The 67,244-nt window shown below is 35.1% G+C and overlaps 3 protein-coding genes across 3 annotated transcripts; 2 read left to right on the top strand and 1 right to left on the bottom strand.

The window, feature by feature from the left end:
• The first annotated feature begins 573 nt into the window (after positions 1 to 573).
• On the top strand, positions 574 to 2,175 carry LOC103524666. Its single transcript, XM_026820017.1, has 3 exons — positions 574 to 703; positions 1,125 to 1,290; positions 1,729 to 2,175. The coding sequence occupies exons 2-3, from the start codon at positions 1,182 to 1,184 to the stop codon at positions 1,800 to 1,802; spliced, it is 183 nt and encodes a 60-aa protein (XP_026675818.1). The 5' UTR covers positions 574 to 703; positions 1,125 to 1,181; the 3' UTR covers positions 1,803 to 2,175.
• A 1,426-nt stretch (positions 2,176 to 3,601) lies between these two features.
• On the bottom strand, positions 3,602 to 20,512 carry LOC103524665 (uncharacterized protein PF11_0213-like). Its single transcript, XM_026820011.1, has 5 exons — positions 20,402 to 20,512; positions 12,424 to 15,785; positions 9,077 to 12,349; positions 4,081 to 4,165; positions 3,602 to 3,679 (listed from the first exon to the last, which is right to left on the bottom strand). The coding sequence occupies exons 2-5, from the start codon at positions 15,750 to 15,752 to the stop codon at positions 3,602 to 3,604; spliced, it is 6,765 nt and encodes a 2,254-aa protein (XP_026675812.1). The 5' UTR covers positions 15,753 to 15,785; positions 20,402 to 20,512.
• Positions 20,513 to 24,160: 3,648 nt separating this feature from the next.
• On the top strand, positions 24,161 to 66,718 carry LOC108254587 (afadin-like). The gene is made up of 5 exons (XM_026820015.1): positions 24,161 to 24,494; positions 50,136 to 50,263; positions 59,946 to 60,138; positions 61,617 to 61,726; positions 66,482 to 66,718. Exons 2-5 carry the CDS (start codon positions 50,144 to 50,146, stop codon positions 66,716 to 66,718), a joined length of 660 nt encoding a protein of 219 aa, XP_026675816.1. The 5' UTR covers positions 24,161 to 24,494; positions 50,136 to 50,143.
• The last annotated feature ends 526 nt before the right edge of the window (positions 66,719 to 67,244 follow it).

The raw sequence follows: 67,244 nt of genomic DNA, 5'->3' as shown, positions 1-67,244 counted from the left end.
GGTGTGAAAAAAAAGTTTGGGGGGGGGGGGGGGGGGGGGGCAAGGGAACAAATTCTAACAAAGAAAAATTAAGGTTTCTTGTTTATTGAAAATCACGTTATCTCTTGTGTGAAATGCAAAATTCTCTCTAGAATGGAGGCCATGTTCCCACATGTTTAGTTTTAGGTCCGCTTCCGTGTTCCCTCTTTGATCACTTATCTAGATGCACTCTAGGTCAAGTTCCGTCCTCAGCACCCAATGTTTAGCTTATAATATTATTCTTCTGTCAGATTGGTCAGTTCTCGTACTTAGTCACGTAGGTACTTACTAAGAAGAAACACCTCTTACGTATTCTTGAGAGTTCATTGCAACTATGAACAAAGTTGTTCGAAAATTAGGAATATTTTATACGTTTTTAAGTGACAAAGTCGGTGTGTGTTTTTTTATGTACTATCTGTGTAACGTTTCGTTTTCGTAACCTTCGGTCTTCGCGTGTTCTTCCGTCTTCTGTGAACATTTAGTGTCTTCCGCGGCTGTTCTACTACCTAACCTCTTCTGGGCTTTCAACTTCAAACATAGCAACGAGTGTCCACGATAAAGTAAGTCTAATTAAGAAACACCTCCTGATTATTTCATTTCAGTTCATGAGAGGCACCTAACTACAGCCCTGTTTCATTGTCTATTGCTACCCAAACAATATCCTCTGCAGCAAGGACTTATCAAGGTAATGGCTGTCAGCCTAGTTAGCTTGTAGCGCGTCTGCCTTGTAAGCGCTAGGTCACAGGTTGCATTTCTGCCCGGGGTGGATTTTATCCTAACCAGACGAGATTCGTAAAAGTAAAAAAACTAAAGAATTGCCGACCCCCAAATGGTATTGGAAAAATGGAAAAGTGTAAAAAAAAAGAATAAGAAGATAAGGTTCGTTCTCGGAACGGCTGGCTTTCTCCCATCCTGTCTTCCTTCGCTATTCACTTTAAGACCTTGACCTTGGCAGTTACAGTTCCCTCTATTAAACATCTTTGGGAAAAAAAATATATTTTTTTTCTTCTTTTTATTTGGTTTATTGTTGATATTCACAAAGACAATAACAATAGAATAATACAACATTGTTTGAATGAATAGCAAATATCATTGTCAATTTTCAGATTCTATGCTTGAGTGATGATCTCAAGCTCCTATGGACTTCTAAGGCAAATTGCACGATGAAGAATATCGAACTATTGGAACTTAAATACATGAAAGCTGTGTGGAACTTCACTGAACTTCTGCACAGATCCATACCGTCCTCTTCACATCAAGTGTATAATTCCAGTAAGTATTATCAATGGTGCTTGTTTATATTTCTAGAATAGGATCAAAGCACTAAAGAGTCCCGGGGAGTAGGCTGGTACTTTTATCGTGGTGAAATTTTCATAGAGTTCCATGCTGGGAAAATCCTAAAATTTTTTTCCATTTTTGAATTTGGCTAGTAAAATCACAAAAAAAGGCAAATTTCCCAAACCAAACAAAACCAATTTTTTTTTTTTTTTTTTTTTTTTTCAAATTTTGTGGTCATGCTAAAAAAAAGCCAGCCGTTTCGAGAACGAACCTTGTTTGTTTGGCATAAAATCCGCCCCAGGCGGGAATCGAACCCGCGGTCTGTCTAGCGCTTACAAGGCAGACGCGCTACCTTCTAAGCTGTCGCGATTATTATTATTTTGTCAATCTTTTGTATTGAATATTGATTAATTGAATGTTTTTTGATTTCAGTATTTGATTTGTGGAGCTCGATGGTGATCTCTAGTCCCGCTCATAATATACCTGAAGATCCTGACGATATGTGACCAAGCTAAACATCCCGAGTCAACATACAGTCAACTCCTATGCCTAATCTGCCCAGACACCTTTTTACCAGCGGCTATTGCACGTTCAATACGTCTGGATCCGATAAAATTGACCAATTAGACAATACGTTGAATTTGACAGTTCCTGACGCGATGGAACACTGGAGTTAAGCAACGTTGTGCGTGGTTGGTATCCTCTTAGGTAATCACGTGCTGAGGCGGGTTGTTTGTTGCTCAATATATTAGGGTAAAACCCCCGTCACTAAACTCCTTGGCAGTTATACAGTGGCATTGAACCCCCAATAAATACAAAAAGCTCAAGATTAAGGTGCCTACACTTTTCTTATAGGTACCTACAAAGTTTTAAACGGCCTTGATTAATTTTTGATTAATGAAACTGCCTGGGAGACATGGGAATAAATTAGGGACTAGGCTCCTGGTACAGATAGAACTTCGCACTCTACACCTGGGAGACATGGGAATAAATTTGGGACTAGGCCCCTGGTACAGAAAGAACTTCGCACCTTAGGTATGACGTATGACGTAACATGTAAAAGGTATGACGTAACATGTTAACCCTTAGAAAATTATTCCAGTGCATGACCATTGTAATATTTGTAATGGTTGTGGTTAGGTCAATCTGCTCATTTGAAAAAAAAAAAAAAATGCGAAGTGCAAAGTTCCTTTGTAATAAATTGTAATTATAATTTCACTGGGCTTTACGATACAAATTGTACATGACCCTCTAGTCATCAGGTTTTTATAAAGAGAAGGCAAAGGAAAAAAAATCCAAAACAGAGGACGGGACTACATTCTCAAAAAAGAAAAAGAAAAACCTGACGATTCTAAGTCAGTTCCAAGTCAAATTTATTCAACATTTCTATCTCCGTTTTTGTTTAGGATATATACATCAGACATTATGTCACATCGACTTTTGAATTGAATTTGTTTAGTCTTACTTACGTCATCAGTTTGAACTTCACAGTCGGATGTATTTCCTGTTCTCCTGGATGTTGATGTGGTCGGTATACTGTCGAATGATGGATCGGTCTGTATGGATAAGGATCTAGTGGTAAAAAAAAAAAAAAAAAAAAAAAAATCACTGAAATACTAGGTCCTATAATATTGAGTAGGATGAACCACAAGGTTGAAGAACTTTACAACATTGTACCTACTAACATTTATGAATATTTCAGGCGAAATGCGTGTTCCTAAAATCTAAATTATTAATAGAGACTAGTAAATCAGTTGTGTCAATAAGAGTCGTTTCATAAAGATACAGTACGAGTATTACAGAAAACTTGAGATTATCTAAAACTATTTCAAATAATTAGCAAAGTTAGATTGTGGTAGTAAAAAGAGACTTTCTAGTCCCGCGTTTAAAAAAAGCACTTCGCAAAGCCGCAATCGCACTTCACAAACATGTGTGAAGAGCACAATTTGTAATGATGCTTTCAAGAATGCAGTAGAGGAGGAGAACTATCGATAGCACTATCGATAACTATCGATAGTTTTGACTATCGAACGCTATCGATAGTTGAGACTTGACTATCGATAGTTTTTTTTCTGCACATTTTTCGTTTGTTTTGGTCGTTTTAGAAGTGAAAAGTGTAAAAAAATTGTAAAAAAAAAACAAACAAAGATGTATACAAACCTATGAAAAAAAAATATATTATATTTTGTAGAAAAAAAATAAATAAAATAAAAAAAATGTTGAAATAAAACCCTGTGACCTAAATTAATACGTGTACAGTTAATAATTTTCTTTAAATTAGGTTAGGTTAGGTCTTTTTGGGGGATCAGGCTTGGACTCGAGTTCTTGTCATCGTACGTCGCTTAGCCTCGGTGAACCGAAACCCCTGGGCCTCCATCCCGATCTGAAGAGAACAACGAGGGAGAAGTGTTAAAACGCTAAGCGAGCACTTGAAATACGAAAATCTTTCAAATAAATCACAGAAAAGTAGAAAAATTTTCAATCGAAATTTCGATGATCTCATACAAAAGCATTTTAGGTAAGCACCTACATCCGTGCTCACTGCTCACACATCTATTTATTTATCGTATGACACCTCACACATCAAGGCCTAGGATTAACATGGTAAAAATGGCGCATCCACCAATTCTGCATTAGTAAATGCATTCTGCATTAGTGGATGTGCCAAATTTGCATCATATTCGTTTCAAGATTTTTTTTTTTTTTTGTTAATACTTTTTTTATATATTTTTATTGCAAGCATATTTTTTTAATATTACGTACCTATTTCTTAGTTATACTTACAATATCTGGATTGTGCTGGGTTGGGTGCTGATGACTTGTTGAAGCACCTCGAGATTTCCTCTGGTCCTTACGGGTGCTTTCATTTCTGAAAATAAAAGTAAATATCAATTAATAAAAACTAGTAGATAATAATTACCTGCTGGGTTATATTCGTAAATATGTTTAGTAAATAAAGAAAAAGGTCCAATTAGTTAATGGACCCCAATGGACCTTTGAAGATACTCATAGGGCCTTGTAATACGAGTGATCTCTAATATGTATACTTGTAAACTCGTAGTTCACTGAACTGTTAGTTTGATATTCCGACAAAGTTTGAAATCCGGGGGTCAATGTCATAGGAAAATTCAAAATTCAAACGGTCAGCTTTCTTTACAAGCAATAACTTCTATTTTCATTCTAATAACTGACTCTGTTCTTCATATTATACTCAGAAGTTATCTACCCTCTTATTAGGAATGGCGATGTTTTATAGTCGATAAAGTCGTTGTAAACATAAAAAAAAAAAAAAAAAATCACTGAAATACTAGGTCCTATAATATTGAGTAGGATGAACCACAAGGTTGAAGAACTTTACAACATTGTACCTACTAACATTTATGAATATTTCAGGCGAAATGCGTGTTCCTAAAATCTAAATTATTAATAGAGACTAGTAAATCAGTTGTGTCAATAAGAGTCGTTTCATAAAGATACAGTACGAGTATTACAGAAAACTTGAGATTATCTAAAACTATTTCAAATAATTAGCAAAGTTAGATTGTGGTAGTAAAAAGAGACTTTCTAGTCCCGCGTTTAAAAAAAGCACTTCGCAAAGCCGCAATCGCACTTCACAAACATGTGTGAAGAGCACAATTTGTAATGATGCTTTCAAGAATGCAGTAGAGGAGGAGAACTATCGATAGCACTATCGATAACTATCGATAGTTTTGACTATCGAACGCTATCGATAGTTGAGACTTGACTATCGATAGTTTTTTTTCTGCACATTTTTCGTTTGTTTTGGTCGTTTTAGAAGTGAAAAGTGTAAAAAAATTGTAAAAAAAAAACAAACAAAGATGTATACAAACCTATGAAAAAAAAATATATTATATTTTGTAGAAAAAAAATAAATAAAATAAAAAAAATGTTGAAATAAAACCCTGTGACCTAAATTAATACGTGTACAGTTAATAATTTTCTTTAAATTAGGTTAGGTTAGGTCTTTTTGGGGGATCAGACCTTTAGAAACAAGGAAAATATGTAATAAAAAAAACTATCGAAAACTATCGATAGTTATCGATAGTTTATGCCAAGAGTTTTAAAAATTCAATACACATAATATCAGACAAAAACTGTCCTTTTGTTAATTTCCTATGGGGCACTAAAACTGTCCTATTGTAGTTGTAATATGTAGCGAAACAGTTTTGCATAAGTTCGTGGTTCGTGCCATAGTCATCTCAGCACACTGGTCTAGGTTAGAGAAGGTTCAGGATCCACTTACTAACATGTCTGCAAAAGTCTGCACCATGTTTAAATTTCCCATTCACTAGGGCTAATGAATGGCAGTAAAAATAGTTGAGCTTCTACCAGCACACAAAAAATAACACAGTCATTTAACTGTGGTAACTAGTTATCGATAGTTTTTTTGAAAACTATCGATAACTATCGATGGCGCCGACTATCGATAGTTCTCCTCCTCTAGAATGCAGCCCTGTCCTTCCTATATCCGTATATCCCATGCAAGCAGACAAGTATGAGTAAACAATGATGATAAGAAAGTACATAAATAATGTTGTGTAAGTTCTTCTAAAGTTAATAGGTAGGTAGTTAGGTATTTCCATCTCTTAGCCACATTTACAACGGTGGTCAATACTCCTTCAATGTTAGCGTTGAAAACCTCCCCCACAGAAATGGGTTAAGAATTTCTTTTTTTTTACACGTAATATACGTCGGAGTCGGTTGGAAAAGGTTATAGCACGCTATTCTATTGCTTTCTGCTTTCCACCCCATTACTGATAGCATCAGCAGGAGCCTCTGTAGTGGCCTTGAACTCACTACAAATCCGTACCTGCGGTCATAAACTTCTTTTTTTGGCACTAATGTTCAAAGTCCAAAATTTCTTTCAGATTTTTTTATCGCCATCTCAAAAATTTGTTTTGTATGAGTATATAAATACCTAGAATAGTGTTTCTCCTAATGCTCCCTGTTAACTACCAATGTTCTCCATGTAATGACCATGTGTATAATGTTCAAAGTTCGTGGGATGAGAGAGCTGATGGAGGGTTGATGACCGCTTCTGACAAAGTTCAAATGAATGTCTTTTATTTGTTTAGGTACTCTATTCCCCATTCCCCTGCTTACGAGTCTATGCTCAACACCTCTTGGCGGTCTATGAACTAGTTTCTGTTATGTTTACTGCTTATTTATTCCCCATTGATACTTGGTGAGAAATCTGGGTCAACAAAAGCTGTTGGTGGGCGGTGAAAAATATACACAAACATGCATTTTTATAAGAAAAAGGGGCTAAAAGCAATGTAATTATTCAACGTTAAGCTATCTGAAACCCTTCAGAAAACACGTAATGCACTGGGCACTCTAATTTATCCATAGCGTAGTGAAAAACCTTGACTAAAGAGTGCACAGCAATTTGTGTCATTTTCCAGAAATTGAAGTCAAATTATCGGACTTGTTTCATAGCTTTTCAAGAAAATTCACCATTGAAATTATTTTGGAAAGCAAAAAGTAAAGAAATTGACTTTCCTGTAGTGGTGTAGCTAAAGAGAACACTCCCAAATTTACAATATTGTACGATGAGCTATGTACCATCTCAATGAGATTGAGAGGCTTAAGGAAGAGGATCCGAACAATTTCAGGGGAAGATAGGGCCCACTTAAAAGCGCTTTTATTTCAAATTGAAGTTTTTACTTTTCCATTGGAATTGAATAAAATATATACTTTTTTTCTACCTGAATAGAATCTAAATTGATACATAATAATAATAATAATAATAATAATAATAATAATAATAATAATAATAATAATAATAATAATAATAATAATAATAATAATAATAATAATAATAATAATAATAATAATAATAATAATAATAATAATAATAATAATAATAATAATAATAATAATAATAATAATAATAATAATAATAATAATAATAATAATAATAATAATAATAATAATAATAATAATAATAATAATAATAATAATAATAATAATAATAATAATAATAATAATAATAATAATAATAATAATAATAATAATAATAATAATAATAATAATAATAATAATAAATATATATACTTGCATGTAAAATAGTGAGGGAATATTATCACTTTATTATTCTCATTTCGTGTCTGGGTGTAAATTAGCAATATTTAAAATTCCTACACCCAGAAGTGACGTATCGATCCCATTTTGTTTACGTTGATGAATAAATGATTTTTCCAGTAATTTCGGTTTTCACTATGTTTGAAATGACAAGTCAGCAGATAAAGTATAGGTAGATATCTAAATTATAGTAAACAAGGAAAAATGTTCGGTAAATTAATTAAAATTTGTGTGTTTATTGGGAACAATCAGCTATGCAATTACGAGTAAAGTAATTACCTATAGGCACCTAATTATGTTGTGCAATGTTTTTCAAGGGATGGGACGTAAACTTGATAAAATACTTACAATCTTACATCATAAATTTATGTATAAATTGCATTTTTTCAAAACCAAGAATCTGACACATCCACTATTTATCAGTGGATGTGTCAGATTTCCCATATTCACAGTCTACATCTAAATTCTACATTAATATTGTTTTTACTTTTGTCTTCTATTTTGTAGACATTTCCCTCCTTCCTCAACGCTTAAGATAGTTGCTACAACTTTCGTTTCATTTACCTTTTCCTCTCTTCATCGACTTGTTTGTTACCTTATCTTCTTCCTTTCTTATCTCTTTTACAAATCAGCCTTTGCCTGTTCCTAGGAGTAATGTTTCATTCTAAGCTTTACAACCTTTAAAGAATTCAGTTCTGTTTTTCTGTTTATTGTTGTCACTGTCTTTATGTTCTTGGGGATGTCAAGATATTGTCATTTCGTAGCAACATAGACTTGCACAACTGCACATTAACCACGTTTGATAAAAGCGTCCTTGTGTAAATTCTATGCTAACTAGAGAACTAACTAATTTTTTCTATGCAGGTACCATTATGTTGATTTTTTATTATGAAATAAAAATTAGGTACGTGAGTTTTTTTCCCCTTCTTTTTTTTACATTTCCCGACCGCTAACTATAAATTTTTCATGCTTAACAATCATTGCCGAACAATTTGGTTAGAATACAACTAGTTACAATTACAAGTAATATGTTTACAAATAGTATTTTTCAAAAAGTAGTTTTCTATGAGACTATAGATTTATAGGACAGTACCTCTTGTAAAAGGCTATTTGTAAGAGTCTACCCCTCATACCCATACAGTCTAACTCCAAACGTATACTCGCATTTTTCTTACGAGGCAGAAGGTCAAAAAACAGCCCAACATTATTATTAGACTCCAAATAAAACACAATGTTGAGCATGCAAATAAAATAAATTAAACACTAGGTTCAGAAAAGAAAAATAAAAACAGAAGGCAAATACAAAAGAGTTTTCGATGAGGAGGAAAAGGCAGAGAAAATTAGTTTTGCTTTCTCAACAGAATATTACAGCCCAACATTATTATTAGACTCCAAATAAAACACAATGTTGAGCATGCAAATAAAATAAATTAAACACTAGGTTCAGAAAAGAAACATAAAAACAGAAGGCAAATACAACAGAGTTTTCGATGAGGAGGAAAAGGCAGAGAAAATTAGTTTTGCTTTCTCAACAGAATATCCCTCTTGGCTCAGAAATAAAAACTATTCTGTAACTCAATGTGACATAGATCAGTCCCTGATTCAGGATTCCAAGAGACATTAAGGTACTTGGTTTTTGTTTATAAAAGAATAAAGCTGATATTTACGTACTCACCCTTTATAAAGTTCAGATTTCAAATTTTCTCGTTTGTGCAGACATAATCTTGGTTTACTTGAGAAAGAGTACACCATATTCTTCTTACTCTCTGCTATGTTTTCCTTTGCTGATAATCCTAACATGGCTGCAATCTCCGGTGGTGGCTCCAGAAACATTCCTTTCTTCACCGTTGTTATGAACAGTGGTCTACTGTCTTCCACATAACAGCAAGCAGCACATTTCTTTTCTTCTTGTCTCTCTGCTATGTTTTCCTTTGCTGATAATCCTAACATGGCTGCAATCTCCGGTGGTGGCTCCAGAAACATTCCTTTCTTCACGGTTGTTATGAACAGTGGTCTACTGTCTTCCACAGAACAGCAAGCAGCACATTTCTTTTCTCCTTGTTCGACAAACATTTTATTGTAACAACAACTTTTGGTTTTGTTCTTAATTTTTTGAATAGGCTTGTTTTTATTTTTGATATTAATGTCCTCTTGATATGTGTTGAGGTTCATTTGATAGGTTTCGTTGTTCATCTTGTCTTCAGCCAAGCCCTTTCCACATAAATCCGCTGCATTGTAATAGCTCGATCTGAGATATGAGCTTCGACTTTTATTTGGATTGGCATTACTTGGAATCGGCAATCCTTCTAATCGCCATTCCACTCCATCTTTATTTTCTTTCGACGGTGGCTCAGTAATAATAAGTTCATGTTCAATAGAAGATGTATCAGAATCAGTTTGTTTAGAATCTTCACTTGAATTATCATTTCCGGTATTTTTCATTGCTCTTTTGTTGAACTTCTTTCTACCAGCTCTCCTTTTTTGGAATTTATGAACATTTTCTTTAGAGTCGTCGTATATTTCCTGATATTCAAAACTTTTGATTTCACGCATGGTATGTTTTTTCACAGTAAGTTTTCCAATGCTTTGATCAGTTTTAGGATCTTCAACAGTATCAAATGACTCAATTTTTTTAACAACTTCCGTAACTTTGGAATCCTTATTTCGAAGCAAATTCTGATCATTTATAATATTGGTCTTTTTCTTTAACACATTTTTATGTATTTCAGTATCTTTCTCCAAGTTTTCTTCAATACAAGTGTATGTGCTTTTCTTTAAGCACTTGATATCTGCTTTTGGTACAGAAGAATCTCGTATCTGTTTAACATCAATATTTTTTTCCTCTAACTCTTGACTCGGAGGTTTTGGACTATCTCCTTCGGTCAGATTTTCTTTATTATTGAGAGTAAATTTTTGATCAAGCGAACCTTTTTCTTCTGCAGTATTATAAGAAATTTTGATTTGGACGCTTATATTTGGATAATCTTCGTCTTGCGCCACAACGTGAATATTTTTACTTTGTGTTTCGTCAAAGGTATGTGAAATATCCAATTTCATTTCATCTTTTTCAGAGTTCCATGATTTTTCAATACTTATAGATTCCTTTTCATCTTCACTATTTCTCTCGTCTGACGTATTTTTTAACTCATGTTCAGTATGATTGTTATTTACTTTTGTATGTAGAGAACTTTTGTCAAATACGTCATTTTTATCCACAAAACCTTCACTATTTGATCTTTTAAGACTACTTTTTTGCATAAAGTTACTTTGATAATCTTTTTCTTCGTGAATTTTGTTGATTTCTGTTTCATTAGTCTCTGATGCGTCGTCCTTGAAAGCCTCTTTGTCTTTACTACTACTGAGAACTTCAATATTATTTTCTTCATCATTTTTCTCCAAAACATCCACATTTTTATTACATTCTTTTGTAGAAGTCTGAGTTTCATCACTATATGAAATATCATCACAACTCGTTTTGGAAGCATTGTTTTCTACTGTTTCAATAGTATTTGATGGAACATTCTCTACTTTGTTCTTATTATTTTGATCTTCGATAGAATGTTGTTGTTTTTCACATTGGTCTTTTAACAAATTTGTCACATCTTTAACATTTTCTACTTCTGCAGAACAATCTTTGGAGTCGGATTGTTTTGTAACTTCAATAGAGTCATTTTCTTGCACATCAAATAGCCTTTCTCTACTGATAAATTCGCTTATATCATAATACTTTTCTGATGTAGTATTGTCCTGTCTCTGCATGTCTTCATGTTCGATTGATGGGTTTGTATTGAGATCAGATGGATCATTCACGCCTACCGCCTCCTGTAGCATTGTCCTAGAATAACTATCTGTTATGGTATCATCTTTTTCTGAATTTTTAATATCTTTATCACAGTCTGTATCAGCAATGTGTGCAACCATATTATGATTATTCAAAGGTTTTTGTACCATATTGTCCATTTCACGAGATAATTGGTCTTTGTTAATTAAAATGTCATCATGGACTTCATTATCCTCAGGTGACTGCTCGTCAGAACTGTCATGTTGTCTTTCTTCTGGTGATTTTTCATCGAACTCATTAATATCAATTGACTTTTCATCTTCACTTATTATTTTCTCTATTGGTACATCCATAGAAGGATTTTCAATTTCTTTTGATATGCTTCTTTTTGATTTCTTTGTATTGGGATCATTAGCTATAGCAGTACTTAAATCACCGTCATTAGTTTTATTGTCCTTTTTTCCGTTGGCCTCATTATCCTCTTTATCACTGGTACTGTCATATAATAATAAACTTTCGTTTGATATTCTTCTTTTATTATCATCTATGTCTTCAGTAAAATCTTTGTTTACCTCCGATTCATTTTCAACCTGTTCTCTTCCATCCTCTAACAAATTTTCAGTATGTTTATCTCCATCATCACTCATATTTTCAGGGGTGTTTTTGGTTAATTCAGGATTACTAATGTTCCTCTCACTCACTGTAGAGGTATCATCTATTTGATCGATTGAAATCTCATCTTTCAGAGAGCTGTTTTTCTCTTGCTCGGTTCGAGTCATATTTTCAGGGGATTTTTGATTTTCTTCATCATTTTTGACAAAACTATCAATTGCAACAACTGTTTCTACGGCTTCTTTAAAAGTATCATGATTATTTATCGGACCTTGGTTATTTTGTTCAATGTTTCGTATGTGACTGTTTTCTTCTTCTAATATTTCCAATATTTCTGATGTTCCAATTCCACTTGATTTTGGTCTGATATCTTTTCGTATAGTTTCACTACTCACATCATCAAATTTTTCGGCATTTTCTTTCCTGGGTATTTCCTCCTCTTCAATTACAATAGTTTCGAAGTTCTTCTGGTCTTTCAAAATAAGATCCTCGGGTTTTTTATCGAACTTTTCTCCGTTTTCTTCTTCTAATTTGTAGTCATTCACGTGATCATTTCTTTCATCTAAGATGATGATGTGGTCTTCATTTTTATGTGAAATATTATCCGATCCTCGGGTTTTTTATCGAACTTTTCTCCGTTTTCTTCTTCTAATTTGTAGTCATTCACGTGATCATTTCTTTCATCTAAGATGATTTGGTCTTCATTTTTATGTGAAATATTATCTATCTCTAACAAGGGTGTTTCAACTCCCTGTCTTGGTTGAACATTTTCAACGATTGCAGTCGCTTTATTTTTTTCGTCCTTTTCCATCGAATTGCTATTCCCATTTAATTTATCATCATTTATATTTGTATTGGCTTGTTCTTTCTGTTCATCCACTTCGTTGCCACTATCTTCTGTAGAATCTGATGCTGTTTGCTCTACGTGGATACTGGTTGTTTCACCTTTGGATTCCTCAGATGCTTCTAACAAATCAATGACCTCGTTGTTATTTTCATTGTTGCTTAATATTTTTTCTGTATTTGTATCTATTTCTTCTTTTGATGCTAAGCTCTCTTCTTGAACTGGACTTTTCATATCATTCATATTATGTTCGATCTGTTTTTCATAAACGTCATGGATACCTCCAACGTTGGATTTTGGCTCTCCTAGTTTTACTTCATGAATTTCGTCTTTCGAGACTGAGTTTTCACTGTTATCTTTAATTTCTATAGAGCATTTACCCTCTTCAGTAAGTCCTTCTATAGATTTGACCTCCGATTTCAAGTTTTCCTTTTCTGTTTTCTCGTCTCCAATTGTTTTTTGTGGAATTGTTGACTTGTTTTTTGGGATATCGTCATGTTTTCTTTTTCCCGTAGCATCAGTATGTTCTGTATCTGAGCTGTTGGATTCATCAATGTTTTCTTGATTATTATGAGTAAGACCTTCATTTTCATGAGTTGATGTTGATTTCTCTATAGGACTTTCTATAAGGTCGGAATTATTTTTACGTCCATCCTGATCGGTTGACATTTTGAGGTCTACACTTTCTTCTATGTTTTCTTCTTCCATAGGACCCTCATCATGTTCTACATTTTCTTTTGGTGGAACTAAATTTTCTAATCTCCCTTTTTCGGGCTCCTCAAATCTTTTTGTAATACCTTCTTGACTTCTTTTTTGTCTTCTGAAATTACTCGTGGAATTTCTATCATCTCCTTCGTTCTGGCACATATTTCCCGGTAGAGATTCAACGATGACTGTATCATCAATTCGAGCATTTTTTTGAGCATCACTCTCCCGTAGGTTGGTTTTTTCCTTGTCATCTCGGGCTGAATAATTGACCTCTTCTGATTTACTGTGACCATCTGTACTTTCCGAAACATCATCATAGTTTGTTTTAATTACATCAGTGGTATTTAGCACAAGCTCAGACACATTTTTAACTGATTTTTCATCAAGGCCATGGTCTTTTATTTCTTTCATATCGAGCTTAACGGGATCTTCCTTTGTGTTAGGTAGGCGACCTTCTTCAGAAGTTTTGATTTCTTTTTCTTCTTCATTTTCCTCCACTTGATCAATTCCTTTTTCATCTTCCTTTAGATTCTCCTCTTCTTGAGTTGTTGGTATAATAATCTCTCTGAGTCTTTCTTCTGAATCTGATTCAGTTTTACCTCTAGTATTGTTGCGAGACTTGATTTCAAAACTTTGGTAAAGACATTTTTCCATCATTTCAGTGCCATCTAAAGAATGCTCAATTTTCCTTTCTATTTTAATTTTTTCAAGAGTGTCCTTACTTTCCTCGGGTTCTTTTAGATTTGTATGTGACTGATTTTGTTTTTCTTCATCTTCATCGGATGATATAGATTTTCTGCCGTGATATTCTCGGGTACGATTTTCAATTTTTGTCTTGTTTTCATAATGTTTTTCAACTTTTTTAATTTCTTTTTCATTGCGTGACGATTTCTCAGAGTATTCTTGAATTTCCTCTGAACATTCTTTCCTGAGATTCTCTTCAACACCGCTGATTAAGCTGGATATAATGGTTTTTTCACAGTTGAGCTTCTCAGTGTGCACTTCTTTTTTACTGGCTTTACTATCTGTATAAGTTTTTTGAAGAATAGTGTGATCTTTATTTTGATCATTAGTATAATCCTTTTTACTGTCAGAATCATTCTGAACTTTGGATTTTTTTTCCACGTCCTCAATAATCTTTTCCTTCAAAATTTCAGAGCTCTTCATAATATGTTCTATCTCTTCAAAAGTTGAATCATGTCCTTTTTCATTAGAAGAACTCCCGTCTTTCATTTCTGTATTGTGGGGATTCAGGCTCTTGGCTTCATCTTCTTCCTCATTAGCATGTTTCATTTCTCCTTCTACTCTTTTTTCATTGTGCGTTTTCTCATCGCCGTCTTTAGTCGAATCTTTCTCCAATGAAGGTAAAGTTTCATCCTCTTCCATTACATTTTCATCAATCATCGTAACATCACCCATCTCCTCCAAACTTCTTCTTAGTTCCACATCCTGTATTATTTCAGAGTTTTTTTCATTATGACTACGTATTGCTTGATCAAAAACATTATTTGTGTTTGAGCTCAGATTCAAAGGGTCTTTTATAACTTCTATTATGTATTCTACGTACTCGTTTGGTTTTGAACTTTTGTCTTCATCCATATCAATTCGGACCCGATCATTTTCTAAAGCAGTTTTCTGGATATCAACATTTTCTTTGTCCTCAATGATATTTGCTTTATCGTTAGCTGAATCTGACTGTAATGAAGTTTCAGACACGGAAGTGTCTTTGGAAGATTTATTTTTAATGTTTTGAATTTCCGTACCAAGTGTTTCGTCAAGTTTACCAGAGTGCATAACTGTATTCACAGTATGTGTTACAGTTTTTAACGTTATTTTTGATGAATGATATTTATCGTCTTCATTGTCATCAATGTCATCACTTGTAGGCTGGAATTCATTTTCTTGGTTTTTTTCTTTTTCATCCACTAGATTAGATGAAGGTCCAAGGACAACAGTATCGTCAATAGTTTTAAATTCGTTCGATGTTTTTTCTTTTAGCGATTTCTGGTCTTTCTCATCAAATTCCAATTCTTCAGCATCATTTTGAAATTTTTTCATTAAAGTAGAGACATTAAACCCTTTCAGTTCTCCCGCTGTTTTTGTGTTTTCCTTTTCTTCATCAGTTTCATCTCCAGATGAATCAGCCATTGTGTCAAGTATTTTCTTTTTATTCACGTCACCCTCCATCATATTAGTACGCGTTGCAATAGAGGTTTTTGGAATTTCATTTAATTTTTCCTTTTGGTTAATTTTCTCCATTCCATCGTCAGATTTATCCCTTGATGAATCTCTTGTATTTTTTCTGATCCGTTCCTTAGGTTCTAAACTTGCATCTCTTGATTTATTTCTTTCTTCACTTAATTCTCGATGTTTCATCTCCATAAACTGAACTATTGACTTCACCATATTTTTAGGAGGAATATCAGAACCTACAATGAGTTCACTACCAACCCAGTGAAGAGTATAAGTTATTTCTTTTACATCTATTGTTATGGAACTTCACAAAGTTACTGAGTCTTCCATCAAGATAAAAGAATTTTACAATGAAAAAATTGTTTTTATGCTATGAACGTGGTTCAGGTGATTTCGTTCAACCATAGTATGAACATCAGAGCAACCTCCGTGGCCGAGTGGGTATCACACTAGGCTTGCACGTAGGAGGTCCGGGTTCGATTCCCGGCGGGGCCGAGTTTTTTTTCGGCTCTGTGCTTAGAGTTCGGGGTGCACTCAGCCTCGTGAGGACAATTGAGTAGCTTATACTTTAATCAAATAGCGACCAGTGGCGGCATTACCAGAGTAAAAAGAAAAATTATAGATATGTCAGAAATAATATAGGAGGCTCTTAGTTTTCATTCTCGATACTGCAATGTAAAGCATTTCTGTTGATTATTTATCAATGTTTACCTTTGAAATTAGGGTAATTATGCAGAAGTCACGTCCGTGGAAAAGAAAAGCTCCTTTTTTGTATTTAACCTAACCCTATGGTAATTTTCGTTTATCTAGAATACTGACATTGTTAATTTTCTCTTAGATAGGTACCTACCTACCCCCAACTTGAACTTACAAACTAATGTCAAATTTATTCAAAATATATTTATACCTACCAATTTTTAAAGGAAATTTGAAGATAACAATAAATAGGTAAATTGTAACTTTTTATAACATCATCAGTTTTGTTTACAAAGCTATTGATGATACATCCTCATTCACAAAATGCACTCAAGTTTTTATCACTGGAGGCACCGAAATTACTCCTAATTTATAGTTAGCTCTTCAGGGAGCTAAAAACTACACTTACGAGTACAAAGAAAATTACTTTCAATTTATTATAATTTATAAATAATCACTTCATGCACTAATTTGTGATCTTCGTAGAACTTGAAAAAGTGTAAACATTGCATTTTGTTTATTTCAAGTAGGAATTTACATACATAAACTATTAGTCGTCAAGGAAACCAACACATATTTACTTAGTCACTAGGCACCTACAGGAACCCAAAGGTTTTTCTATCTTGAAAGTTTTCCCCCTTTTTACAATAAAAAAAATACTTTCAGGTATTCAAAATAGTTCAGTAGTCATCGTATTAGGAACTCTATTCGGTGTTAAATAGCTTTTTCTGAGTAAAAAATAAAAGTTTTTCGAATAACATATCATAATAAACACGCAGCAGGGTGTGAAGTTTTACTAATGGTGTCAGAAAACTTGTAAATATCTAGTTTATTGCAATTTTTTACCCGGATTCTACTGTCGGTTTCACCTCTTTGATATTTCAGCTTCTAACATTGAGCTCATCATAAATGAACATGATGAAGCACAGAGTAGTACGTACAAAGGCGGTGGCATTTCAGGGTAAGTATAGCCTGTATGTTGTACTAACACTTGTGTAGTGGGCTTCATGCATGAGATAGATATTTGCTTACTTGCTGTGTAACTGAACGAAATGAGATTTTGCATTTAATTTGTCTGTTTTTTCCGCAATAAAAGTGATTGCAATAATCAGTTGTTTACAAGTCAAGGGAATAAGACTGAAATTAAGAGTATTTCAGTTAGGTCTTGGAAAATTCAACATTTTGAGAATAGTTTAAAATGGAAAGGGATTTCCAATTCGTCGACAATAGCACGTTAAAAGCATCTGTTTCCGATGAACTACTGAAAGCAACGCTGTACGTGGTTGGTATCCGGACGGGTGACCGTCTGGTCAATTGCGTCCTGCGGGGTTTGCCCGGCCTCACTCAGACTAGGTGAGGTCAATGTCAGGAGGTTGATACATTGTCACAATGTCGCCGAATGCAGGGTGAAACCCTCGTTACTAAAAACTCTTGTATAGTGACGTTAAATCCTTATTTGCACAAAGAAAGAAAGGAATTTGCAGCCCACTAGCTCCATAAAATCCGCCCCGGGCGGGAATCGAACCCGCGGCCTAGCGCTTACAAGGCAGACGCACTACCAACTAAGCTAACTAGGCTGACAAACTCTTGTATAGTGACGTTAAATCCTTATTAAACAAAGAAAGGAATTTGCAGCCCACTAGCTCTTAGCTCCTGTAACTCCAGGGAGCAAAGAGCTTTGTATAACTTCAAACAGAAAATGACCTTCGCGTGCATGTCATAAATTTTCGGATCATACAATTTCGGGCACCATTTATAATGGTCAAAATAATAATGACTACAATTGTCTACTTTTGCTTATCACACGAAAGTATCTGGAAAATATTTCTCCCCTCCAGTCCAATGATAACGCACAGTCTGGGCTTCAGAATCGTTCGCTGGGTACATTTCTATCAAAATGTCAATGTACTTATCAAGGTGGGCAATCCAGGCACGAAAAGATTTCTTCGCTGAATTATTTAAAATGGTCGGATAAAGATAGATTACGAAATGAAGAACTGAGGAGGGAGTAATAATAGAACGCAACGAAAAAAGCTAAAAACACTAGGATGAGGAAAACTCCTTAACTGAACACAACGAGTATCTGCCATCAGTCGATGAGAACCTTTCAATAAACTGATGTTCAGGCTTCCAGTGAAAGGGAATGTAAAGTTCCGAGACTACCGTCTAATGTTAAAAGGCACTTTGAGTTTCTACACGTACGTAGATGAATGCAAACCGTACAAAAATGCACCTGCATAGAATTAATATGAGACTGTAGACTTGATGGTAAGTTTTTGGTGTCTCATTTTATCCTAGAAAAACGCTATCACACAATTAATAGAAAATATAAACAGACTGATTAAAGCAAAAGGTTAATGCCTCAGGTGACCTCTAAGTACCACACTTAATACTAGATAATCTTCTGATAGCGAAACTGATTAGCTGACGAACCAAATAATACAAATACCCAGTTCAAAGTCCAAACTAAAAAAAATACGTTTCAGTGAAAATTTACAATTTTGTTTATGAAGTCACTATCTCCAACGAGATACACACAAAGGTGATTCATAGCAGAAAACATACCACGGACTGAATTTCACATAATACTAGATAATCTTCTGATAGCGAAACTGATTAGCTGACGAACCAAATAATACAAATACCCAGTTCAAAGTCCAAACTAAAAAAATACGTTTCAGTGAAAATTTACAATTTTGTTTATGAAGTCACTATCTCCAACGAGAAACACACAAAGGTGATTCATAGCAGAAAACATACCACGGACTGAATTTCACAAATCGGATAACACAGAAAACTAACACATCGATAGTGACATTCAACAAATAGTCAAATAAAAAAATTGTAAAATAATAGAATAAAGTAAAATATTGAAACAAAAAACAGCAGATCCCCGGAAGGGTGATACCAGAATTTATCTGACAGGACATGGAGTGTTAGTAGTTCAGTGTTACGTTTAGGCCTTGATTAGGATCTGGTACACGTCAGGGATGGATGCTCAATATCAGATGGTGATCTATTCTGGACAGCCTTTAGTCCTAGATGGGGACTAGGCAGAAATGAATCCCGTAATCTTAATGACTAACAAGGTACTCGATAAAACATTATCAGGGCGAGAAACCAAGGTGTTAGATTACTATTGTCGAACTCGAGGTGATGACAAACTTTGGAAGGAAAATATAGTTGAGAGGGCATTACTGCTACCCTGCACCACCCCACATGAGGTTTTTCTAGGTTAGAAATAATCAATTTTTTCAATCTATACCAATTAATTTTCAGGTCTCTTACAGGTCTTCTTCTTAACAACCTGAGACACATCAACTCCCCAACTCAAATCATTCAAAAGTTATCTAAGTATCGTTGTGGAGGACGAGGACAGCCAAACAGAAAACATTGAATTGGGGGTTTTTGTGGACACTAAAACTCCCCAAAAATGGCCTATCTATTTGACCACCCCTGTTTGGTGCAGTATTCGTTCGTTCGGAATAAAATTGAACAGATCTCTGTATTCAGTGTTCAATACCTCTGGGTACGCATACACGCACATTATTTTTGTCAAGTGTAGATAATTTTACCACCAGTTGCTTCCATGTACAAAATGTTTTGCTTGACCATGTGATGATTACTTACAGGTCTTCTTCTTAACAACCTGAGACACATCAACTCCCCAACTCAAATCATTCAAAAGTTATCTAAGTATCGTTGTGGAGGACAGCCAAACAGAAAACATTGAATTGGGGGTTTTTGTGGACACTAAAACTCCCCAAAAATGGCCTATCTATTTGACCACCCCTGTTTGGTGCAGTATTCGTTCGTTCGGAATAAAATTGAACAGATCTCTGTATTCAGTGTTCAATACCTCTGGGTACGCATACACGCACATTATTTTTGTCAAGTGTAGATAATTTTACCACCAGTTGCTTCCATGTACAAAATGTTTTGCTTGACCATGTGATGATTAGGTATGAAATTTGTGAATAGTTGGGTGGCGAACGTGTAGATTTCAGGTAGGCACTGCCTATTGTGATAAGAGAATGACCTGTGCCTGTAAAAAACTGTGATTAGGTATATGTGATACTCCTTATCGCTTGACGTGATTACAAAAAGATTCTGGCCTCATTTCAATAGGAAACCTACCTATTTATTAGTTTGCTTTGGTCAATGAGTTCAGCATTGTTGTCCTTGATTTCTTCTGAAATGGAACGCCTTTTACGTAATTCATCATACTGATGATTTAGCACTTCCTCTTGCTCTTGTCTATCCCTTAGTATTCCTGAGTCTCCATCAATTTCATCTCTATCCAAGTTGTCTTTTTTGACGTTTTTATTAGCAATTTTCTTCTCCTTATTACTTTTTTTCTTTTTAGAATTACTCTTACTATGTTGATCTTTTGTTATTTTATCACTCATTACCTCCTCAGACTTCATATCTATTTTTTCGTTAGATTCTTTGAACGCTTCTGTAGTATCTAAAATTGGTTCATCCTGCTTGTTCTCAATACGTTCGTCATTACTCTGGTCTTTAATTGTAGACTTATCCTTAATTTCCAAGGGCTCTACTTCACTCTTTCTATCTGTTTGCTCTGCTCCAATACTATCAAGATGTTCAGCATCAGATACTTTCATTCTATTATCGGTTTTATTTACAGTTTCAATATTCGCATGGCTTCGTTCAGGTTCAATACTAATAGATCGTACATGTTCGTTTTCCAAATCGAGATAACTCCATGCTGGTACATCAGACCTAAGTTTAAAATCTGTTGGCTTTCTCCTCTTAACTTTCTGATCATACTGAGCATTTTCTTCGTTTCTCTCTGACAACTTGTTCAGCCTATTAATTGTGTCTCTTACTCTTCTACGTTTATAGGTGTGTTCTTCACTATCATGAGAATCATTGTTTACTTTTTCCACATTTTCATTTTTGGGTTGCTCAATAGCAGGCTTACTTTGTTTGGTAATGGACTCTGGAGGTTTTAGATTTTTTATTTCAACATTCTCATCATCTTTCAGATATTTTGTGAGTTTTTTGTCATCAAGAGACCTTGATTTACTCTTACCATTTAATTTTAATGAATCCTCTCGGTTGACTTGTAAAACGTTTACCTCGGAAGAATTTTTAGTGACTGGGTTTACAGTGTCTTCAGTGACGTCTTTGATTCTTGTTTTTAACTCTTTGTTTATAACTTTGTAGACATCTATTTTATCCTCTTCTGGTACAGTATTGTTACCAGCAACTATGTCACAGCATGTGTGCTCCTCGGATTCGCTACAATTCGGAGGATAGATATGTTCACTTTTGTAACAATCTTCCTTGTTGATGATTGTTTCAAAAGTGCTGTCTTCATTGTTTTTACACTTCTTTGTGTAAGCTTTGTAAGATGATTCATTTTTTTGAAACTCGGAAATTTCAGAATTGCAATGTTTTCTTGACTTCTCAATTATAATTTCTGAACTCCGGTTGATGATGATCTCTGCATGCAACTGGCAACAGCACTCATTCTTACCATGATCACATCTTTCTTGGTTTTGATTTGCCATTCTCTCATTCCAAATCTTTTACTTTGAACTTTTCAAAAACCCATGCTGCACTCTTGCCACTATCGTGAAGTGTAAAATACAAATCCCGCGCACTGGTTAAGTGAAGTAAAAACACCGTCCGAAACATTTTGATGCGTAAAATAACGGTGACGATTCGAAACTTAAAAACACATTACCACGATCACGACCGAGAAAATAAATGAACATTCCTAAGGAAAAACTTTCATGAAGGAAAAATTAAGTAGGTAAAACAGAACACCATAAACGACAATAAGTTAAACGTTCTGAGGCAGAAACTGAAAGCTTGAAACGTAACTTTCAGAAGTAAAGAACCATTACTAGAAGGCTAACAGTCACAAATGACCATAAGGTAAGTAGGTAGGTATTAGCTAACTTTTGCTTGTTAGGGAGACATGCGCTATGATGTGTAGTGACCACTAGTCACTGGGGAGGTCAGTGTTCTGTAACTTCTTCACTGACGTCAAAAAATTTAATCACCTTTAACCCATAGAATTTTCCAGCTTAAAATTCAAGTACCTGTACCTTTTTTTCTAACTTTGAAAAAAAAAAATCTCATCATAATAAAAAATACCATTACTTGCGTGCATGGACTTTTGCGATAGTATCAGAAAGTAAGAAAAGATTTACCGCTGTAATTTAGGTGGCACAATATGCTTACATTAGTTGTGAAACACAGACGTCTTACCAGCAGTTGCATTTTTTAGAAGTCCAAATCATACATTTACTAGTCACAAAAGTTCTTTACTATCTTCTAATCGATAGTAATAAATATTATGTTATTTGAAAAATAAAAATAACTATTAAGACCCAGGTAAATAGGTATAACGAAAAAATATAAGAGTTGAAAATGATACTAAAAAAAAGTTGAGCAGTAGGTACCTAAGTAAAAAAAGGTAATAATTCAGTACACCTACCTACCTATAAAGAAAAAAGGTGTAGTTTTTACTTGTTCAAATTTTCATGTCACTACTGGGACTCCAAACCCAGCCCCCTGGATTACGAGTCCAAATGTTCTACTTCTACTACCGGAACTGTTGATAACTAATTTTATAAGAACCATGCCTTTTTTTTAATTTCATTAGAGTGCGTCAACAAAAGGTGGATGTTGATGTACTTACTGATTTGCATCTGCCGAAATACTTCTGGTGAAAGAATCGAATTTCCTCGGAGCACTGGAATACTTATAGGTTCCTCTGCCCATACATTGAATAGCTTGGCTCACCTCTCCATATTCCATATGGCTACTTGGTTCTGTCCATTCTTAACGAGTCACATGCAACGAGTTGTAAGTCCTCATTGTACCCCTAGAGTCATACATTCAATGTAAGTGGTCTGTTCAATACATTTAATAATTGAGAAACTGATGGCCGAAGTTCATCAATATCAATAGATGTAAAAGAAATAACTTATACTCTTCACTGGGTTGGTAGGGTATTTTTTTTTTCCAAAAGCTATTGGTTCTTTTATTGAGTCAGTCAATTGTATCCATTAAAAAAAATAAAAAAAATAATAATAATATGTAATAATAATACGATTTGAAGTTGGTTAAGTAGGTAGGTAGGTACCTAATACCTAAGTCGGTAGTAGATACCTACCAACTTACGAGGTAGGTACCACGGTATCTACCTATAACTACGAAATACTTACCTACCTCGTGGTACTATTTTAATTAATTATGTACCAACTTTCAATCGAAATATTTAAAATAAAATAGGCATTATTCGGCATTAGCTGTTTGAAGTGAAGGAATTTTCAGCAGTTTCAGGAATGCCATGTATTTTAGGGTGCTGCATCCTGTTTATAAAATCCAGTACATAGTGAGTGCACACTGAATAATATATAGGTGTTCTGCTAACTAAAAATCTAAAGTAGGTATCTCCATTACCAAGAAGCTAGAAGTCAAGATTCTTCACTTTGAGGATTGCAAGATCATTTCAAGTCTTGAAGCTATCGAAGGAGTGAAGGAGAAGGAAAAGAGAAATCTGAGATAACATACCAGAAGGTGCTGACCCCTAGCGACAAAATTTAACACTAATCGGGACCATTTTGCGGCTCAGTATAAAAATAATCACAAGGAGACATACCTACATGGCGGGGAATTTTCTCAGGCCTATTTCAGAGGTTTTCCAGAGATTTTTCAGGTGTTGATGGCAGAGATAGTATTTTATTATAATTCTGTGTTAATTTATTCTTAAATACCTGTCTTTAAATTTTAAACCGAGATGGCTCTTAAAATTTCTCAGATGAAACACCACTCCCGAGCCTTAAAAACTCGAAGTCCTTCCTGTGCTAAATGTTCTTCTTGCATCCACTAGAGAGCAGCACTGATATGATTCTGTATTGCCATGTTGCATGATGGAGGAGCTGTACCTCTTTGTTCAAGAAAACGACATTCCGTTGTTTATTTCTTTCTGTTGGTGTTTTTTCTACCGAGTCTAGTGTTTATTTTTTAAATTTAACCATTTTTCCGATGTTTATTTCTTGTTAAACTAATTAAAAAGAGTGTTAATTTATAAATTTAATATCTTAATCGTTAAATTTGTGATGTGTTATAATGTGCAATAGTTATTTTCATACCTAAAAAAAGAAATCTCTCCTAAAAAATAAATTTTTTACCCAACATAATGACTTAGGTTGATTGTTATTGTGCCTGCGGCTACTTTGTTTTACTCTACTTTTAAGGATTATCTCATAAAAAAAGGTAAAAAACCATTGAATAACTTTAAATTTCTTGCAATATTTTCCTTGAAAAATACCCATTGGTCTATAGAAAACACGGTTGTGCCAAATAAATGAATGTGCCAAAGTACTGCAACCACTTGTAGATTGGCTAGGTGAAGAATCCTTGCTAATGGCTGCTGGATACTTGGGTTCAATTATTTCATACTATTCGATACCTTGTTATTTAAAATTCTTGAATTATTTGAATAATATCTTTGGATAGGTAAAATCCTTGTCAGGATCTCTTAATATTATACAAATAGAATTTGCTGTGATACTTTGACACCTGTAGATTGCCAGCTTTTCATTCTCAAAAAAAAAAAAAAAAAAAAATGCATCAGATATTGCATTTTTTCCTTTGATGGGTATCAAATATTACCCTCTTATATGTAGGTACCTACTTACCTACCTATTTGAAATCTATTCATAAAGGTTTCAGATTTTTTGGTTTTCCACTTTTCCTCTTTTACCCTATCTCTCATCCATAAGGTTGAGATTAATGTCATGGGACAACCTAAAGTTATTTCATTGTCATCATTCAGTCATAGTTTTACAACAAACTTCCTGGGTACTTAAGTAGTTACTTATCCATGAAACTTGCTAGATTACAAGTGTAAGTGGTAGTGTAGGTACTTACTATTCATCGAGTTTAGGGGATGAAATTAGATGCTAAGTATGTACTTGGTTTTAGTAATATTCGTAGGTGTTGTCTGTAGATATACCTACTTGGTTCATGTTGGACCTATTACTTAGCTGTGAATCACACTCACTAGTTCAATTTCAACTTGAAGATACCTCCCTCAGAAAATTAAAAATCTTACCCATTTTCTGATTTAAAATCAGGGTGTTTCCCTAGTGTTAAGAAGTAAACATATAACCCCTGTTCTAAGCTATTGTGATTGAGTTCCGATTGAAGAAACTTTGTCTAGTTTCATAAAATTAGAATACAAATCCTCTCGGAATTGACTTCATGTTTTCATTTTCTACTTCTAGGTCGGTTTCCTCTCTCGGTCTATTCTGCTGGTAGCCGTTCTCAAATCGGGGACGTAAGAACCCTCTGGGTTCCGTGGGAAACCAATAAATCATCATCTGATTCATCTGTCCTTACTGAACACCTTGATATAGGTTATTATAGGTTCTTGATTGTATACGAGCTTTATAAAAGTCCTTTGTGCATAAGTAAATGTCCAAAATACCTTGGAAGTAAGTAATTTTATTGTTAAATTTCTTGAGGAACTCCCTACCAAATTTCAGAGAGTTCTCCAATCTCCCTTGCGTTCTGGTCAGTGGTGAGGGTTCCACGTCCCGTCACGTTTTGTGAACCGCTTCCCGTATTGCATAAAAAATAAAGTACATTTTCACGCTGTCTGCACTTAAATTGTCCTTACCCCGCTTCGTATAGTAAAAAAAAAAAAAAAAAAAAAAAAAAAAAATAAACCTTTGTGTTCGGATTTTCTTTTCCAGAGCATACTTTATGCTTCTAGGCTAAGGATATCAAGATTCCTCGTTACAAACCAAACCTATAGCGTGATATGATAAATACGCATAAAAAAACGGCATCTCTCATTTTCCCCCCATTTTATTCATTCAAATTTTGCACACACTCCAAAAAACAAAGTCGAAAACTTACGTCATATCAAAAGTAATATACCTTCAACTCAAATGATCATTGTATTGGGTTCTCAAATTTTTTGAGAGGGCCAAGCTCTTCTACTTCACCTCAGAACATCTGTTGGAGTGATTCTTGTTTCATTTTTATTGTACGGAGTACTATTTCTCATGAGGGCAGGGACTCCAGGCAGGTGTTCGTTGTTCTATTGAGACTTCTACTTGAATCTCTTTTATATTCATGTCGGGTTTGGGGAGACACCTCTCTAGAATCTGGATGAAGTGACCACGAGGTTCTTGTCTTGACTCTTGTCATTTTTTGTGATTTCTCTATGTTTCAATGATTTTTCTGTGTTTACTTTGATTTTTCTATATTCGGTTAATCTTTCTGTAGGTGTTTCTTCTAACTTGGTTTTCATTTTTTGCTTGTTCGATTTCTACGCTTTTTGCTTTTATTTTTTTGATTATTGAAAAATATGGTTGCTTTGGTAGAAACAGACTTCTAAAAAGTAAAAACTGCAAGAAAACAATTGAGATGTTAAATGTCTTTTCCAAGCTGAGTTTAAAGTTTTCTTTGTGTTATGCCAGCAGTTATCAAATCATTACTATTGATGATCACACTGAAAGCAATCTTGATCAATTTTATAACCTTCCATTTTAAAATGGTCATGCATGTTTTCTACTACAACCCTTAGAGACCTTATGGTGTCATTATGATCATTAGGTTGATCAAATAAAACTAAATGGGAATTCATTCGCAGTCTGGGCTAGAACTTGAACAGAGTTGACTGTTATATTAGCTGTAATAATGTCAATGCGGTTGTTTCCCTTATAAGTCTTGTGGAATATGAGGTAAGAAGTGAGCCAATTAAACTTAATGACACAATCCAATCACTCCATGGGAATTTTGTTTTGTCTCTGAAATGAAGGTGAAGAAAAAGCAAAAATAATGTTGTCCATCGAAAGTTAAAAAAAAGTAAAATCGTAGTAAGATAAACGTACATCACATGTAGATGTAGAGACCTTGGTTGTCTTATGAACATGAATGGTATGTCGTTGCTAATTGTACATGGTGCAGGCCTATGTTGCACTCTGGAATAAGTGACTCAATGAATTAATAACAATGGGCAGAGTCATCAAAGAATCATATAATAATAATAATAATAATAAAAAAAAACCCAATAGGTACCCAAATTGATGATATGTAATATTACAACATGTTTGTGTTGTGAGTCATTGCGAAGAGCACTATGAACTGCGGATATTGTAGTTTAACCTTTTTCGGGGAAGTCCTTTGATGATTGAGTATTTGTAGTACCTACCTACCTTCCTGAAGTCTCATATGAGTGATAGTATATGCCCTCGAGTTCTTGCACATATTCTTCATTAGATCAAGAACTTTCTGCTATCAGGCTATCTTCATAAATATATTGTTATAAGTATTATTGGTTAATATACCTAATAATCGTGTTTTTTATTGTTTTCCATCTACAAGTAGGCGATTAGGCATCGATTCACGATTGGTAGTACACACCTTCCTAGACATAATTACCTACTTTTATGGCGTTTTATTTGAAGAACTTGAAATGTATCCACGTTTAGATCTTCTGTTTACAAGATGATTTAGATTATTATTAGCAACTTTGTTCACTTGAGAATTCTATTAGTCCGTTATCTCAGGGTATTATTACTTTTCACTCTCGATTTTGAAGATTTCTAGCAAACTTGTGTTTATTTTTCGCATCTGGATTGTGTTTGCAAACTTGTTTCAATTTTAGAGCCAAGTTGCTTGGATCCATTGTCCGGTTGTATTGTAAAATACTGTTAGCAGTTAGCGTGCTCTGATAAAGTGATGAATATGAGCAGTTGATAAGATAATTCAATTTTTGTGCCTACCGAATAGTTTACTTTTGATTTGCCTATCTAAAAAGGAGAAGAAGAAGAAGAACTTACTGTGTACAGTATAATGAGATTAATGAGTAACTTTTTCTTGGTATGTATTTCTAATCGAAATTTGATCCAACTCATAAAAATTCCCCCCAAAAACTCCTAGTGTTACCCATTATTAGTGATTCAGTAGCTAGCAAGTCTCTGGTATACCTAATCACAGTTTTTTACAGGCACAATACCTTCCTGAAGTCTCATAAGAGTGATAGGTAGTATATGCCCTCGAGTTCTTGCACATTTTCTTCATTAGATCAAGGACTTTCTGCTATCAGGCTATCTTCATAAATATATTGTTATAACTTTATAAGTATTATTGGTTAATATACCTAATAATATAATACGTACCTATATGTCGTGTCGTGTTTTTTATTGTTTTCAATCTACAAGTAGGCGATTAGGCATCGATTCACGATTGGTAGTACACACCTTCCTAGACATAATTACCTACTTTTATGGCGTTTTATTTGAAGAACTTGAAATGTATCCACGTTTAGATCTTCTGTTTACAAGATGATTTAGATTATTATTAGCAACTTTGTTCACTTGAGAATTCTATTAGTCCGTTATCTCAGGGTATTATTACTTTTCACTCTCGATTTTGACGATTTCTAGCAAACTTGTGTTTATTTTTTGCTTCGAGGGTATTATTACTTTTCACTCTCGATTTTGAAGATTTCTAGCAAACTTGTGTTTATTTTTCGCATCTGGATTGTGTTTGCAAACTTGTTTCAATTTTAGAGCCAAGTTGCTTGGATCCATTGTCCGGTTGTATTGTTTTAGACTTGAGTCTCATCGTTTGAATACTAACTGACTTCTGTCTGGGAGCCAAGTTTACAGAGACATACCACCAGGGATAGTTTTGGTTTCTATTAGACAGAGCATTCGGTTGCTCGTTGTATTATGTTCTGTTACAGGTACCTATTATCTTGGCAATAGAAAATCTTTACAGGTTACTGATAGGAAAATCCATAGATAACATTTCAAGATACAATTTCGTCTATCAATGTCGTATAGGTATGAATATATGAATAATCATGTTCTCCTGTTGCGTGAAGATACACCAGTACATTCGATTGCTAGACATTCGTTTATATTTTGCCAATGAGAATGTTTTTCCTGTTGTTTATACCTATTCTACACTCAAACTCGGGGGGCGGTTGATTAACTTGTTCTTACTCATGAACATTGAATGATCCCCGTTTCGAAGTCGCTAAGTACTTTGGTTGTATTGTTTTAGACTTGAGTCTCATCGTTTGAATACTAACTGACTTCTGTCTGGGAGCCAAGTTTACAGAGACATACCACCAGGTATAGTTTTGGTTTCTATTAGACAGAGCATTCGGTTGCTCGTTGTATTATGTTCTAAGGACACATTCGATTGCTAGACATTCGTTTATATTTTGCCAATGAGAATGTTTTTCCTGTTGTTTATACCTATTCTACACTCAAACTCGGGGGCGGTTGATTAACTTGTTCTTACTCTACTCATCAACATTGAATGATCCCCGTTTTGAAGCCGCTAAGTACTTCATTTAGACTGTCGTGTCGGGGTAGAACAGGTAGATGAGTGTAATCATTCTGTATTCTGATTATTATAACTTTATTAGAGTACGCACAATGATTCCGTGTCCCCGGGGCCTTGTGAGATCTCCTCTAGTTTTATTGCGTCACTTTCCAAGATACCGATATCAGCAACGCATACTTTGAGGCGTACATTTTACAGATAAGTAAATCAACAAAACCAAAGCAAACTAATAAATAGGTAGGTTTCCTATTGAAATGAGGCCAGAATCTTTTTGTAATCACGTCAAGCGATAAGGAGTATCACGCTTTGAGTTTCCAGTTTCCAGGGTTACTCAAACTCAAATCTCCAACTGATTTCAACTCGGATCGTGTAACGTGTACGTCTGTGCTTTGCTTTGGTCGGGTTTGGTTTCTGATCTGGTGACGATAAAATGAAATCTAATTTCCGTCATACTAGACAACTGTATGTAGTTATTTTAACAATTTCTTTGGAATTCCAAGTTATCGTGTTGTGTTATGACTCTTCACAATTGAAACAGATAAAATTACCAGGGTTTCTAATTCCAAATCCCTAGAAAATTTGCCTGAAGTTCAGTTAACGTGTACGTCTGTGCTTTGCTTTGGTCGGGTTTGGTTTCTGATCTGGTGACGATAAAATGAAATCTAATTTCCGTCATACTAGACCACTGTATGTAGCTACTTTAACAATTTCTTTGGAATTCCAAGTTATCGTGTTGTGTTATGACTCTTCACAATTGAAACAGATAAAATTACCAGGGTTTCTAATTCCAAATCCCTAGAAAATTTGCCTGAAGTTCAGTTGAATCTTCAAACTTTCAATTACATTAAATTTTACCTATTGAGATGTTTATGTATGTCGGTTAGTTTATTTTGAACATGAAGGACAAGTAAGGGAACACATTACATGGGAGGAATGACATTAGAGACTCGGTTGAAGTTCAGTTGAATCTTCAAACTTTCAATTACATTAAATTTTACCTATTGAGATGTTTATGTATGTCGGTTAGTTTATTTTGAACATAAAGGACAAGTAAGGGAACACATTACATGGGAGGAATGACATTAGAGACTCGGTAATGAAATGAAACCTATACTGTCCCATGTCCCATACTATACCCTGCACTATAGATTCCGGAAGGATAGCTAGCTCATAAAATGCATAAATATGTACAATTGTACATGATAGGTTTTGTCCTCAACCATGTACATTCCAAACACCAACAGATAGAGGTAAAGATAAACAATATGTACATTGTACCTACTACCTACGTATCATGGAACTTGGGCTCTTAGTAATGCTGTGATATCCACAAAAATTGTGAAGAAGCTCTCAGCTTCAACACAGATAAATCATGGTTTAGATTTAGAGGCTCTTAGTAATGCTGTGATATCCACAAAAATTGTGAAGAAGCTCTCAGCTTCAACACAGATAAATCATGGTTTAGATTTAGATTAGTATGAACATCAGAAATCCAATGGTTTGGATAGAATAAGTCAAATCATCAAATTAATAAAATATGGGAGTTGCACTTTATTAATTTCCCTATTTTCTAAATCTTGCAACAATGTTGAACTTTAATTTCAATATTCAAGACTCAAAAGACTTACAGATAACTACTTTATTACGATGTATACCTACTCATACTCATACTGTTTGGGAAAGTGTAGGTAACTAATTTTATTACTAAGCACCTAAGACCTAAATGTAGGTACACCCAAGTAGGTGTTACGTAGATACCTACCTACTTTACCTACACCTATACTGACAGCTAGGTAATTTTCGTTTATCTAGAATACTGACATTGTTAATTTTCTCTTAGATAGGTACCTACCTACCCCCAACTTGAACTTACAAATAACCCTATAATAACCAGGGTCACTGCTTGTTTGTGCCAGTTCCTTTGGTAGCAATATTCCACGGACGTGACTTCTGCACAAGTACCGAAATGAGATCAGTATCTTGTGAGTATCTATGCAGATTTCCAAATATCAGAAAGTCAGTTTTAAAATTTAGGGTCTGACTTTTCCTATTGAAAATAATGTACAATTATCCTTCAGCAACCAATTGAAAGTTCATTACCTACTTATTTATTAAGTAAAACATGAAAACATCTAGGAAGAAAATTCAATATTTATATAGATATAGGTATTTTCTAAATACCTAGTCTATGTTTTTGCAATTTGTGAAACCAAAATTTTCATTTTTAAAACCAACATTGGTACCTACTTAAGTAAGTATACATAATAAGTACAGGCTTTTTAAATTGATTGTGCTAAAATATGTTGACACAGCTAAGAAATAAAAATATTGATAATCTCTGCATGGAAATAAAAATATTGATATTCAACATTAATAAAAATAAAAATAAATAAACAAATAGGTACAAAATTTTTAATAAGTAAGACTACTTATAGTAAAATAAGCTTGAAATCTTGACCATTTTCCCCAGTTACAATAATTTCAGGATTTGTAACAGCATTACTTTGCTCAAATTTGTTTATTTAAGTAGGTACGAGTAGGTACCTACTTGAGTAAATAAATTTCATTTTGAACTATGAGTAAGTAAGGAGCAAAATTTAAAATTTATGAGCAATGGTCACATCTTCCAAATTTTTTGTTGAGTGATTTTGGTGGGCAAATGGTAGGTTCATATTTCATTTGACAGAAAAAGGGAAAATTATAGAAACCTGTTTTTATTATTATTATTATTATTATTGTTATTATTAATGAGTAAATAAGTTTAATATTTCACAGTGTTTTAAAATATTGGTTCTTTCCTTTGGACACGGAAAGTGAATTGGTTCTTTACTTAATAGATTAGATACATGATTAGTAAATACCTATCTATCAGCTTGCATGTTATGCTAAAGACAATTTCAGAACAGAATATTTCTTCTCAAAATTTTATAATTAATCCCTTTTTAAATATTCCTGTTGTACCTACCCAACATTAGTGTTAGATTATGGATTGAATAATGTAAATTGTTTATTTTGGAGTAGGTATCTGGTTTATTTTATAAAAACACATGGCCCCTATAGTTGAACTATGCACATGAGTTTTACTTACTGGGTCCTCTGAATATTTGAAAATGGTGTGTGAAATTAGAATGTTCCCTGATGTCAACGAATTGTAAGTTCAAAATTTTGCAAACTGTAAAGTCCAATGATTAACTGGAGTTGAACTATGCACATGAGTTTTACTTACTGGGTCCTCTGAATATTTGAAAATGGTGTGTGAAATTAGAATGTTCCCTGATGTCAACAAATTGTAAGTTCAAAATTTTGCAAACTGTAAAGTCCAATGATTAACCGCTATAAATGCATAAAACATGGTTACTTAAAGATCACAATGGGAAAAAAGTCAAGTTTTGCTTTCAGTAATAAGTACAGCCCTGACAGTTGATACAAGATATTTCAGTATGTAGGAACTTGTACTTATCATTGTGTATGAATTCCCTGATACCCATCATAGTTACTCGTACATGCATGGAAACATTGCTTGTGTGTTAGCCAGGAACTCTATGCTGGGTAATTCTCAAGTTCATTACTCTTGCTGAGTACCTGGTACAATTAATTAAACTTCACCCACACCAGCACCAACGAGAATAATTGCACTAATCGGAACTCAATCACAATAGCTTAGAACAGGGGTTATATGTTTACTTCTTAACACTAGGGAAACACCCTGATTTTAAATCAGAAAACGGGTAAGATTTTTAATTTTCTGAGGGAGGTATCTTCAAGTTGAAATTGAACCAGTGAGTGTGATTCACAGCTAATAGGTCCAAGCTAATAGGAACCAAGTAGGTATATCTACAGACAACACCTACGAATATTACTTACTAAAACCAAGTACTTAGCATCTAATTTCATCCCCTAAACTTGATGAATAGTAAGTACCTACACTACCACTTACACTTGTAATCTAGCAAGTTTCATGGATAAGTAACTTACCACTTACCCAGGAAGTTTGTTGTAAAACTATGACTGAATGATGACAATGACGTATGGAAAATAACTTTAGGTTGTCCCATGGCATCAATCTCAACCTTATGGATGAAAGGGGTAAAAGAGGAAAAGTGGACAACCAAAAAATCTGAAACCTTTATGAATAGATTTCAAATAGGTAGGTAAGTAAGTACATATAAGAGGGTAATATTTGATACCTATCAAAGGAAAAAATGCAATATCTGATGCATTTTTTTTTTTTTTTTAAATGAGCTCAGAATATATCCGTGTGATAAGGATGATAAGGAGTGCAATTATTCTTGTTGGTGCTGGTGTGGGTGAAGTTTAATTAATTGTACCAAGTACTCAGCAAGAGTAATGAACTTGAGAATTACCCAGCATAGAGTTCCTGGCTAACACACTAGCAGCCCCAAACATTCCATCCTAAATAAATCCCTTGACAGGGAAAAGCTGGTAAGGTCCATGTGGAGCATGTTACATAGGCTCATTGTTTAATATTCATAATTCTGTTGGTACCTCTGGGACTTTTGACCAATGAAATGTCAATATCAGAAATTACAAACATGAAGAACGTGAACAACATCCGATTGTACACAAATGGCACGCGTTCTTCTAATCAACTCAAATCCATTTATTTAATTTGATTTACACTTGGTGTTTACCAGACCCTAGCAATTTTTACATTAACCTAGTAAACCTAAAGGCAACTCATAAAATACAAATCAATCAGCAAAACATACGAAATTAAATTTAACAGCAAACATCAACACGTGAAAGATGAAGATTGACCTATTTGTTATTTGTTATCAAAATAGAATATTGAATTGTTGGTCTCGATAGTAATTTCTGATTTAGGTCGAACGAGTGTTGATTAAATTTTCAGCAATCAGTAGCTCGTAGCTTAAGAATAAATAGATTTCATATTACAGGAGGGGAAAATCACACGTAACTCAAAACAAGATTGGAGGTTGTCCGAAGATTGGAACTGTCCCTTTTCTCCAGAGATCACAGTTGCCTTTCGAGTTGAATCTTTTATTGAAAAAGAAAATCTCTGATTGATAAAATTAACTTCAGCTTTCAATCAGATTCCATCTTTATTTGAACCAAAGTTGGAACAGGCCACAAATTTCGATCGGGCCAAATATCTCAGTACCTTACCCCGTTGGTAGAACTCTAATAAAGCTCTCCATTTGAACATCCGATGAGGAAAACTCCTTAACTGAACACAACGAGTATCTGCCATCAGTCGATGAGAACCTTTCAATAAACTGATGTTCAGGCTTCCAGTCAAAGGGAATGTAAAGTTCCGAGACTACCGTCTCCCCGTCACGTTTTGCGAACCGCTTCCCGTATTGCATAAAAAATAAAGTACATTTTCACGCTGTCTGCACTTAAATTGTCCTTACCCCGGTTCGTATAGTTTCTGCTGTTCCTTTTATCATAGTCCCAACTGCCTGGTTGCTTTAACAATGAAACTTCCACCTGTGTTGTTTGTATGTATTTGAATGTAGAATCCGCTGTAGAAACTTTGAACTAGTCCAGGGTTTTCTCTGTAGAGACTTCTATCTGTTCTGTTATCTTACTCAATATTATGAAATCCACTACTTGAGTCATCATTCACTTACTTGAAATACATTTCGGCAGGAATTTGTAGCTCACAGGATTCTGTTGGGAACTTGGTAGATTATTTGAGGGTTTGCAAACTCATTGGGATTTATGTTGTTTAGGAATCCCGTCTTCGCAGTTCTTTGACATTACAGAGAACACAAAAAACTAGCAAGCTGTTTCTTATACAAGTAATTTGTAGTAAGTACTTACTTACTGGTTGATTTTGCAGTCCAGTAAGTAAAAAGTTGAATTTCCAATGATAGGTACATTGGGCGTGGAGTGGAATGGAGACATAAAGGAATCGAACCCGTGACCTAGTGCTTACAAGACAGACGCTCTACCCTAAAAGCTAACTAGGCTCATTTTTTTAATGAGAAGCAACAGGTGAAGTTGTTGAATAAAAGTCCCAAACATGGATTTGTTTTTTGTTATAATGTGTCAATTATTGTAATGAGATCTAGATTACAATTACACTTTCCGGGGAAATGTCTTACGAAAGTTGATGCAATGTTCTGGGTCTGGTACCTATCTAATAGACAGAGGTTACTTTACATTCAGCTGATAACTAGTTTGTTCCATTGTACAATTACTGACTTATTGTTCCTCCGAGCGCTGTTCTTCATTATTCTTAAAACATAGAGAACATTCCATGTGCTACCATGTTACAGATCTGGAGTATGTTTTGTGTATGGCTTTGTTCAATTAGTATTTGTAATACAGATATTTTTAATTTTTTAATGCCTGTATCAGCGTGTATATTAAAATTCCAGTTTCCTTTGACGCCTAAATTGCGACACGCCATCAGAAATACAAAATCCAATTTGGTCTCGAAATGAAGTAATTAAAATTCCAGTTTCCTTTGACGCCTAAATTGCGACACGCCATCAGAAATACAAAATCCAATTTGGTCTCGAAATGAAGTGCTAGCTAGTGTTGGCAAAGATTTGCAAATGTCTCAATTTTCTTACCGTTTATATTATTTTTGGATACTTGTGTTTTTTTCACCGACTCGAGTTTCGTCTAATTTTTAGGCTTCTTCATGGGAAACTGACTATTGGGTTGTTGTTGTTGCTGCCAAATGTCTCAATTTTCTTACCGTTTATATTATTTTTGGATACTTGTGTTTTTTTCACCGACTCGAGTTTCGTCTAATTTTTAGGCTTTTTCATGGGAAACTGACTATTGGGTTGTTGTTGTTGTTGCTGCTGATAGTGACAGTGGGGGTGGATAAATCAGCTGGTTCCTTAGATTCTCTGCCCGCTATCCGCTAGATTGTCTAGTTTCTCTGCCCGCTGATCAATTGTATTTGGGATCTCATTCTCGATATTCAGGAACTGACCCAACTTCTTTCTTTTCATTGGTTTGCGATTTCTCTTTGTCGCAATTTTTCAGTATGTATTGAAATAATTAGCAATAATTTCAGAAGTATTTTTTTTTTTTTTATTACAACGGAAAGTGAATTTCTTTCTCGCCGGTTGTCAAGAATTGGTTCAGAAATTTCTTCGTCAACACTGGAGGATACTTTCTTCTTGGTTTATCCACATTGTGTTAAGAATTCATGTTCATGTTGGATTTTATATATTTGGAGGTTGTGTCGGTATGAGAGTTGTTTGTTTCTATAAGTGGACCAAGTTTTCAAGGATTAGGTACAATACGAGAGCCATTTAACACATTTGAAATTTATGAGGAAATATAACTGTCCTCACTATTATAGGAAAACTTACCAAAGAGAAGAGCATCTTTCTGTGACAGGAACGTCAACCTGTTTTAGGCAGTTGGTATTTTCATTCTTTCCCTACCCTCTCCCAGACTCCCAGATTTCAATCTACTTATAAGAAGTACCTATTGCTTCAACAAAACTGACCCTGAATCTCCGATTTGATTACAGGTACCTATTATCTTGGCAATAGAAAATCTTTACAGGTTACTGATAGGAAAATCCATAGATAACATTTCAAGATACAATTTCGGCTATTAATGTCGTATAGGTATGAATAATCATGTTCTCCTGTTGCGTGAAGATACACCAGTTTATTATAATTCGATTAGCATGTTACACCTCCAGGACGTTCTTTGTTCAATATCTTGAGAGTTAGGTAAGCAAGTATTTCAGATTAACATTACCAGGCCTGTGTGATAAGATGGTATCGATCTATTAATCTACTTTGAAGCAACGGATTTCATCATGGTTTATTGCTGATAGTAAATGTCAGCCAATGTCTTCTGTGTTAGTGGTATCGGTGATAAAATACTGTTAGCAGTTAGCGTGCTCTGATAAAGTGATGAATATGAGCAGTTGATAAGATAATTCAATTTTTGTGCCTACCGAATAATTTACTTTTGATTTGCCTATCTAAAAAGGAGAAGAAGAAGAAGAAGAAGAAGAAGAAGAAGAAGAAGAAGAAGAAGAACTTACTGTGTACAGTATAATGAGATTAATGAGTAACTTTTTCTTGGTATGTATTTCTAATCGAAATTTAACGTACATCACATGTAGATGTAGAGACCTTGGTTGTCTTATGAACATGAATGGTATGTCGTTGCTAATTGTACATGGTGCAGGCCTATGTTGCACTCTGGAATAAGTGACTCAATGAATTAATAACAATGGGCAGAGTCATCAAAGAATCATATAATAATAATAATAATAATAAAAAAAAACCCAATAGGTACCCAAATTGATGATATGTAATATTACAACATGTTTGTGTTGTGAGTCATTGCGAAGAGCACTATGAACTGCGGATATTGTAGTTTAACCTTTTTCGGGGAAGTCCTTTGATGATTGAGTATTTGTAGTACCTACCTACCTTCCTGAAGTCTCATATGAGTGATAGTATATGCCCTCGAGTTCTTGCACATATTCTTCATTAGATCAAGAACTTTCTGCTATCAGGCTATCTTCATAAATATATTGTTATAAGTATTATTGGTTAATATACCTAATAATCGTGTTTTTTATTGTTTTCCAAGGATTAAAATAGGATTGGTAGAAGTGGAAGGATGTTAGAAGTAGTGTAGTTTCAGATGTCAAATAAAGTTGTAAGAAGTAGTGCATGCTACATGAAGCATAGTAATAATGTGACTCACTAGTCCAGTGACCTTAACTTTCAGCAGTGTAGCTACTAACATTTCATTCCTACGACTGCCTAGGACACTAAACAAGGAAGAAGTGAACCAATTTTGTCGCGTTCTGAACATTGTTTCAGGTACTTGTGCTAGGTTTGATTGGCAATTGTCATGTCTTTATCTTTCATATCTTAATGGCCACTTTTTAAGGAGAAATATTTCTCTTTAACATTGTTTTACTAAACAAGGAAGAAGTGAACCAATTTTGTCGCGTTCTGAACATTGTTTCAGGTACTTGTGCTAGGTTTGATTGGCAATTGTCATGTGTTTATCTTTCATATCTTAATGGCCACTTTTTAAGGAGAAATATTTCTCTTTAACATTGTTTCGTTCAGTTATGATTATGATAGATAGTGTTGTTTGTAATACTATTTATGTTTATTGTGTGATTATCTGAGGTGTATGGTCACTCAACCACCGCAGGAAATCAGGAATTCCCTTATCCATTACATTTATTTAGTCCACAATTTGTTTTTCGATGGAATATAGTAGAAATAGGGTTTATGTTAGCAGCTATGCTCGAGGCTTTAGTAACTTTTGTATCTAGACAATTTGTACTGGTTTTCCATACTGTTTTTTGAGGTGTATGGTCACTCAACCACCGCAGGAAATCAGGAATTCCCTTATCCATTACATTTATTTAGTCCACAATTTGTTTTTCGATGGAAGATAGTAGAAATAGGGTTTATGTTAGCAGCTATGCTCGAGGCTTTAGTAACTTCTGTATCTAGACAATTTGTACTGGTTTTCCATACTGTTTTTTTTTTCATATTTGGGAGCTCCTTTCTATAAACATTTAAAAGTCTCCTGGAAAATATCGGTTAAAGAAGCATGTCTGCCTCATATTAATCCGATTTGTTTGGGAAATTATTATCATAACATTATAGTGCGTTAACATTCTTCCTCTGCCTTGCATGGAAAAATCATAAAAGATATCTTCTGGTACCAGGTACTGATTTCTTTTCTTCTGCACGCAATTTCTTTATCTTTTTTTTCTATAGCTCATCCCAGCCTTGCATGGAAAAATCATAAAAGATATCTTCTGGTACCAGGTACTGATTTCTTTTCTTCTGCACGCAATTTCTTTATCTTTTTTTTTCTATAGCTCATCCCATACACAGTACACACATCATAATTTTACTCTGATTTGTTTAAAAACGGGGGAAAAATCTATATAGGGGTTGTTAGGGAATTGTAGTACGTACGTACCCTCATGTTTTTTATTTTGTTAGATTGAACAAATACTTATCTAAAAATATATAAAAAAAACACGAATGCCTATTATACCTGCTATGAAAAAAGTTAGCAATAAAAAAAAATGCAGAAAATATTGTTATTGTTTTCAATGATAATTGTATCTAATATCATATGCATAATATGATTGTGTCTTTCATTTCTAATACATTTATATCAAATTTGTAGATACATTTTTCAAATCGGTTCTCTCTACTCTAGTGATTCTTTCAGTAGTAGGTTTAGAGCAGATGTGTTTTTTGACATTTTTAGGTGTACTAATGTCAATTGAGTATTTATTGTACCCACTAAGATTGAATACAAATATTATTTGATATTTATTGTCTGCATTATTGTTGTTTTCATCTGGGTTTAGACAGAATACTTAGATTTTTCTCCCGACTTTGAGTTCAATGTTCACAATTTTCCAGCAGTTTTGTTTTACTTGCTTCATAAATTAATCTTGTGCAGATACACAAAATTCTTGACATTTTTCTATCGTGTCACACAGAAGGTTACCTGTGTCAGAAGTCAGAAGAAATGATTAATCCCAACATAATTTTCATTTGCGATCTACAGAGCTGCTGTTTCTATATTGGTAATCTTTCGAAAAAATGTAATCTTGTATCGTGATAAGACTGATAAGGTGAAGTCGTAAATAATGTCTTATCAATCCATTATGATCGGAGCTACCTACTGTATTATTTTTCATAGTGGTTCAGACATTGGATGAGATCAGAGGGATTTTTTTATGACTGTGACCAAACTCTGTTTTAGGAAAAGTTGGATTGGAAAACTATAATTTTTGTAACCACATTGGTCCATTGCTGAGCAGAGATCTCTTCTGTTTTTATGCCTCTGTGTCTGAGTTCTTTCCCGTACTTTCCTGAAACTATCTTTAGTCATCAGTTACCAAACCATTTTCTGGATTGCATTTTAAAATTTGTCTAGTCCGATTTTTCGCACTCTTTACGACCAATATGTGCTATTTTGATCTCAACAATACGAGTGACATTGATAATGACATCTGGAACCCATGGTTACGCCCTCCATCAGGAAATCTCTGAAAATTTTCCATTTCTTCGAACTATTTGTCCAATGTAGTGGTTCAGACATTGGATGAGATCAGAGGGATTTTTTTATGACTGTGACCAAACTCTGTTTTAGGAAAAGTTGGATTGGAAAACTAGAATTTTTGTAACCACTTTGGTCCATTGCTGAACAGAGATCTCTGTTTTTATGCCTCTGTGTCTGAGTTCTTTCCCGTACTTTCCTGAAACTATCTTTAGTCTACAGTTACCAAACCATTTTCTGGATTGCATTTTAAAATTTGTCTAGTCCGATTTTTCGCACTCTTTACGACCAACATGTGTTATTTTGATCTCAACAATACGAGTGACATTGATAATGACATCTGGAACCCATGGTTCCGCCCTCCATCAGGAAATCTCTGAAAATTTTCCATTTCTTCGAACTATTTGTCCAATTTTCAACCAAAAATACCTTGACTATGCCATAAGTTGCTAGTTTTTATTTCTGCTGAAACATTTCCTATGACAATTCACCGGCACCGGTCAGTTGATAGCATGCTGGATTCTCAGCACATAGTTACTCAAGCATGAGTCATCTACTGTTATATCCAGTCTCTTAGTCTCTTACCTGATAGTGATAGTTCACCGGCACCGGTCAGTTGATAGCATGCTGGATTCTCAGCACATAGTTACTCAAGCATGAGTCATCTACTGTTATATCCAGTCTCTAGTCTCTTACCTGATAGTGATATTCTATATTGAGTTGGTCAATGTAGATCGTACAGCAAATCCGTGAGGAGAGAAGTAGCTAGATTGCTTTTCACGCAAAAATAACTATGCAAATTTAATTGTCATTTTTTCCTTTGTTTTCCTAAGCGGAACCAGAGTTCTTAGGTTTCAACTTTGCGAGCAGAGTGAAATATTGGCCAGTTATCATAACGGTAACTCTTGATGTCTCTTAATCTGTTGGTTTTTGGGCAAGATTGATTATTGAGATTGTGTCTACCAAGTCATGTCATGAAATTTATCTAGGTGAAATAATCAGGGAACGATGTTTGTGACAAGCATTTAAATATGCTTAACACAATTAAAAAAAAAAAAATCTGTTGGTTTTTGGGCAAGATTGATTATTGAGATTGTGCCTATTTGATTAGTAATTATCAAATTATGCGTCTTTGAGGCCCAAGAGATTTGGTATCTACCAATAAATTCGATCTGTCAAATCCGTTGGTGGTCTTGTCAAAGTTGTATTTCAATTTGGGCTTTTTCCTTGTTGACGATATTATAAATAGATTGATACGAATGACTAAATTATTCTTCTAAAGGAATTTGGATTCTCACCTGGACTCAACTGTAATCAACTAATCACCCATCAAAATAATATACTGATAGGTATTTTAATCTGCTCTCTATGAAAATATCCTAATAGCTAATCCTATTAAAATACATGAAATATCTGCGTATACATCTCGATATCTCACATATTGTTCGATTGATTATGTCTAATATGTTCTACATACTTTGCTCTCTATGGCTTTCGTCTCGCACAGAATTTTCTATGAGAACCATAATACATGTTACGGTAATTGAAATATTCTGCAGTCTTGATCGAGATTTAAACCTAATAGGCTTAACAGATAAGCAGGTCTGTCAGTAGAGTAATTGACCTGTTAATGTTCACTATGACTGCCCAGCAAGCTTTCAGCGATAGAGAATTTTAGCCCCATCTAATGTGGACAAATTTTAGATTCTCAACATGAATCTTCGTTCCTCTTACCATCTTAACTCTGCTTTCTTCAAGTTTATCCTTCTAGAGATTGAGATATTGTGGAGTCGTAGCTTTGTATAATCACCACGAAAACAGTAATATTAATTTCAAAGTTATTAAAGATGTGTTGTCCAAAGCATTTTGCCATCGCATCGTAGCGGTACTACTAGTTTTCTCTGTCGTCGAATCCAAGATATTTCTGCTAAAACTCTTCACGATGAGCAATGGAGACGTAACGAATGGTGTCTCGATTTGTGTTCCATTATGAGATAATAGAATTAATGGTACAAATGATGAAGTGAAGGAATGTAGTGGTGTACTGTGTGTAGCAGTATGAATGAACGTGAAATACTTGTGCCAGCATGCCATGGGAATCCGTTGCAATCAATTTATACAGGGTGGCACACATTTGTGTCTATCGTGTACTTGTGCAAGTCCCACTCTAAAAGAAATTGCAATATTAATTTTTTAAAGTTTTTTCCACAAAATGAAAAAATAAATAACTAAGTAAAAACTGCAGGGAGCCACGCTCGCGCTTCTTCCTTGTTGCAAGTTGCAAGGCTTCCACCAATGACCAACGTTTGGTTGGGAGAAAGTTCCACCCAACCAAATGTTGGTCAGTGGTTGAGTGGAAGAGCTCACAGTTTGAGATTCCTGCCATTGAAGCCTAACAGAAAAAGTATTTTCCGAAAATATTAGAAGGTACTTATCTATTTCCTCAAATTTACACCTAGGAATTTCAGAAACAACTTCGGAATTATTAGTCCGTATCTGAGAGGTATCCGTTTGACGCGTTCCACATTTCCAATAAGAACGAAACTCGTCTACGAAACTCGTCCTAGACGAGTGGAAATTTCCCAAAAATTATTTCATAGAAAAGGAAAAGCTTGGAAAAACATTTCATGACTGTTATAATGGCTGCGGAGGTGTTAAAATGTTTGCAAAACACCAAAGGTGATGTTGCTGTCAGGAGCAGACCACACAGTCACTCTGTATACAGGATTCCATGTTACTGGTGTGCAGTCTACAATGTCACTAGTAAGGTTTCTTCTTGTCTCCACTACCTCCCTCTCCTCTCTCCTGCAGTTATCACCTCATTTAACCCTCTTTCCTTCTTCCTTTCCATCTCTCCTTTTTCTTCCTCCTCCCATTCCCTTCGTCCCTCTTTTTCTCCTCCCCCTTCCCCTTTTCTATAGTCAAGCCTCAACTATCGATAGCGTTCGATAGTCAAAACTATCGATAGTTATCGATAGTGCTATCGATAGTTCTCCTCCTCTATCTCATGTTAATCCTAGATGAAACCTTCTTACCTATAATTTTCAAAGATCGACATAGAACAAGCACATCCCATGATATTCATGCTCGTACATTGCACTAGTTCAACCTGGTAAAAACCGCTAAAATACCATTTTCGGATCTTTTGGGTTCTGTTGTAATTGACTATAATATTGTATTCGTAGAAGTGACTACTGATACTGACTCTGTTTTCAGCAGGATTTTCCTCCGTGTTAGTTATCTGTTACAGTTTTAGCAGTAGTACATCCTATCTCTAGTTAAGAAACGAGTATAGGATGGGCGGGGCATTACTATAGGCGTACACTGTTCTACTGAACTGCGATGATTCTATAATATTATGATCTCACCACTTTTAAGGGCCGACATTTTTGGACAGGAACTTGGCCTTTTTTTCACATTTGTGTTTTTGCGATGATTCTATAATATTATGATATCCTGAGTCCGTGTTGATTTATTAGAATAGGTTCTTGCAAGTACCACATGGGTGAGACAAGCCTTAGCAGAATGAGAAGCTGTGGATGTACATATACTTGACCACACAGTCACTCTGTATACAGGATTCCATGTTACTGGTGTGCAGTCTACAATGTCACTAGTAAGGTTTCTTCTTGTCTCCACTATCCTGCAGTTATCACCTCATTTAACCCTCTTTCCTTCTTCCTTTCCACTTCTCCTTCCTCCTCCCATTCCCTTCGTCCCTCTTTTTCTCCTCCCTCTTCCCCTTCTCTCCAAGTCTAACACCACACCATCTGATAACAGATAACGGTGCTTGGTGCTTAGTGACGCGTCTAATTGAAGGTGATGACTCTATTATAAACTCTCTGAATTTCCCTTGCCTCGGGGTTTATAGGATCCCTTGGCATGGGTGTGGGTTGTGGTTATTATTTAATTACCTATGACTTAATTATTGCTATGACCTGCTACCCCGATTAGAAAATAAGGGCTTCAAATGACAATAACTGACAGATAACGGTGCTTGGTGCTTAGTGACGCGTCTAATTGAAGGTGATGACTCTATTATAAACTCTCTGAATTTCCCTTGCCTCGGGGGTTTATAGGATCCCTTGGCATGGGTGTGGGTTGTGGTTATTATTTAATTACCTATGACTTAATTATTGCTATGACCTGCTACCCCGATTAGAAAATAAGGGCTTCAAATGACAATAACTGGAATATGGTGGACTTGACAAGTGATGTTTTCTTTTGAACAAAAGATTTTTTAAACTTTCAAAGGATAGGTCAAAAAAACTCTTTCAGTCTTACCTACTGCTCCCTGTGTAAATACAAAAGGGTCTTCAAACAAAATCTGTAAAATACTTAAAATAGAAAATGTAATGATGTCCCTTAATGAGTGAAATTTTGACAGCACATCAAAAGAAGTAAAAATAATATAAACAATCTCTCCCTACTAGTGAATGCTCTGTGCACATCACCCAACTGTGTCTTCTAAATCCTACTCAAGCTCAAGACAATCGCAGAGTGACTTTGATCCAAAATGACCACTGAAATTTAAACATCCTCAAAACTTCCTTGACAAAACCCAACCCCTTTCCTGACACCTGACCCCAACACAAGCAAGTTTTCCCAGGCTCTCCTACATAGGAGATATGAAGCGGAACACCCCAACTGGAAATGCTAATAGCCAGGAGGGGGTACTCAAGTTCCTGGGGTCTAGGAGTAGGACTGTTTCCCTTCTCAACTGGATTTCCGATTGCACCTAGTCTTATGTTGTACCCAGTCTTATGTTGTACCTAGTCTTATGTTGTACCTAGTCTTATGTTGTACCTAGTCTTATGTTGTACCTAGTCTTATGTTGTACCTAGTCTTATGTTGTACCTAGTCTTATGTTGTACCTAGTCTTATGTTGTACCTAGTCTTATGTTGTACCTAGTCTTATGTTGTACCTAGTCTTATGTTGTACCTAGTCTTATGTTGTACCTAGTCTTATGTTGTACCTAGTCTTATGTTGTACCTAGTCTTATGTTGTACCTAGTCTTATGTTGCACCTAGTCTTATGTTGTACCTACGTAAGAAATGTACGTACCTATAGACTATGTTTCACGCAGTATAGTTATTTGAGGTTTGATTAAAATTTTATCTAATCAATCTATGTTGCACCTAGTCTTATGTTGTACCTACGTAAGAAATGTACGTACCTATAGACTATGTTTCACGCAGTATAGTTATTTGAGGTTTTGATTAAAATTTTACCTAATCAATTAATATTTGATGTACTCTCAAGTACCTACCTATCTGTTATTATTTTCAGGTAGTAATTTCCCACTTTTATATCCACACAACCCTATTTTATTTTGGATCTTCCTGAAGTACACATTATTGTGGTAAACCTTTAACTGTTATAGCTGAAAACATGGTCCACACAAAAGGGTTTTTATGAGAAAGTAAAGAATTTCCCTCAGTGAGTAGGTAAATACGGTTTTTGCAACACTGATGTTTACTTGTCTGTAGTCTACAGGAAAGCAGTACAATCAGCACAATATCGTTAACGCAACTGATAAATAATCACCGATTGGAATGCTATGTATTCATTGACTTCCGAGAAATTGTTGCTTGTTTAATTCTAACCTACAAGTCTTAGACGAGTGACATAGTGAAATATTTTCAATCATGCAAGGAGCAGGAGAATATCTACTGCCAATAGGTCTGATTTTCAAGGAACTTTAATTGAAATTAATTCTTTAAATTATTCATTTATTTTTCTATGATTGTAGAATATAATCGTGTGTCAATTATAATAATTGGCGCACTTTGGAGTTTTTGACATAGCTCTAAATACATGGTAAACGATAGTGCGTAGGCAAATTGCATTAAATCCAATTTGAGTTGTGTTTTGTAACACAGAACCAAAAATCAGTACCTATGTACCTACCTAATTTGTTTAATAGGTATTCAGTTTATTATTATTCTTGATTTGATTTTTTGATTTTACTTTTATGTAATGATTTGAAATCAAGACTAGAGCCCGTTCTCCCTTTATTCCCAATATAATGTTCAAGTCACCGTACCAAATTTCATATATACCAAATTTCAAGTCTCTAGCTCTTACCCTTCTTTTCAAGTCACCGTACCAAATTTCATATATACCAAATTTCAAGTCTCTAGCTCTTACCCTTCTTGAGATATTTTGTTTACAGACAGACAGACAGACAAACACACGGACCAATGGCTGAAACTTTGGATTTAGGCTCTAGGGACCTCAAAACGTGTTTTGGCACTAAAAACTGACCATCGAAAATTAGACCCGATTACATTACTTTCCTTCCTATAGGATAAGAAAAGTAAAAATCCGCCAAAGTGAAAGGAAGGGGTCTTACAAAATTCAAGATATTCAAGATAAAACCAAAACCAATTGGAGCACAGATATGTGAGACCTCTCAATCAAAAGATTTGATTGAGCTTTAAAATGATGTGCATTACAACATTGCCGCATGCGTAGTTTCCCCGTAGCAGCATCAGTCTCGATAGCCACACCTCGTATACGTACTTGGTGATTTTAGTGATTATGAATTTAGGATAAGAAAAGTAAAAATCCGCCAAAGTGAAAGGAAGGGGTCTTACAAAATTCAAGATATTCAAGATAAAACCAAAACCAATTGGAGTACAGATATGTGAGACCTCTCAATCAAAAGATGAGATTGCAAGCTTTAAAATGATGTGCATTACAACATCGCCGCATGCGTAGTTTTCCCGTAGCAGCATCAGTCTCGATACTTTATAGCCACACCTCGTATACGTACTTGGTGATTTTAGTGATTATGAATTTTTTGCTAGGCCCATAACATTCAGAAAGACCATCAGCATGGGAAGCCAGACAGACGTCTACCACATCAAATCCATAACGTGTACCTGGTAGCTTTACTTTGAATTCTACAGCAAGCAAAAAAGAAATCTGAATCTGATTATCTGACCACTTTCAAGTTTATTTGAATGGACTCTAATAGTGTGGAGCGAATTATCTAATGCTCTGGAGATAAAAGATTCACACCATACAAACGCCATATCTCACAGATCTCGAAAACTTTGAGCCTGGAATATCTGTTTAACAAGATGACCCAAGATAAAAGTAAAATTTACGCAAACAATCGTGGAGTGTCGTAAATATACAGACCAGGCCCGTATTTTACATTATTTTCTGTTGTTTATGGTATTTTCAGAACTAAAAATGTAATAAAACACGGTGAGTTCCATTGTCTACTATTAGGGGCGCTTAGCAAGGTTAAATCACATCGTTTGAAAGTAGCAAAACTTTTCGGTAGACTTATTAACTGGTTTCTGGTGATCTTTCAAAAGGGTTTCTCAAAATCATTTACAGGAATGGAACTTTACTTTTCAAGTATGATGTGTACATTTTCTTCTTGTTCTAGTTCTAGATGTATGTTTAATGAAATACTTTTTTTCTTCTTCAAAGTTTAAGCCAGTGAAAGTGTAAAGTATTTCCTGTGTTTTGGAGAACGGTATAATTTTATTTATTTATAATACAAATTATTTTATTGTAATGAATATTGTTATATCATGGGGATTTTTGCTCATTATGGAGTATTCCTTGCATTTTATATATTTCATTGCAGAAACTAAAGCTTGGGATTTTCAATTGTTTGTTTGGACGCAGGTTACTGAAATCCCAAGTAATTTGTCTCTGATACCTATGTTGCTATTGTATGTGAGAGTAATGAATTTGTAATATTGTGTATGATACAGTATGCATTTCAGTATAATCTTCTGATTTCAACTTTTTGGGCCAAACAGATTCTGCTTGTTCTTGAGTGCTAACGGAGTAAAACTTTGCCAAATGAATATGATAAAATATGTTTGAATGAACTTCATAATAAAAAGAAAGTAGAAAACAATCCGACATGAAGATTTCATGTTACCAGTGGACAATGTCGATCATTGGAGCAAAGCGTACAGTTTCATGTCACGGTGAATAAAGAGAAGAATAAAAATATTTGGATAAAACATTGACAAAATTATACAAATCAACTTGATCTGGTCAATGGCTTTCTTTGTAGCTACTTTCTTTTGTCTCCTGGTCTTCATTTTTTGTTTTCCAACAAAGTCAATTCATATAATTCGTACATTTTGATAACAAGGTTAAAGATGTCTAGAAGTAAGGAATTCCTATTGTATGGCCAAATTTATTCAGCAAGTGACCTGTAACTTGTTAGTGTATGTACCTACTTATAATCTTTTAGAATCAATTCCCCAAAATGACTTGTGATTTTCAAGGGTGAAACTTTTGGTTGTACTTTTGCCGGTTTTGTGTTCTAGTGCGTCTACACTTCAAGACGTAACATTTTACTTCCATGTCTATCGGAGAGACTTAGCAAGAGGAATTAGATAATACTAGCAGACTTCGCGAAGGTCCTAGCTTATCAGGAATTTCATTAGAGAGTACAGAGTTGACACTGTTAGCATTCTGAGTTGCAATTTTCCATTCGTATGAGTCACTCTCCCACGTTGAGTAACGCCCACTTATTTTGAACAGCAAGGAATCGAGATCAAGACCGGATTTTTTTGCTTACTTATATCCTGTGTCCTGTCAAACGAGGAAAAAAAGAAAAGTGGTACTCCATGAACTTCAATTGATTCTCTAACGCTGGTGGTTATTTTATAAGGCTCAAGTTTGTGTTTATAAATACTCGTACAAGCGGTACGTATTCATAAAACTCTCTTGTAATAATAATAAATACAACACTTTCTTACAGCTATGAAGAAGAAGAAGAAGAAGAAGAAGAAGAAGAAGAAGAAGAAGAAGAAGAAGAAAAAAAAAATCGATAGGTATTTTCAAACAAAATTTTCCTCTTTTAATAATGTTTGATTTTCCGAGTACCTGTCAATGATTATTTTTCTCGACAGCCAAAACCGTGTAGGTTGCATTCTGACTAATCAGTAATCATATACATATTGAAGACATGTAAACAAATGTTTATGCCAAACGCAGGTCTACACTTTATGATGCAAACCGTGTTTTGTGATATGTGCAGTTTTTTTTACTGCGTTAGCTCAATAATCTTTATATAGAAATTACAAATCTCACACCCAGTTCGTCTGTATTCTTGTGAATATATTGATGTCATCATGGCATATTCCATTCATGGTATTGATTAATTAAGTACTTGTTCAACCAAGCTCCGATCAACATTTTGTCTCATTGTGCAATTTCTCAGTCTACTGTCGCTTATAACAAATATGTTTTTGATTCTCTGTACTTACACATAAATGTATCTGGTTAGAATAAGTACAGAAAAATTAACAGAGTAAAATGCCCTACCATAAGATTATGTATGTTTTCTCGTGGATGAGAATCGATTGGTACTAACGTTGAAATGGTCTGCATAAATGTATCTGGTTAGAATAAGTACAGAAAAATTAACAGAGTAAAATGCCCTACCATAAGATTATGTATGTTTTCTCGTGGATGACAATCGATTGGTACTAACGTTGAAATGGTCTCTTTGCTTTCAGATCCCAGAATGAATGCAGAAATGTCACTCGTGATGAAGAAGAACGAGGAGCGAGAAGCATTACGTGGTGTAATACAGCAGTGGAACGCCAACCGATTGGATCTGTTTGAATTATCCGAACCCAACGATGTAAGTTTATGATAAGTTGCAATGCATGTTACCATGTAGGTATCTACCGAGAAGCATTACGTGGTGTAATACAGCAGTGGAACGCCAACCGATTGGATCTGTTTGAATTATCCGAACCCAACGATGTAAGTTTATTATAAGTTGCAATGCATGTTACCATGTAGGACAATGTATGACATGGAAAGAGGCCAGATATTGTTTCTGGACGTCCAAGGGTACCATGCCTATCTCACGGACACGGAAAGTAAACCAAGTATTCAGTAGGAAACACATAAATGCTACTATGCTGTTCTGTTTTGACAGACAAAGTTTGACAAAAAACAACATGAAGTTCTGTTTTGTCTTTCAATCAAAGTTTGACTGCGATTTCAGTTCATCTGCAAAGTGTAGAACAAAATCCAATACTACACGAGTGTAAATCATAAAGCATGCACATTTTCTGCATTCCTGTGAAGTTGCTTGAGATTTCACCCTGTATTATAAAAACTCAATGGACTTGTAATGAACGAGGCATAGGTGGAGAAGTGATAACAGACACAAGTCACATGGGGCTCCTTTCATTCATGTTCACTTAGAAAGCAAGGGACTTGAGAAATGTTAATTAAGATAAATGTTACTTGGACCCCCCTCTTTTTCTCTTATTGAGTTCTGACTGATTTATTTCGTCAAAATGAGCGTCACTAAGTTATCTACTATTCTTGTGTGCCTTTTTTTTTTTGAAGGGCACGTGCGAAGACTAGGGTTCTAGGAAGGAAAAGTAGAGTGGCTCTGATTTAGTGGTGAGGATTAGTGGAATATGTATTAGGAACGATTTAATGGAGTATAAAAAGACAGCGTGCAAGAAGTTGCTATCAGCAGCAGATCAGAATTGTGAGTTGCACTGAAGATTTGTAATCTTGACAGTTTAGAGTTGACTGGAATCACGACCAACTCTGTGTGTATGCTTTGTTTCGTTGTTTTCATTTCCTCTTTGTTTTTGAAATTTATTAGAGGAAGAAATCTCGAGACTTGATCCTCACAGCTAGTAAACTTGTAATCCTAAAACTCTGACACTCGTATAGAAGAGTTGAACAAATTATTGAACAAACTAGAACTTATTATCAACTACTGTAGAGCTACAGAACTTGGTGCAACTCTGAAAGCAGGTAACTCATTGATTTACAAAAAATTAAAAATCCATACAAGGAAGAGAAGAAGTTGAAATAAACATCTAGAGATGGAAAGTTATAAACATACCTACAATTGCATTTCAAGCCGTTCTACTTCAGGATCTATGGGGTAGTGTACCTTAGGTCAATAACAGTTCTTAAACAGTTTTAGAGTTATTATAGGGATAAAACATACTATTTTTAAACACAGGGTCGGGTCATGTCAAATATTTTAAAAATGTGTTCTCCAGTGTCCCAAAAAAAGGGTCAAAACATTTTTTTAGCAAACACCCATCTTTCTTTCAATAATTAAATGAGGTGTCTGCAAGTTGTTTTTACACAAGACCGAACAACATCATCTGATGTATATTATACAGATATTACCTAACTTGTGGATAGGCAGGACATATGCAGATTGATTCTATTGAGGATATGAATTCAGGTAAAAATATTGATGGACGTGGGACATACATGGTCGATATATTTCTTTACCTATGACTTACGAAATTTTTCGTGGTATGCGGTAAAGATGAGATCCTCATTCACATTAGAGAAGTGACCAATATGTCATGCAAGAATCAAGAATGTTATAGATTTTTATTATTTTCTTGAGTGTCCCGTGTATCAAGCCTTTCAGTCTGTGAGTCTTTGCACTTTAAAACCTCTTGAAATAGGCTTTATAGGATCTTTTTTCACCGTTCAACTCTGATCTAGTATTCCAGGGGATTGAGAAGTTAGCAAATTTTCGTCAGATTTTAACTTACACCAAGGTACCACTTCTTTGTGAGGATTTTACTTGACACTTAAGCACTTGAGTGTCCCGTGTATCAAGCCTTTCAGTCTGTGAGTCTTTGCACTTTAAAACCTCTTGAAATAGGCTTTATAGGATCTTTTTTCATCGTTCAACTCTGATCTAGTATTCCAGGGGATTGAGAAGTTAGCAAATTTTCGTCAGATTTGAACTTACACCAAGGTACCACTTCCTTGTGAGGATTTTACTTGACACTTAAGCAGAGATCATTGGAGACAAGTGCTACGACAGTAATAATACCAACAGACTCATCAGGGGAACATGGGATGTAGTTAATGCAGTTATACATGAGCTTTGAGGCCTTTGAGAGTACACACTAATTGAAGTACGTACCATCGGAAGTGTCTACAACGGCACAATACGCTTTTAGACGGAAGAACTTTTAATCGAGGAAATCACATGAAGTGTCAGTGATTTTTCTCATCTATTGGGAAGATTGGGGAGTAGTGAAAGGTCAGGCTCATCATCTATTATACTTTGGTATGTCAAGGACTTGGTATCATTTTTTTATTGCATTGTATAGTAGAGTATAGAGTAGTGGAACAATGCCCATAGAGGAAAGAATAGCGGGTTAGGCCATTTTATATCGTATATCATAGTAGAGAACATACTACATACCTTGTTAGACACCACTATGATAGTGTACATGAGGTGTTGTGTACAGAAATCTAGGCGCACGGCAGTGCGCCAGGCCAAGTTCCGACCTCAGCACGCCAGTGTGAATATTACACGAAACATTTCGACGCATTTTTACCCCTATCATAACTCAATGTAATCTCACGAAATTTGGACCATATGTTAACCTATACCTACTTCCTTATTATGCCTGCGAAATTCCGAAGTTCTAGCTTTACCAAGTTGAAATTGAGAGAAGGTCGATGATTCTATAATATTATGATATCCTGAGTCCGTGTTGATTTATTAGAATAGGTTCTTGCAAGTACCACATGGGTGAGACAAGCCTGTGAGACAAGCCTTAGCAGAATGAGAAGCTGTGGATGTACATATACTCTGGTTTTCCCCAAAATATTGGCAAATAGCTGCCAATTAGTAATCGATGAAGAATGTCTTTGTTCCAATTAAAACATTACCTATTGTAGAAAAAGTGTTTAATTCAACCAATTGAGAAAAAGAATCAGTGGATACTTCACTTCTCTAAATTCGTATTCAGCACCTGAATAATAATGAAAATACCTAGGTACACAGATACCTACCTGATGAAATCTACTTTTATTTGACTTGGAACGGAATCGAACCCGATGTACCTACTTTCTCAGACAGGATGTTTCGACAAATTGAAACAACAATAGATCGGTCCAATTTCAGGGGACAGTGAAATAACGTTATCTCCTATTTCCTCCAAGTTTTTTGCTGCAAGAGTAATTATTAATTATAATAACCATGCTAGTATTGCACTAGGCGTTGTGTTTCCCATAGTCCTACACTACAGAGTCAAGTCCTTCCAGACAATCCCTTCCGTTCATTAGAAATACGATTCTATTTTTAATTATTTTATTTTTGCGAAATATGAATTGTACTTTATTTTTCTGCATCTCAGTTCATTATTCTTCTAATTAGGTGCAAATGTTACCCGAGAGTGATATCATTACGTTCAGTGCTCTATTACAAGCGTTACAGATTTGCATATTGAATGACGATTATGTGGGTACTTTCTAGATCAGACCCATGTTAGAGTGAGTGAACAAGTCCACATTTTTCATCGCATTAACACCGTTATTTTTGCGAAATATGAATTGTACTTTATTTTTCTGCATCTCAGTTCATTATTCTTCTAATTAGGTGCAAATGTTACCCGAGAGTGCCGTCATTACGTTCAGTGCTCTATTAATAATATGGCGAGCGTTACAGATTTGCATATTGAATGACGATTATGTGGGTACTTTCTAGATCAGACCCATGTTAGAGTGCTTGACGCTTGGGTGGAATTCTTCTTATGTAGATCTGAGGGAGAATATGAGCTGAAGTCCCTGGAATTGAATTGTATAGTGAACAAGTCCACATTTTTCATCGCATTAACACAAGGAGATCTGTTTTCCAAATACTTAGCACATTTTCTACAATTTCTGCCTCTATTATATTTGTATCACAGAAGTTAGGTGTCTCAGGTTGCAGTGTTGCACACAAGTTTGAAGCCCGCTGTTCTGGATCGATTCCCTTCCATGTCGAGATTATCGGAGATCTGTTTTCCAAATACTTAGCACATTTTCTACAATTTCTGCCTCTATTATATTTGTATCACAGAAGTTAGGTGTCTCAGGTTGCACACAAGCTTGAAGCCTGCTGTTCTGGATCGATTCCCTTCCATGTCGAGATTATCGAGTGTTGGAGACTTGCAGATAGTTGATCCCAGGTTCCAGGTTGTATTTACGTATAGCACAGCGGCGCGTAACAATAACATTCTTATCTCTATACTTTGTGCTATGAAAGTTACAGTGGGGAGGGACTTGGAATTGTAACGGCACGACTTTTACTTTTGAATTCTGAGAATTTTCTGGCCAAGGAGTAATAAATAATAAAGTTTAATGACTCACAGTTTATGATTATGTTTGTTGGCTCGAACAAGAACATAATGATTGTTTTATTGTCAACATTAACATGGATTTTTCTACTATTTTTGACTCTGTAATTTTCAGAGGTACACGTTTATGGCTCATCATGCTTATAGATTACGCATATAATTAGCAGTGCCAATTTTTTTAATGAACGCCCTTTGGTGGGAGTATTTTGTCCACGGTTCATTTGCGGTGCCTAATCGATTCTGCGTTCAATTGTTGATCGTATTTGTTTTTTTAGTAAACCTTGTCAAATGTTATCCCTTCATAAATTTATTTTCCAATTTCATTAAATAATGTGACACTAACGCTGGTGGTTATTTTATAAGGCTCAAGTTTGTGTTTATAAATACTCGTACAAGCGGTACGTATTCATAAAACTCTCTTGTAATACAACACTTTCTTACAGCTATGAAGAAAAAAAAATCGATATTTTCAAACAAAATTTTCCTCTTTTACTAATGTTTGATTTTCCGAGTACCTATCAATGATTATTTTTCTCGACAGCCAAAACCGTGTAGGTTGCATTCTGACTAATCAGTAATCATATACATATTGAAGACATGTAAACAAATGTTTATGATGCCAAACGCAGGTCTACACTTTATGATGCAAACCGTGTTTTGTGATATGTGCAGTTTTTTTACTGCGTTAGCTCAATAATCTTAGACTTGGCCTTATTTTTCTGATCTCACCACTTTTAAGGGCCGACATTTTTGGACAGGAACTTGGCCTTTTTTTCACATTTGTGTTTTTCTGGGGGATTAGTTTGGTACCCGAAATATTTGACATTCAGCCGGGTCTACACAGTCTCTAGTTGACTTTTTGTTGGTCCAAGATACAGCTCTGCGAACCGCATGTTAGGACAAAAGGACTTTTCTACAAATCACCAAATTTAGTAATGGGAAATCCAACAGTAGGTTGTAAAAAAAGTCCGAAATTTTATTCACATAATGTTTGTGTAAATACAACTTCAGACTGTAAACATGTGCTTAGAGATTTCTAGTTTTTCACCCGTGCGCGCGCAGGATTTTATTGAAAGCACGCTCGAGAAATATGTTGGAAATCTGATAATGCTTTTTATAGTCATCTCGGAGAGAATGCTTTTCTCGTTAATGGTTTTTATAGACTGAATGCTTGTAGTAAGGACTAAGGAGTGCGCCTGGGTACCTAGCCCCTCCTGTCCTCAATATTTGAAGGCACGTGTGAAGAATGAAGAGCTTGGAGTAATGTCAACAATGTCATCACCTACCTTGGAACTCAATCCCAGGATGTCATCGTCAGGACATGGAGGTATTTCCAATTGGAATTCTAGTAGAGGTGGTGTTGATATTGTTTCACGAAGAATGGCTAGCTTTATTGTATGTGAGAGCTTTTCTCCCTTTTGGAGGTGGAATAATTTCCTTCAATTAACGCGAATTTGAAGTGTGGAAGTAGATTTTTGGGGATATTGCATTTGATTTTTGTTTGGAGGCGTCTCGTTTTTAGAAGTTTGAACTCTTGTACCAGATTTTCGTAATAATGTCCAATTTAACGTCGTATTATTTTATTTATTATTTTAGTTTTCAATTTTTTGTTGGATAAATGAAAATTAGAATTTCAAGTTCTGAACTCGGTTCTTGGCTCGATGGAGTTCAGTTGTCAGTTCTTGAGAGTCTAGATGAGAAGTAGGCTTAGTAAATTGGAAAATCTTTACAGCGTTTACACATTAAGATTTAAGACTGCCATTTCCTACGAGATCGCGTGCAGGCAGATTTGAACACAATAACTGCATCTACTCGTCGTGTATTCAAATATGATACCCCAGAGTGTTGTAAATATCATGCTTGCCCAATTCTAGGGCTGTGTTGTTGGACTGCTATAACTGTTATTGACTAATGGGAGTAATGGGTATTTAATAGAGATCAAGAAGTCATTTCTTTATTGTGTTTGGGATGCACACTGGCCGAATCTGTAGTATGGTCAATAGTCATGAACGTTTGATCTTTTAATGAAATTTTCTTCTCTTTTGGCCCTCCTGTCCTCAATATTTGAAGGCACGTGTGAAGAATGAAGAGCTTGGAGTAATGTCAACAATGTCATCACCTACCTTGGAACTCATATTCAATCCCAGGATGTCATCGTCAGGACATGGAGGTATTTCCAATTGGAATTCTAGTAGAGCTAGGTGGTGTTGATATTGTTTCACGAAGAATGGCTAGCTTTATTGTATGTAAGAGCTTTTCTCCCTTTTGGAGGTGGAATAATTTCCTTCAATTAACGCGAATTCTAAGTGTGGAAGTAGATATTTTGGGGATATTGCATTTGATTTTTGTTTGGAGGCGTCTCGTTTTTAGAAGTTTGAACTCTTGTACCAGATTTTTGTAATAATGTCTAATTTAACCTCGTATTATTTTATTTTATTTATTTATTATTTTAGTTTTCTAATTTTTGTTGGATAAATGAAAATTAGAATTTCAAGTTCTTAACTCGGTTCTTGGCTCGATGGAGTTCAGTTGTCAGTTCTTGAGAGTCTAGATGAGAAGTAGGCTTAGTAAATTAGGAAATCTTTACAGCGTTTACACATTAAGATTTAAGACTGCCATTTCCTACGAGATCGCGTGCAGGCAGATTTGAACACAATAACTGCATCTACTCGTCGTGTATTCAAATATGATACCCCAGAGTGTTGTAAATATCATGCTTGCCCAATTCTAGGGCTGTGTTGTTGGACTGCTATAACTGTTATTGACTAATGGGAGTAATGGGTATTTAATAGAGATCAAGAAGTCATTTCTTTATTGTGTTTGGGATGCACACTGGCCGAATCTGTAGTATGGTCAATAGTCATGAACGTTTGATCTTTTAATGAAATTTTCTTCTCTTTTGGAACAGGACTGTTTGGTTTGTCTTTTATGTTGACGTTGGTTTGTTGTGATTGGGAGACTTTCGATTCTTTTCCTGAGTAACCTGAGTGCTTGTTTCGGGTGATCAAAGTCCCTTAGTATACTTTACGGTTAAACACACAGTACAGTAAAACTATAATTTTTTTGATTTCACTGTCACTGAACTTTACGCGTTTACAATACGTACGAGGACACAGCTCGGAAAAATCACCCTACTCCAGAGAGACGCTTTTCTAAGAACTTGCTGGAATTCTTGGAAAATTGTACAACCTAATAATTAAAGATTAGACTGAGGAGTATGTTTACTATTGTAAGCGGATGTTCTTGTTACCAACATGTACCTCATAGTTCATAGAGTACAACAATAGAAACCTCAATAAGAATAGCTCCTAATATTGAACATGATCAGCGGTGTCCAAACTGTGTCCGAGTTACCCACAGTGGGTTGAAGGGACTATTTGAGAAGATGTTAGAGTTTGTATTAAGGATTCAAAGATAAGGTCTGGAGGTACTTCCGTGGAAGTGATTTTTTCCTCCCGAGAGGTCGAAAAAGTATTGCCATGTGTTTCAGTGTCTCCCAATGAACTTATTATTAATTATGTATTTTCTGTTGTCAGAATGTCCCAAAATTTTGTTATGTTATACGGGTCTTTTATTTTAGCTGAACCACGGAGTAAATCAACGTAGTCCTAAAAAATCACTTTGATCAGAAAATGTGTGAGACCTAGACTATCGCAATAAAGTATTTTCAATTGAGTGCGAATTTTCAATACTCTGCGTCTTCACTCTTCATGCGAAGAAGCTCTAGCTTCGCGTTGGGAAGTTTGAAAGACGCTCGTATGTAAATAAATAACATGACGGTGAATTGTAAAATGGACAAAAATGTTGAACCTCGTGACTCCTATCAAGTAACTTGATTCAAATAACCTTGATTCCAGTGAATAATCTGCCGAGGTCCAAGTTCTTGGATTGTGGACTGATTCACCGAAGACGTAATAGTATTTAGTTTAAGAAGCTTGGAACTTGTAGTGCTATGAACTTTATACTTGCGTAATATTGCACAAGTTTACGCTGCATAATAGTGGGTACTAAGTACTAACTAACATATCTATATTTTGAGGATTTTAGGAAGAATTCTGTGAGATAAATCTTATAAGGGGAAAGAATGGATTTATTACAATACTTGAGAGTAGAAGAAAGTAATTAATTTACTACCGCCTAATTTTACAAATGCTCTTCCCCTGTCTTTCTCTTCCCCTTTTTTTTTTTTTTTTTTTTTTTTTTTTTTTTTTTTTTTTTTGTCGCTACTGAGATTCGAACCGCAGTCTGGTATGAATCCAATGTTTTAGAAACTACACTACTAGGAAACAAAAAATGTAATTCAATATTTATTTTCTGACGTTTTGGTTTAGGTGGTGCGGTTTTTCAACACGTGAAACGAGAACGAGTTGCATTGTTTACACTTTTTTGATTACTTGTAGGTGATGAAAATGGGAACATGGCAAAATAAAATAATTAAATCAATGATTTCAATGATTGATTAATAAAAATCTCTCCAGACAGACATGATGAATCTTGACCCCGGACAATGATTAAGAAAATATTAAATTAATGTCGCTCAGTTGTGTTCCGTTTATTGCCCAATTTGAAATTCTGTTTTGCCGTAGACAAAGAAATACATATAGCGTGTAAAATAGTTTTGATTTCTGGGAGGAGGTCCGTTATAGTTATGCAACCTTTAGTTTCAGTGACAGGCTTTTCCTGGAAGAACTTCTCTCAGTTAGGGGGTTGGAGAGGGCACGTGCGAAGACTAGGGTTCTAGGAAGGAAAAGTAGAGTGGCTCTGATTTAGTGGTGAGGATTAGTGGAATATGTATTAGGAATGATTTAATGGAATGGAGTATAAAAAGACAGCGTGCAAGAAGTTGCTATCAGCAGCAGATCAGAATTGTGAGGTGCACTGAAGATTTGTAATCTTGGCAGTTTAGAGTTGACTGGAATCACGACCAACTTTGTGTGTATGCTTTGTTTCGTTGTTTTCATTTCCTCTTTGTTTTTGAAAGGGGTTGGAGATGCATTTCAGTAGGGATCAGGGCCTATGGTAAAGGAGAAAAATTAAGCCCCTAATTATATGTAGATGATTTTGCCAGACCTTTTCTTTTTCCAGGAATCTTCCTAGAAGGTCCTTAGTCTTTAGGATGTTATTCAATATCTTGATAGATATTCTGAGTAAACTAACATATTTTCCTCTCTGTTTCCTCCGCAGGATCTTCTGTTCCACGGTGTGATGCGGTTCTACTTCCAGGATTCTGGGCAGAAAGTCGCCACCAAGTGTATTCGAGTAGCGTCCGATGCCACAAGTCAAGCTGTAATTGAAACTCTCATTGAGAAATTCCGTCCTGATATGCGAATGTTGTCCGTGCCTGAGTATGCGCTTTACGAAATACATGAGAATGGAGGTAAATCAGACAGGGCTGGACGACAAATTGTGTTCTTACCGTCGTATTTAGGGGTTGGAGATGCATTTCAGTAGGGATCAGGGCCTATGGTAAAGGAGAAAAATTAAGCCCCTAATTATATGTAGATGATTTTGCCAGCCCTTTTCTTTTTCCAGAAATCTTCCTAGAAGGTTCTTAGTCTTTAGGATGTTATTCAATATCTTGATAGATATTCTGAGTAAACTAACATATTTTCCTCTCTGTTTCCTCCGCAGGATCTTCTGTTCCACGGTGTGATGCGGTTCTACTTCCAGGATTCTGGGCAGAAAGTCGCCACCAAGTGTATTCGAGTAGCGTCCGATGCCACAAGTCAAGCTGTAATTGAAACTCTCATTGAGAAATTCCGTCCTGATATGCGAATGTTGTCCGTGCCTGAGTATGCGCTCTACGAAATACATGAGAATGGAGGTAAATCAGACAGGGCTGGACGACAAATTGTGTTCTTACCGTCGTATTTGACTAGGGTTTGTTCTTTGTGGGTGTTTTAGCGCAAATCCAAGTCAAATATGATGGGAAGAACAAAGGGATAAGTATGACAATATTTAGTAGCAGTGAAAAAAAACCATCTTACGTCTGATGGTAGGTATGAAATAATATTGGGTGTTCAATCCCCGGAAAGATAAACACCCAAGTTGAAAAAATATGTGAATAAATTAACAAAACGGAAATTCTCTTAGGATTATTCTCATTTTGCACCTAAACTACTTAAAGATGGTTTGATTTGTTAACATTTCATGAGAATCTAACTTAACTCTTGGTGACAACAATATGTGACCAGTCGTAATCATTTACTGAACTCCTTTACAACTTGTGAGTTAATGAACGAATTGCCTGGTGGTCTATGGGCAAGATAAGTCAAATGATGAAGCACTATTCTCATTTTGCACCTAAACTACTTAAAGATGGTTTGATTTGTTAACATTTCATGAGAATCTAACTTAACTCTTGGTGACAACAATATTTGACCAGTCGTCATTTACTGAACTCTTTACAACTTGTGAGTTAATGAACGAATTACCTGGTGGTCTATGGGCAAGATAAGTCAAATGATGAAGCACTTTGACCTACCGCATCTCTTTTGAGTAATAAACATTTCAGTGACTTATGTCTGAGAAGAGATCATGGCTATTTCGACAACTCTTGAAATCTTGATTGTTTATGATAGCATTTTGTCTGGTAAGATGAAGCAAGACGAAATCAGTCCTTTTGGTTTACTAATCCTACAACCGTGGTGAATCAAAGGAGTTGTATTCAAAAGGTGCAGTATACTTGAGGTTGGTTGTCTAATGCAAAATTAGCACAAAGTCGATGACTATACAGAAATACAAATTTCTGTGATATGACAGGAAATAACCCAACTTCATTTTAGACACCCTAACGCTATCGGCATTTGAGTAACGCGATTTCTAATGGAATTTTCTTTCTCTTTTCTCTTTCAGATGAGAGAAAGCTTGGTACGGATGAGAAGCCACTTCTAGTTCAATTGAATTGGCACAAGGATGACAGGGAGGGAAGGTTTCTACTGAGGAGGATTGACGAAGCAACAAACGTAAGTATAAACCACACCGGTACCCAATGAACTGGCATACTGACAGGGAGGGAAGGTTTCTACTGAGGAGGATTGACGAAGCAACAAACGTAAGTATAAACCACACCGGTACCCAATGAACTGGCATATACAGAAATCTAGGCGCACGGCAGTGCGCCAGGCCAAGTTCCGGCCTCAGCACGCCAGTGTGTATATTACACGAAACATTTCGACGCATATTTACCCCTATCATAACTCAATGTAATCTCACGAAATTTGGACCATATGTTAACCTATACTTCCTTATTATGCCTGCGAAATTCCGAAGTTCTAGCTTTACCAAGTTGAAATTGAGAGAAGGCTGAAGGAATTGAGATCCAGCCAGCATTTTCGAAAAATTGGGAATGCAGACTTGGCCTACTGGCATACCAAGAGATAGAATACATTTCTAAAGAGTTAGAATACACTTTGAAGGAATAGAATATAATGCAAAGGTTTAGAATAGAATGATAAAGAATGGAATAGAATTATAAAGAATAGAATAGAATCTGAAGGTAGTCTGGCTGAGGGACTATAAACAGAGAGTAAATCAGCGCCTAGCTAGGGGGCTATAAACAGTAGACTAGTCCAAATTTCCTCACGCTATATCAATAGCGAAGGGCATCCCACTCGGGAAATTTTGTTTAGCCAAAACCAGTTGGCCTCAAAGCGATCACTATAAAGCTGATTGAGAGGCTGACGACAAACGCCGACTCGCCGAACCCATTGGAACATGGGAAAAGGCGAAGAAGAAGAAGAAGAATCTGAAGGAATAGAAAACAAACCATATTTCCTGTAGTCGGGATAACGCTGGTTAAATTTTCATGAACTGAATAGAAATAATTTTCCACAATCGATTTGTCTCCATTTGCATTACGTATGTCATAATGAGTGAGGCCTTAGATTGGGATAACCCATTACATGCCAGAGAAACTTGACATACTGCTTTAATAAGGTGGAGTGGAAGAGAACCACTTTAAATAAAGCCATTGCCAAATGGTTCACGTTATTGCCAAATGTTAATAGAGACCGTGATATCATGATAGACAGCTATAATCAAATATTGCAATGTGCCAAAAAATTAACCTATCAAACGCTGACTAAATAAAGAGCAAGCATTCTTGAAGATGTAATCTAGAATCGCATTAAAATCTTCATTTTTCCATACGAATTTTGAAAATAAAACAAGTTGGGGAGCTGTTTTTCAATACCTTTTGGATTATTCTACAAACGAAATCAAAATATGGACAAGGGTGAATTCAGCCTCGGCCAGGAAAATTATTATTGAGCTACTTGTGAATAGTGGTCATTGGTGATAGTTTAAGCAACTAAAAAGTATTATGTAGTAGCAATAATTAATGAGCAGTGTGCCTTGCTTGTAATGTGTTATTCACTGAAGTTATACTTTGTGCATATACTTTGTACCATACCTAGCACATAGCACAAAGTAATATGAAGTGTTTGGAAATTATTGTAGGAAAAGTTTATTCATGTGAGAATAAGTTCCCAGGAGAGTTCAAACAACTGATGAGTTGAACTAAACTCTTAGTAATAAAAAGTAAAAGTCACTCGTGTTATTATTATGTCATGACTCATAACCATAATCCAGAGATAAAATTTAATAAATTAATTAATAAAAATTAGCAAAGTGCCCATTCATATAATTTTATTAATCCGACATAATCCATTCAGTATTGAGAGGCATTTACTCATTTTCATTCAATTCTGACCAATCCAACCACATTCGATACTAACCGCCGGTGTTACGTAGTCATTTCACATTATTCGTGGTCAATTCAACTTTATCTTCTTTTTCAATTAAAATCTATAACTGGTAATGTACCCATAACTGATAATAACCAAGGCATAATTTCGTAAAATGCCTGAGATAAATCGGACTGATATTCAAAGATTCAAATTATGAAACAAATGCTACGGGATGCATTTTGAATAGACTGCATAAGTGCATACACACTTCCCACACCAAAAATAAATTATGCATTAGGAAAGTCAACTGTGAGGGCAATCCATGTCCCATTACGGTAACCAAAAGGAACTTTCGTACTTTTGATAACTTAATGCTCACAATGAATAACAAATTATTTATTTGAGATTAGGTAGCAATAAGTTCTCTCTGCATTGATATAACGAAGGTACATTATTTTTGAAAAAAGCACCGTACCGCTGTAAAAGATGTACACACTAATGCTAATAAAAATCATCTATGAGTAATACTACTGCTTCCTCTATTAGATCGAAATTTTACAGCAGTTGATAACTTAATGCTCACAATGAATAACAAATTATTTATTTGAGATTAGGTAGCAATAAGTTCTCTCTGCATTGATATAACGAAGGTAGGTACATTATTTTTGAAAAAAGCACCGTACCGCTGTAAAAGATGTACACACTAATGCTAATAAAAACCATCTATGAGTAATACTACTGCTTCCTCTATTAGATCGAAATTTTACAGCAGAAGAAACTAGAAAGTTTTTACACTGTGATAAGATGGTAAAAATATTTACACCTCATGTGTGAGAGTAATAAAATGCTCGCAATAAAAATCACTTCAGCCCCGTAAAAAAGCTCTTGTCCTATATTACCTGGGATGGATAAATTTCTAGTTTCTTTGTAGAACAAGATTGCGGAACAAAATGTGAGTTTTTTTGGTCTGAAAGTTGAACTTGAGGAGGTTTTAGAAAATATTCGTATTGGAAGGAGAAAAAAGTTGATAGTAAAAGAAACCATAAGTAGGTAAAATAATGGCTAAAATCCGTTTGGACTGTAATTGATCCGTGAAGAGAATTTATCTAAAAGTACAAACAACATAATATCTGTTAGAAATTGTTTTGTATTTGACAAATGCCAGAACCAGATCATATCATGGATTGTTAATACATTAGAGCTAATGCGTACTTTATCTATTGAACTGCATAATTTATCTATTGAAAGTATGATTGACTGCAGACTTCCTGAGTTTATCTATGGTGGAGTCAGAGGGTTCCATATCCATAATACTCGTGTTCTCAAACTCCGTGTTTCGCCCATTGTTTTTTTTTTTAAGCTATTGATCTGCTTTGCTCTATTGTCAGTATTGTCTCGTAATGGAAAAATGAACTTGTGTTTATAGTGTACCTACTTACTTGTTCTTGTCGAATCCCTGACTCTGGAATGCTTAGTATGATTGACTGCAGACTTCCTGAGTTTATCTATGGTGGAGTCAGAGGGTTCCATATCCATAATACTCGTGTTCTCAAACTCCGTGCTTCGCCCATTGTTTTTTTTTTAAGCTATTGATTTGCTTTGCTCTATTGTCAGTATTGTCTCGTAATGGAAAAATGAACTTGTGTTTATAATGTACCTACTTACTTGTTCTTGTCGAATCCCTGACGTCCTCTGGAATGCTACTCAATTACTTTCTTGACTAATGTTCCTGTACTCTTCGGTAGGGACTTGGAGTCCCTTTCTCCACTTCTTCACTATTCATTTGAATTGATTACCCCTCACAAACAGATTTCACAGATACGAGCCTGATATTCGAAAGGAATGATCTCTCTTGTTACCAACCAAAGTTGGCAAAAGGTGAAATCTGTATTACTATTAACACATCTCCGTTTTGTTTGCAAAAGGAATGATCTCTCTTGTTACCAACCAAAGTTGGCAAAAGGTGAAATCTGTATTACTATTAACACATCTCCGTTTTGTTTGCAAATACCTACTGAAGAAAGATAAATTTCAGAGCTGCAAGGAGACTCGAGACAGACTATTGAAATGAAACGCGGTATTATTATATTCACTCTAAATACTCATTACTTCTAATCAAACCAGAATTCCTGAAATCTTCTTGTCAGTCTTTGTAGTACCTACCTAATACTTGATGAGACTCGAGACAGACTATTGAAATGAAACGCGGTATTATTATATTCACTCTAAATACTCATTACTTCTAATCAAACCAGAATTCCTGGAATCTTCTTGTCAGTCTTTGTAGTACCTACCTAATACTTGATAATTTCATAGAAACCCGCCTCTATTGAACGAATAAGCGGAATAAGATGGTGTAGGTCTTTTCTTCTCGTAATTAAAAATGCACGTGGTTATTACAAAATATAATTTTATTATGTTCACTAATCGAGGGTAATATTATGAGAGATCTTTTGTTCTTAAGAGACACAACAGAGTGAGGGCTGTATTGAGGGTGTATCAAATATCTCTGCTAAGATAAGGGTTAGGAATTCCGTATGAGCATTATTTAGCAGAAGAGATACTCGTAGGATTACAAGAACATCTGTTTGGGACACCCTATGAATACTCATGATGTTAGGTAGGTTAAGATGAACTTGTTTCAGGCTAGGATTTTCTGTGAAGAAATTGGCATTGTGTGAAAGTAATGATCAAAAGACGAAGGTTTAATGCTGAGCATTTAATTATTTTCAAAGAACGAAAACACTTGATACCCTTTCTTTTATAAATGTGATTATTATTATTATTTTTTTTTTTAATTTTATAAATTTGGTCAAATTTATGATCAATATTTTGTTGGGTTAGGTTGAGTTGTTGGGTTTTAATCAAAGAAATTGCAAATGTTCAATGTGGTAGTTTATCTTTTATTTAAGCTTAAATCCTAAAGAATCCTAATCATTTTGTAAATCACTATTTCTTATGTATGACAAATTAGGATTTTCTCAAATCAACTTCGCTTTCTGACCCCTCAACTTTCTTTTCAAATTCCAGGTCCTAGCAGGAACATTTCAAGAGCAAGGTTCTAGTTTTCGTCGGAAATTGTCGAAAAGAGAAAAGAAGCAACTGAAAAAGCAAGAGAAATTCTCCCGAGTGAAAAGTATCGCTTCTACCGATGAAAACTGCGGAGTACGTATATCTTCAACGTTCCTCCTGTGTCTGGACCGCCGTCTTTACTTCGAAATTGCTGAAGTTTCTGTTCGAGTTTTTGCTGACGTCGGCGTCGCATAACGGATTCCGGGTTTGAAATGGATCGTGTGAAACTGGTTTCAGGTAACTCTGTAATAGATCAATCACAATGGGTGTTAATATGGTGGAAACATTTTTAGGAAATTGAAGATTTCAAATACAGTCACTATTTTTTGTCCCTAGAAGTGGAAAATTAATAAATGATCTACATCTTTTTATCCAATAATCAAATGCTACGTTTAGCATTAAAATTATATCATCTAAATTAGATATTGATAGATATCTCGAGTTGACTGACCTACTAGAGCTAACGAACTTGAGTGTTACAGGAGGGACATCAGCATTTTTAGTCTTCAGGGTGACGATACATTGAAATTGAAAACTAATGGTTATAATATTATATTTCTAGATGATTCTACAAGCAATAAAAACACTATAATTCCAACATTAGTCGGTAAATTTGTCTTCTAAACAAAGCAGAGTACATCTTGAAGAATTCAATCGTTGTTTTTTTTATATATATATATATCTGTCAAAAGCAATTACCACAGAAAGGTACAGAAGGAAA

This window comes from Diaphorina citri, unplaced genomic scaffold (assembly GCF_000475195.1).
Source record: "Diaphorina citri unplaced genomic scaffold, Diaci psyllid genome assembly version 1.1 scaffold112, whole genome shotgun sequence".
Lineage (NCBI taxonomy): Eukaryota > Metazoa > Arthropoda > Insecta > Hemiptera > Psyllidae > Diaphorina > Diaphorina citri.
This window is presented reverse-complemented; position numbering and strand designations above follow the sequence as displayed.

What these genes read in the sequence shown, in the direction of transcription:
- LOC103524666 (XM_026820017.1), top strand. Translation starts at nt 1,182, where the DNA reads ATGAAGAATATCGAACTATTGGAACTTAAATACATGAAAGCTGTGTGG. An exon ending in ACATCAAGTGTATAATTCCA is followed by an intron (nt 1,291 to 1,728) that starts GTAAGTATTATC and finishes TTTTGATTTCAG; the next exon opens with TATTTGATTTGTGGAGCTCG.
- LOC103524665 (XM_026820011.1), bottom strand. Translation starts at nt 15,752, where the DNA reads ATGGTGAAGTCAATAGTTCAGTTTATGGAGATGAAACATCGAGAATTA. An exon ending in GAAGAAGAAAACGGAGAAAA is followed by an intron (nt 12,350 to 12,423) that starts GTTCGATAAAAA and finishes CTTAGATGAAAG; the next exon opens with AAATGATCACGTGAATGACT. An exon ending in CCCAGCACAATCCAGATATT is followed by an intron (nt 3,680 to 4,080) that starts GTAAGTATAACT and finishes TGTTCTCTTCAG; the next exon opens with ATCGGGATGGAGGCCCAGGG.
- LOC108254587 (XM_026820015.1), top strand. Translation starts at nt 50,144, where the DNA reads ATGAATGCAGAAATGTCACTCGTGATGAAGAAGAACGAGGAGCGAGAA. An exon ending in CGAAATACATGAGAATGGAG is followed by an intron (nt 60,139 to 61,616) that starts GTAAATCAGACA and finishes TTTCTCTTTCAG; the next exon opens with ATGAGAGAAAGCTTGGTACG. An exon ending in GGATTGACGAAGCAACAAAC is followed by an intron (nt 61,727 to 66,481) that starts GTAAGTATAAAC and finishes TTCAAATTCCAG; the next exon opens with GTCCTAGCAGGAACATTTCA.